Source organism: Blennius ocellaris, assembly GCF_963422515.1.
Source record: "Blennius ocellaris genome assembly, chromosome: 17".
Taxonomy (NCBI): Eukaryota; Metazoa; Chordata; class Actinopteri; order Blenniiformes; family Blenniidae; genus Blennius; species Blennius ocellaris.
In genome coordinates, this window is record NC_137666.1 from 3,996,954 (window position 1) to 4,068,419 (window position 71,466).

Consider the following 71,466-nt stretch of genomic DNA (forward strand, 5'->3'; position numbering starts at 1 on the left):
TTCAGCTGAAAAAAGATGAGATTTCCTCTTTCGTGATGATGTCATGTGGTAAGAATATACAATTGGAGGGAGGAGACTTCCTTTCATGGTTATCTTTAGCAATAATCTCAACATCAGCTGTTTGACATTTTCCTAAATAGTCATCACAAATATTGCAAGAGATGACCTCATGCCTTCATGACACCCTCATGCATTTTTTTCATCATGTTGAGGCAGAACAAGAATGATAACGCAACAGAAATCTTTCGACAGTGACATGAACACATCAGGACTGTTGGTTTTTATCGTAAGTGGTGCAAAAATAATCATATTTTCCCATTAGTCAGCTGACATTATTTGTTTATTAGCAAGCATAATATTCAGTCTTTTTTCCCATATGAGTGCCATAAATAAGAGTTGTGCTTTCATGTCATGCAATGACTTACAAAAGTATTTATATCCCTTGAAATTTTCAACATTCCATCACATTACAACCACCAATGTCAATGTATTTTATTGAGATTCTATGCAGTAGAGCAACACGACATGCGGCACAATTGTGAAGTGGAAGGAAAATGATAGATGGTTTTAATTAAAAAAAAAAAAATTACAAATGAAAAACTGAAAAATTTGCAGATAGAATATTTTTGAGGGTTTAGCAGGGTTAAGTTATAGAGAACCATGCCTCAACATCAGTCCTACATTCCACAAATATGTGTGACCAGTCCCAAGGCGCTTTACATCGCCCTGCAAAGCACTGTCGCTCTAATGGGAGCGGTTTGGGGTTAAGTATCTTGCCCAAGGACACTTTGGCAGGTGGACAGGTGGAGACGGGAATCAAACCTGGAAAGCTACCAACCGAGCCGTGCCGCCCCTCTGAGAGTGGCAGGAAGAAGGTTTTCTAGCCATGTTGGGGACACAGCAAGCTGGATGGAGCAGTGAAGGAAGTAGTAGGTGAAATAATAAATCATGATAAAGGAGGCAAGATCACAACACACAGACCAAGCAAAGCAAAGATGGTGAAGGTATTTGACAAAATACAATCAAACATTGACACACTCTACCATTGTCCATTAAAAAGTCTGTAACTTAAGTTTTTAAATAACTTATGTTGACAAATTTGTGTAATTTTAGTGATTTTTGAAGAGTGTACTTGGTGAAGGGAGGATTTGACTTCATTGAAATTTGTACGGAAATCACTGGTGTCAAGTATCGGTATTATATCATATCAGTATCGGTATCACCTCGGCATCCGATGTGAAAGGAGATCAGTGATAATCCCACACCACTTGTAACTTCATTTAACAAAAGTAATCAGTTGCTATTAGGTAAGCAAGTGGCAGCACAGTCGAGAAGTTGATTTAATGTGGATTTGTGTAAGAGGCTGTGTGATCATCGTTCCTGTCCATGTGCAGCGTGAAGCAATGGGAGAGAGGACCAAAGAGTGGAGTATTGCGTAAGTGAGCCCGGGCTTTGTGTTTTTTAGAAAACAGTGGAGAGAAAATAGCAGCCTGGGAGACTAAAAGTAGCCTCTCCACCACAGATGGCCCCCACGCTTTCCGCCAGTGGGTCAGTGGGTGAGGGGAGAGTGGAGGGGAGCGGAGGCGGGAGGAGAGGCCGTGGCCGTGTGCCGCTATCCAGGGGAGCGCGTGGGCGACGCGGGCAGCGGGGAAGAGAAAGACAAGGACTTCTGAGGCCAAGTGGGCCGAGGCGGCTAAAAACAGCCGCGATGACGCTCCGAGGTCAGCCGGCTGGTTCGTCAGCAGCTATTTCAGCAATCCTCAACACAATGTTGACATCACTGTGAAGCTCTTCCTCCTCCTCCTCCTCCTCCACCTCCTCCTCCTCCACCCTGCAATCTGTCCGGCCCGGGAATTGAACTCAGATTCCTGGATGGAGGGATTTCGACATATATGGTCACCACTGGGTCAGAGAGGATGAACGCTGGAGGCACAGCTCCACCCTCAGGCGACCCCTACAAACTACAGCTTGGGGACGCTTTTCGGCTCAGTTCTTTTCTCTTTTATTGTGTTTTCATTTTTTTTCTTTTTCCTCTCTCCTGTTCTGTTATCATCCCTTCTCTTCTCTCAATGTTTTATCTACATATTCATATGTCCTCTATTGTGTTCTTATATTGTCTAATTCTCTTAGTCTTTTCTGGGCCTCTTACTTTTATTTTTACTCGTTTTTTTTCTCATTATCTGTGTCCTGTTTCATCTTGTTTTATTCTTTTCTCTCTTCATCTTCAGTTTGAAACACTTTTCACTCCTGTTGTGGTCTTTTGTGTACCCTTCCTTTTCTTCTCTTTTTTGTTTTCTTTCTTCTCTATGTTAATATATCTCCCTTGTTTGAGTTGATGTCGCCTTTTGCTCACTTTGTTTTTATATTTTCTTTATTTTTCTCTTTTCTTTTCTCCACATATTATATTAATTATTTTCTTCCTAGCGTTAATTGAGAAGTCTCTTTTTCTCTCCAACTTCTTTCTTTTTTGCCATTTTCTGCTCAATTTTGTCTTTTCAGCACTTCTTAAAATTCTCATTTTGTGTCTTTTTCTTGTCTTGTTCTTTTATCTCATTTTTCATTTAGTAAAGTTTTCTCTCCTTTAATGCTCATTTGGTTGTTGGAGTTTACTTCTACCTTCCCAGTGATTTTCATAATTTTCCATTTCTTTTTTTCTCACGTCGAGTTCTCAGTTTTCCTGGTTGAAACCTGCTAAAAGTTAGTGCTGACCTAGGCGGTGGCCTTGTGGTGTACCATCTGTAGGAATTAAAGGGAAATGACTAAAGCTCCAAAGAGGAAGAGAAAAACCAGGTCTGACTTTTACCCTCTGACAGGAAATTGTCCGAATACCATGTGATGGAGTGTTTGGATGACGTGAGTTCTTGTGTTGCAGGACGACGAGCAAACAAACTTCCCCCGACCTGAACAGCGGCTTCAGCTTCCTCCAGCAGGTTACCGTATTGTATCTGGTCCTGTCATGAAATACAACCAAAAATCACTTCTGAAGACTGCCAACGCACACAATTACACAAGCAGAAACCCACAGTCAAGCACACAAAGTACTGTACACACACACACACACACACACACACAATCTTTTTCATATTTTACTGACCATGTGAGGAGTTACTGTCTTTGTTGTTGAGAATACAAATTCAAAGTTTAGTTGGATAAATATCTCTGATATTGCTTTTGTCTCAAACAGTACGGATTTCTCAAAAACGTATAAAAACTTTCACTGTGTCTTTAAATGTTAGCTGGCCTGTTGAGTATCTAATTCTGTCATGAAGTGCAGCTAGTTTGTGCAGCTCTCTAGTTTGGATGTAAATGCAGCTTAACTGATGACACCGAGAAGAAGCCGCAATAAAACACGAGATAAACTAAACATGCAGTCGGCAGCAGGCAGACATGGAAGCTCATGTTTATGTGATGCTGCTTATTCCTGATTGCTACTGTAGAGTCGATATTTAAGTCTGAGATATTTCAGGAATTATGAGACGGTCAACATCTGATAAGCAGGAATTTTGTTGAATAGCTGATTTTGAAAAACAGTCGTCAAAGAAAGAGACAGAAGCTTTCATTTAGTGTTAGTTGATTTAAGTAGACGTATTCCAGTGGATGTTGTTATCAAATACATGGGAGAGGTCTCTGAACCAGGTTGGTATGTGGATCCAGACAACACCAGATTTAAGTATTACACAATTTCCTGTCCAGCATCCATGCTGTTTTTGGGTAATAATACATGTTCCTCAACTTGCCCATCAATCTCTCAGTCTTTAAACCAAGGAGGGGACACGTGCATTAGTGTTACACTGCGGTCAGGTTGTCTTACAATCTCAAGTTTAATGCTTCGATTAAGACACTGAACACTAAGTTCCACCATTTTTTTTTTAAATGCGTAAACCAATAAAAACAGCTTCACCCTATTCTCGTGATTGACGTGTGTTTTGTAATATCTGAGAAATGTCTTTAATGTGTTCATTCAAAGATGTTCTGAAGGATGCTCCAATGCTTCTTTCAACGGTTGGGCAGGTTTTGGTAAACTTCAAGAAACGTGTCTCAGTATTTCGTTTGTCGTGTAAAGTTATGGAGCTGCCAGCAGGGGGCCAACTGGAGACAGCCATGCTTGTGTGATATGGCAGAAACAGAGACTCAATCGCTTTAAAAAAAAAATAAAAATAAAAAGGATAAGAGTAGGTAGTGTTTACGCACACAGAGACTGGCCCTCTGGGGGCCTTTTGGATTCACTCATCATATTTTGTAATCTCAAAACCTACAAGTTTAGAATGTATTATTCCCGATGAGATTCACGATTAACATCACTCTCTTTTATGAGAAGAAACTTAATTAGTGCACATTCTGTACTTTCATTATCATTTTACAACCCGGTATATTATATTCTGTGTTATAATTATTGGGAGCAACATTGACTCTGATATGGTTTTGTTTTTTTTTATGAGCACATAAAGCCAAAGCAGAGCAATTTGGGAATGCAGCGCACAAGTTTGTTTATAGGAAACTAAAAGAGGCCCAGAAAACAAAACAGTAGACTAGGAATAATGAATTTTAAAAGTTACCAGGGACATTTCACAGGTTTAGAGTCAGAAAACTGGTTTTGATGTGAAGCACCTGAGTCTTGGAGCAAAAGCCAAAACTCAGGTCCAGTAGTGCAAAAAGAAAAGGCTTTTGGATAAAAACCTGTGCATGAAGCTTCTGCGTGGACACAAGAAATGTTTAGACGTTGCAATTAAATATCAGTCAAGGGTGCAAAACACTGTGTCCAGATCACAGTCCTTTTTTGGAATTCAGAAGAAGGTAACTTTTTTATTTCCTGGTATCAGAGACTCTTAAAATATTCTGATTATACACAATAGATACATTTAAATTTGTTTGTATAGGTCACATCAATTCTGACCAATGAAATATCAGGCTCACGACTTACAAGGAGTATTTCACGTGTTAAAAATAACAATGATTGTTTATCTATGATGATCATGCCACTGCCTCTGCTTTGAGTCACCTCTTCTCAAAGAAGGCAAATGCTACCCTCATGTGGCCACAAATATAAAGGCGAGCCCAAACAAACTATGAGTTTATCTCTCTCCTTGCACAAAATATGGGTACAAAAATATGATGCATTCTTTTTCCCTCCCCTCTGCTCGTCAGGTGGGACTGTGTGTACCTGCTCAGGTCACGCAGGTCACGGGTAATGTTGACTGGTTGGGTTATATTCGGCGGCAAATTGGATTTGCATTGAGCTTGACCTGGAGCCCAGCCAGAGGTTGCTTGGAGAGTTTACCAGGTCATTGACCGGAGGTGTCAGTGTTAAGTGAGAGAGCCTCCCTCTCGCTCTCTCTCTCTCTCGCTCTCTCTCTCTGTGTGTATACCACACACTCACACACACAAGCCAACCAAAGGGCCTTAAAGCCACAGCATTGACCGAAGCAGAGGGAATTTATTTTGGATCCCAAAAGGAGTTTGGATTTAAATTGACGTTGAAGAACTTAACCGATTGCGGTGTGAAACACTGCGGTTCATTGCAAGACACTACATCTGTAATTGCATTACATCTCGGAGTCAGACGCTGTTGCAGAGAATGACATCATTGAAATCGGATGCCTCACTCAGGCCAATTATGCCTGACCATGCTCCCCCTCTTCACATCTCCCTCTCTGGTAAAAGTGAGGCGAAGCAGGCCTGTCGGGTGCCGGCTGGTCCTGAAGCTGCAGCTTCTTGCAAGCGATTCACAACTGCCCAGTGTCAGCAGACTTCTATAAAATTGTGAATGATGCTGTATTCACTGACTGTAATATGTGGGTCATAATACTTTAACTCATTTAGTCCCACTGTCAGAATCACTACTGCCCCAGGGCAGCTGTGGCTACAGACGTAGTTTACCACCATCCAGTATGGAATAAATGAATAATGCAATGTAAAGCGTCTTTGAGTGTCTAGAAAAGCGCTATATAAAACCAATGCACTATTACATTTGAATGCTTAGAAATCATTTATTTCATTAGTAACATGGGCCTCTTTGTAATAGTCCTTTAGTGTTTTGTGGTCACTATGCAATTTTCTGTAATTCTTTCCCTGCGCTAAGAACAGAAAGTTCTGACTTTGCTGCTATTTTTTTAATCAAGACATTTTTGCTTAAACATGTTTATGCCATGTGGGTCTGAGGACATTTTTTTTTTTTTTTTTTTCATTTTTCAGCCCAGAAGAGAAAGTCAGTATATCTTCCCTGTCGAGCTTCATTGCCTCTGTGTTACTAAAGTCTAGTTTCACTGCGTGGCCTTTCCGGGAGAAGCACAGATGTAACTGATTAACTCATTATGATGCCTTCATGTCCACTTATGTGATGCAGGAACACATGTGAGCGAGTGGAGAATGCAGAGAGGCGACAACGTGAAACTCTTTAGTTACCCTTACGGACAGTTTACTGAGTGTTTACAATGTAATGAACTCTGATGCCACAGATAGGACCATGAAAAAAGAAAAACACACACAATGCAACGTCTAGTTATAATTTTACATTTTCAGTCGCTCTAAGCACCGTTGTGGTGGAAGTGGGAAAAAAGTGCAAAACAGTTTCTGTACAGGAAATAAATTGATTTAAATGACTAGAATAGCTGTTTTTTTTCTGAAAAATGCAAAAAATATTAAAGAGGATTTAAAAAAGGAATTTAAAAAAGGAATAACAGAAAAGAAAAACAAACAATGGGGAAAAAGGGTTAAAAATAGAAAAATAATGCCAGTATAGCTAAAAATGCACAGCAGTGATAAATTGCTAAAAAAAAAAAAAAAAGTTCTCTAAACTGTGGCTATGACACTTCATGAAGACAATCTAAATTGGTGCATTTAGTTTTTTGCTTATTTATATTTTCAGATATAATCATATTTCATCATTCCAGACAAATGCTATTCGACTCATGAAGGTTGCAGCTTGTAGAGCCTGTGTGTTGTTGTTCTGTTTGTTTTCGTTGTGCAGCTATGAAGCGAACTCAGCAGATAGTACGGCTTTAAACCCTCAACCCTCCTCCTCGAGGAAACCATGACATCACCGTGGCGGCTCAGCCAATCAGAGAGCAGAACGCTCCCAGGCTGTGGAGGAGGCTTCACGGTGAGAGTGCGTATATGTGTACGTGTGTATGTGTGTGTGTGTGTGTATGTGTGTGTGTGAACAAGTTGATATTAATTAGAAATTTCTTCAGCCGGACGGGGTTTTTTTTTTTTTTTTGGGGGGGTGTTTTTTTTTCTCTCTCGGTGAAAGCTCCGAGAGTCACATAGCGAAGGAGGAAGAAGAGGAGGAGGAAGAGGAGGAACAAGAAGGAGGAATAAGGAGAGGTAGCGAGAGGAAAAGAAAACAAACCGTGATGAACTCCAATGTAACAAGTTTGCTGCGCACGAGCCGCTTTTAGCTCAGTAGAACGACATCATTCACATCGCGTGGGTTTTTTTTTTTGGTGTAACCTAAATGCTCTTTAAAAAGAAAAATAATAATAATAATTAATGCATTTTTAAACAACTCCAATGTCAGTTTAAAAGATTAAAGAGTCGCTGTGTCGTCAGGGAAAAGCCATAAGATACATAAAAATGTTAAAGACGCTGACGAAGAAGCTCAGAAGACACTCACTGAATGAAATTCATCCTTTCCAGCTCAAGGTAAGCTCTTGTTTTCACAACTTCCGCTGCTTTTTTAAATTATTATATACATAGCTTATATATTTTTGAAATACTCTGTCTCGTGACTTGACCACGTAGATTAAACATTGCAAACGCACACAGCCTTGCCTGGATTACATGTGTCCAAAAGGTTTTTGTTTGTTTGTTTGTTTGTTTTTTTATTTTAACCCTGAGAAACACTGTACCTCTGCCTCTCTGGAAGCCTTCATGTCATGTTGCCTTCAAGCATCTACTTTACTCTCTGTTTCTAACCCATTCATTACCATGTTAGAAGGAATTCACTCCCCTCCTCCTGGCTGGCAGCACTCTGCCAGATGTTTGCAAGGAGAAACCAAAAGTCCACATTGCTGCATGTGGCAGGACAAAACAAGATTCTCCCACGCAAGCACTCACAAAGTGGACTTTTCCCAGGAGATGCATCCTCGCTCATCTCTGCAAATCTGCCACATCCACTCTCCTGAAACTTATCCAAGGTTGACCTTTAACAAATCCTCCATTTGTGGTGATGAGCCCACCAAAATTTGGGGGAGTAATGTGCATTTTATTGAGCTATTATTGTCCCCCACATCCGTCTTCCCGTCAGGGCTCCCTGGCTGTTTGAGCCTGCATGGCTTGCATAATGCCTCTCTTTTTGGTGATTGGAAGGGTGAATTGCATCCTGCATGGGTCACTAACTTGCTCCATCCACAACACTGCTGTGCGTCAACCCACCGTACAGTCGCATGGCAGCCATTTTGTGCCAAGCGTGCGCCCCTGTTTCAAAGGCCCCGGCACTGTATAGGGGTAGTGGGGCAAAGTGTGCCATCCCTATTGTCTACTTTTGTTTGTGTTTATTGGTGTGCTCGGAGAGTGGCTAGCGTGGCAAGGGAGGCGATTTGGGAGTGATGCCAGACCGATATCAAGACTACGAAGACTGCTGCAGGACCAGCGTCTTGTGGTAACAGTCGTAGTGTACATGGATCAAGGTGTAGGAGCTCTGGAACGTCACTCCTGAAAAGCCTGTAAATGGGACACGACAGTGAAAAGCTGTCTAATCTAATACTTGCTACCCAACGATACAGAAACCTCCAAATTGAAACAGTATTCTGAGAACAAACTGCCAAGACTGAAAATAACATTTACACTGTAGCAATGGAACGTTGCGATTTAAGTTTAGAAGTCACACTTAAAGACAAAACATTGAAGACTTTGACAAACAAAATTGACATGTTGAGAAAGAAGAAATGGCAACAATAAAGACAAAACTTCAAGAATGAGAAAAAAACAGTTGACAATTGAGACTCCTCATCAGGAACCAGGGTGCAAAACACCACTGGGATTCAAAGAATAGACTGTGAACTTTCAGCGTGAAATTTGAAGTGATTAAAAACAATTTTGACACTTTTTCCCCAACAAAAATTAAATAAAATTGTTTCATTTAAGGAGATGAATTTAGTTTTTTTTCCTCTAATTTATTTACGATAGAGTTACAAAAAAAAAAGACAATAAAAAAAAACTGCACCTCCTTGTTGAGGTTAGAACAGAAGAAACTACTGTAAAATTTGTTATCAGTATTTCTCGGGTGCATGACTAGAAGTTTGAAGAAATATTTACAGCTTGAAAAATGACATTTGTTTTAATGCAGATTTTAAAACCCAAGAGATGGCAGCTCCTAGGTTGGTATTACAGTACTGAAACGATACAATATATTTTTTTCAATACAATGTTTCACGAGTGGAATACTTTTTTTGTGTTTTGGGTGTTCGTTTACTCCACAACATTGCTCGGAGCAACTTTTTGAAAATGGCTCCAGAAGTGGAACTTTTTGAAAATGCCAAACCTAGTTTCTCCGTCTCTGAATAGAATGTCCGTGAACTCGCCATTATTAATGTTTATAGCATATTGTTCTCTGTGTGCATGTGAGTGTGCAGTCCACAAAGCTCACAAACTGGCCCGACATGGACAAATGCCTGGTGAAAAGTGAGTCTCTGTAGGGGTGTATAACAAAAAGACGAGGACGAGAGGGCTAGTCTGTTGACACTATTTGGGGCCAACTTTTCGAAGAAAGGTCCCTTCAGTGCCAGAGCCACTTGACGACTCATATGAGCTTTAGCACCGCGGTTTAGTTACAGATTGTTGACGATCAGCTCCTGTTCAACAAGCGCTCTTAAGTGTGAGCTCACTTTTCTCGAGAGGCGGCCATGTTTTGCTGCATCTGCCCTCAGTTGGCTGTGAGCACAGTTCAGCTCAAATTGTAATACTGCTTTTTAGATCAATCGGACCAGACCTTTGCTTCTGTTTCTGTTTCGGTTTCAGTATTTCTTTGGGCAGTATTTGCATTGGAGGTGTGCTGCGCCGCGCCGCCGCCAGCTCAGGTCACAGTGACTATTTCAGGTTATCCGAACGTGTACTGAAGGTACACCGAGGGCCCGGATCTCCAGGAGCTTAGACCGATCAAGACCACTTATAGCTGCACTATGGGAAGAGAAGACTGTGAGTTGATTGAAAAGCACCATCTCTGATCCTGTTTTATACGCGTGTGTGTGGTTTGCATCCAAAGCGACTGGAGTGGGACGGAGTCCATGAGAGGGTGGAAGGATGGAGAAACGCTGATATGTGTGTGTGTGTGTGTGTGTGTGTGTGAACTGGCTGTCGTGTGTGTGTGTGTATGTGAGTGTGTGTACGCTGTGACATTGCCATTGATCCAGCTTAGCAAGCTGCTCAGTGATGCAAAAGACGGACAAGGATTTCATTCAACTGTTCTTGACACACAAACACACAACTCTTTGTGCGTCTTTGCGTGCATGCACAAAAGCAGTTTTTCGTGCTTTCCCCGCGCAGCCGCGCAGCCACTTGGTTTGTTTACTCGAGTACTCGGAGTTGACTTCAAGTAGACTGTAATATCCCGTCTTCGCACGTACCGATGCGAGAGTGTGACGCGAGCACGAGAAAATGTGAATCGGCGTCTCGGTGTGGCCGAGCTTCCGAGTCAGTTTGATATCTGAGATCACGTGAATGACGCAGACAGAGGAAATGTAGTGGTATGCTTGTGTGGACTCGCTATTTGACGGCCATTGATGATGCATCGATAGTGATAGTAGGAAAAATGCGTGTATCCACGTGAGAAAATATTTGTTTTACTGTTGCACTTTTAGCTATTGTAGTTAAAGTGAGAATAGCTGGAGTTTATTAGCTTTATATACAGGGTAAATTATCATTTTAATGGCTTGGATTTAACTGCTTATTGTTTTGTTTTACTCAATAATTGCATAGTATCCCCTTCTCTTGCCTTTTTTTTTGTTGTTGCATTTGTCAATACTGCTACATACAGTATTTTGTAAACACCCAAAATAGAATTAGTGTTTTCCTACCATTCTGTCAGTTTGGAAGTGCTCATAGCCCAAGGTGGATTCATATTTATAGTCACTACAAAGTGTCCCGTGAATAAAACGAGAGACAGTAAACCCACCAGGAAACCATATGTTGAGGGTTGTGAGTTTAAACTTGATTACAATAAAGTATTTCTTGGTTGTTTTTGCTTTAAAATTTGCTTTTTTTATGAGACGGGATTAAAAAATATACCTCTCTCTTCTGCTAATTTGCAATTATTTCAATTTGTTGCCAAATATCTCAACGATGTGACACAAATGGGGTTTTTTTTCCTGGTAGAAAAAATGAAAAAATAATACGAGGAGGAAGTACTATTATTTCAACTACTTCTGTAAATCCAGCTTCTACATGACTACTTCAACTTCTTCAACGACTATTAGTAGTAACGATAAAAAAAACCAAAACAATAGTTTAAGCAAATATAAAAAATACAGTCAAATGCAGAAGAGCCAAACAATTCCAAAGTATGCTATATTAGTGCAAAAGCATGGCAGCTCCCTGTGAAGAACACTTGGATTAAATCCAACCATAAACGTGTGTTGGTCACCTTGTGGTTACAATGTGCAGACCGCACATACAACATTTCAGAATTGTTGACTTTACGTCCTGCGAGAACTGGTGCTCCAGTCGAAGGTGGCAGAATAGAAAATCCTATCAGTCCTCCAAAACCAAAACTGTGCCGACCTGTCGAACCATAAACCGAACTCCAGGGAAGTGGTGTTTGTTGTGGTTCTCTGTGCCAAAGCATATCAGATGAGGTTCACTGGAAAACACAAGGTTTCCTCACACGGCACGGAGCAGAGGTGGCATCAGTAACACAGGTTGCGTATGTTCTGATATCCGCTAACTGTCAGCCAGGCTGGAAGGAGTTAACCGACCTGCTCTCTTACATGGGATTTGCATGGTTGAACTTTCTGATGGTCTGCTGATGTGAATCTTTGCATAAGCAGTAGGAGCTCATGGTCTGGAGAAGCTTGTAAAATGGTGTGTAGCTGTCCATAGGATTTTGCCCAACACATTGAATCAGAGGTAACTTTTCAAAATAAGTTGCTTGATATACACAGAGTAAAGTAAAGCTCATTGTGAATACCAGCTTTAACACAAACTGCCAGTTTATGTTGGCTTAGTGTCAAGTGAATAGGTAGGGAACTGTCTGGTCTCTTTTGACGAATCTGTCAGAATTGTGAACAAATTACTATTTTTACGAGCATCCTGGGGAAGACTGGACACGATACCCAGTTTTGTCTTTGGACTAAAAGAGATAATCCATCAGAGGTCGGAAACACCCCTGCACTAATGCTTTGTTTACATGAGAGTGTTTGCAAGTGTAACCGTTTCCATGACAACTGTACTGGGAGCCACTGAAAATTCATCTTTTTGAAAAATGGCTCCGAAGGTGGAACTTTTTGAAAACCCTCTTCCTCCGTGGAAACTGGGCCAACGCACTTTTTCTGAAACGCTGATACCCCACATGCGTGAGTGGATGGACAATCACAAGAATGGCAGCCCTCAGAGGGGCATGGCTCCCAGTCCAGATTCTCTTGGGACTTGCTCGTTTTTGCTGTTTTCGTGTAAATCGTCATTCTGATCAAAATGTTGCCATCTGAATATATATGCTACAGGCATTGCAGAAACACCTCAGCCACATTGTTTGTAACCGAATCTGGTTAGATACATTTTATTAAATAGAATAAAGAGAAAGTTGAAAGACATAAGGATTGCAATCAATAATCTAGTAAGAATAATTTTCTCTTATCGATACTAACACCAATGTTGATTATATTTTTGTTATGGTTGACATTTGTATCTCCATCAGTACCTGGTCAACATTTACAGCTGACTTTAATAATATTGTGATCATAACAATAATGTTTAATAATAAAGTTATTGCCACGTCTCCTCTGACTGAGACTGAGAGCAGCCTCAAGAAGAATGCATAATTATGCTCACATCTGTTTGTGAAGCAAAGGATCATCTATTATTTTCTCTACATCCTAAAATCAGAAACTAAATGGAAAAAAAAAATTAATAGTGCAAGATGAAACATTGCACACAAAAAGATTTATCCAAAACCATTATGTACATAGTTGAGCTACATGAGATGCTTTATAGCGGATTGACACTCTGAGAGACATGTGAAAGGCCACATTGAACTGGTATCCATTTTTTCAGAGTGATTTTTTTTTTTTTTTAAACGCAGCTGCAGAATCTCTCTGTCTTTCCGGTCAGACAAAAAAAAATCAGCGCTGTAGCTGTGCATGGTTAAGTATCATGGAAAAATGAGCAGTCATCATGCCAGATTTCTACATCTGAGACTAACCTCAGATCCCTTCTGAGTACTCTCAGGATGAGAAGTTTATTAACCACCAACGCCCCTTCGTCTTCACTGAAAGTAACTTTTAACTGGATTTCAGCTGTTTGGTGGAAGCTTTCCAACAAAAACTCCAAATAACTGCCAGAATACATTTCCTTCTCACAGTTATTCCTCGGTGAGGTTTTCCTGCAGAGTTCATGAATCGCTGCTGTTTAACTGGAGCCTTCCCTTCAGAGCCGAGGCTATCTTTTTTTTTTTTTTTTTTTCCCTTGCCTTGTATGCTGGCTCTGGGCCTGTTCATTGAGAATCCATCCCACAGCTCACGCATGTACCACTGAGGCTGGAATTGGGCCTTCTTCAAATGTCTGTCTGGAAAAGCAGCCTTTGCTGTACTGTTCGATGCGTGAGATTGTATTAGTGGGCATTTTGCATGCTCTTAGAATTTTTGGTTTATATTGGGCTTCCTGTGTTGTATTACTTTCTGCTTTTGCACTGCATGTGCAGGACTAGATGAAGTTGCAAGATGCCATTTTGGGAAAGTTCATGAATGATTTTTTTTAATGAAGTTGTCGACAACTGAAGGAGATATCTGACGCTGAACAGGCTGCTGTTCAACAGTTGACATGACAAAGAAGGACAAAACCGAGCTGCTCCCACATTAAATGATGCATTTTTCCACTTGATATCAATTGAATATTGTCTTTCTCTTATCCGACTTGGAAGCGCTGTCTCCTTTCCCCCTCCATTTCTTTTCACTCTTTTTGAAGAGAAAGAAGAGGAGGTGTGTGTGAGTGTGAGTGGAAGGGAGGACACTGGGCATGTTTGTGTGGATGTACACACACACACACACACACACACACACACGCACGCACACAAGCGCAGATGGCAGCTGCTCAGCGAAGCCTCAGAGTGGTAATTACCGAGTGTGAGGCGCATTACTTAACTCTTAGCGTTACAGTCTGCAGGGTATCTGTATTGTAACTGCTGCCGGAGACAAGGAATTGATTTTAAAGCGACAGGCTGTGGGAAAATAATTCTGTGCTCAAACACTAATGATAAACTGTGGCCTCGTGTCCTGATTGCATTGTTGATTTATTTGCTTGAGTGAATCTGTGTTGTGTTCCACACATTTCATGTGAAGATTCCATGAATCTTATCCAAAATAAAGTAAAATTGCACGTTTAAATAATGGTCACAGTGGCGGTTAAGGGGTTAATTTGCCATTGAATACTTGACCTACAATACAGACCGAATCCTTTTTCCAGATTTCCTACCATGGCAGTGCTGAGGGAGGAGAGAGCGATGACTCAGAAGGGGAGAACCAGGAGCTTGCACAGATTGACAGAGGTATGTTTCCACTGCCACCCTAATCATGTTTGTCCGAAACAGACGGCAATCAAAATCACTCATTTATTTGAAAACTTTTACCGATTGAATGAAGTCAACGATTCTGTTTAAGCACAGTTACTTTAAAGTACTTGCACGTCAATGTGATTTGCATTAAGTTGCTGTGAACCATGAAAAAAACGGGAAATAATCTAAAAATGTATCCTGGAAACAATCATTTCTTGGATTGCTGTTGTTAATGAATAGCTTACAGGACTTTTGTTGATCAGGAAACGTGGCATGAGTCTACAACTGGCTTCTCGCACTTATAACGAGAGGCATTCAAGCTGTTGAAGCTCTTTGGACTTTATTTCTGCGACTGGCAATTTTCCTGTTGGCCTGCATAATGTAGCGCATATTTATCATCATCACAATATCAACATGTGCAATAAACATGTCACTAAGCACTCAATGAATTATGCTTCCTTGGACTATGGATTCATGCTCTGCATGGAAACATATTTGGTCAGTCACCTACTACGAAGGTTGATGTGTTTGAGGTCAAAAAGTGTGTGTGTACAGAGCAAAATGAGGCAACTCTGGACAAAGAAGAACTTGTTACTCAACTTTAAAGAACCCTTTACTCAATATTTCCACCTGAAAGCAGTAAAATTTCATTGTGTTTTGGCCGTTTGTTTACACGAGAAAAGCATTTCCAGTCCCTGACAGCATTTCTTTGAAAACACTTTCCAGAGTGCAACGGTTTCGACGCACCTCCAAAAGCTTTTTGAAACACATACGACAGGAAAACCACAGTTACCTTCTATAGTTTTAACTCCACGCGCGAGTAGATCAACAACAATGAAGACGGGGGGGCTCCCAGGGTGGATAACATTTCTGAAGCGAACATTTAAAAAGGCACATGGGGCGTGGCCTTGGCGAGCCACAGGTGCACCGCAGCATGTGCAGAGAGCAGCTGTTGTTCAAGTTACGCGGAGAAGATCGAGTGGTACAGGAAGTTGACAACACACAAATCATCGTGAATGAAACGTCTTGAAAGTGGACCTTTCACAATATGTCACACGCGGTGGCCGCAGGGCAAAAACTCAGAAGCACAAACGCAAAATGCAGCCTCACGGCATGATGATGCCACCACCATGTTTTACAGTTGGACGGCTTGGACTTTTGTTTCTGGGCTTCATTTGGGCACAAATTATCAAAGTGGTTTACCTTTAGTGTCATGTGCAGTTGCAACATTCTCCGGGGAAGGACACGCTACACCTTGGACATTTGTTGTCATACTGTGACTTTCTTCAGTGCCAGCCTCATTGGTCTTGGCCTTTGTTTTGGCGTCTGGTGTTTGATACTTGTTTTTCCTCAGCTTGAAGCTTTTTCCATGTCCTACGTGCTTTTTTTAATGTTCACATGCTGTCGTCATTGCATTTCTTCTATGTCCGGGAAACAGCTTGATGACTATGAAACTTCTTGAGTAGTGTTGAAACAGGAAGTTCAGGATCTATGTGGTCATCATGTAGTCTTTGATTTGGTTGTTTTTTGTGGGGTTTTTTTTTTTTTAAATCTCAACGCTTCCCTCAAATTGCTAGTTTATTTGGATAATGTGATTAGTAATCTGACTTTATTAGCCAATTAATTTTCTCATCAAAATGTCCTGATCATTGGGTCCTGAATTATATCGGTTGTATTTAATCAACATTTTAATTACTATTTGGATTGTTTGTTTTTTTGTAGGTTACTGTACATTTCCTGTATGTCTGTTAGCAAATAAAAAAAAAAAAAAAAATTACTTATTCATCAATGTCTCCACCTTTTCATCCAGAGAGACGGCGAAATTGTGCCCTCACCCCTTTGGCCACCAGCCAGCAACACAACCAAGGTCCCCTCTCTCCTGCGCGGCTACGACGCCTCCGCCTCCTCCTTGACGCCAACCTGGACCGTCACTCGTCGGAGGAAGAACTGGAGCGGATCAGCCGCGGCGACGGCAGGAAGTGGGTATCGTCCCTGCCGCAGCGGCACGGCGACCACCACAGCAGCGCCTCCAGCGACGAGGAGGTGCGGGACCTCTGCGGCTGCCGGTCGCCGGCCGCCCCCTCGGCCAGGCCGCTGGTAGAGCCCGGCGCCTGCCTGGCTGCCTCACCGAGCCCCGTGCTATTTAGCTCCAGTCCACCGCGAAGCCTCAGGCCGCCCCCCATGCGTTTTCAGCTGCAGGTGGTGCAACCCGTGGCGCGGCCTATCATTCTGACCCACTTCGACCAATCAGCACCTTACAGGAAGTATCGGCACAGTTACAGCGGGGAGCCGGGGAGACCCAGTCTGGACTTGGAGAAAATGCAACAGGTTAGTAGTTAGAAATGAATAATGTGTGCATCGACTCTTGTGTGTTTTCTACTGTTCAAGGCTTTAGATCCAGGATGTAATAAACACTGTGGCATATATCGCCAGTGTGACAGAGCAAATTACATTTAAACATGGACGTTAAGATCACGTCTTGCAATGGTGGCAGAAACTTTTTGACTGTGTGTACAAAATTTGATAGATTAACCACAACATCCTGTCCTCTGATCAAAGTTAATAAAACCAGAGGCATTTATGGCTGAATCCTCGGTTCCTCCATCAACATTGCTCTTTGTTTGGTATGGTGGCTCCAATCATGACATGTCATTTTTAATAAGCAGAAACAATATTACAAATAAGTGAGTTTGCGTTCTTTGGTAAACATTTGGGATGCACGCGCTCACTCAACTAAACAGTTCAGTCAGCAATCTTACTATCTGGGCCTCCCAGCCTCTTCTTTAGGCTGCATTAGAAATCATTCATCACAAGGCAGTACCAAAATAAACAACATTTTTCAAATGGCGTTTATAGGAAAATAACAAGATCTCCTCTTGCTAAACCAGACCCGGTTGGCAGTATTGTAATTTCAAAAACAAAATCATGGTAACATGTCGCCATTAACAAACTTCAAAATGCATATAAGCATTCCTTTGTTGCAATGCATTATACTACGCCAACGCAATCCTTTTATATAAAACAATTGCTCAGTAGATTCCCTGGCGAGTTAGATATTGGTGAAGCTCTTATCTACCCGAAACGATAACGCCATTTATCAAGGCAATAACCTTGGAATACTCTCTTCCGCTTAACTTGTGTAAGGTAATGATCCAGTGTCCTGCACAATACAGAGTTCCTTGTACTTGAACAACAACCGTTTTCATAGACGTCTTTGTACACACATTGTATTTCAGGTTGGAGCTTTTTTGAGTTCTTTTTTTTTTTTAACAAGTGAAAGAGTCTTAATTCAAAGTTCTGTTCAGTTAACAGGAACATTCCGAGTACACAGACGTGTTAGTGTAAACTGGCTTCACAAATAAGTTCTTATTGCACTCAGGAAGTGCAAATCCAGTTTTTTTAACTACAGGCTTTTTTCCCCTCAGTATGTAGTAGTAGTAATAAAGCAACGATTGTCGCAAATTATTACACAAGTGTTGTGAGTAGGTGCAGTCTGCATAGTAACCACTTCAACTTTTACCGGTGTCACTCCACATGTCTAATTAACATCAACCAGTGCAACAAGAACACAATTTATCAACCTGCCGCTGTAGCAATTTGGACGTGCCACTCAAAAGTACCAAACTGCAGGTGGAAGCTTGAGAGAGCCATCCCAAGCTGATCAAACAGAGATCTCGGGTCGAGGACTTGGTCCAAAAAAAAAAAAAAACGCGTCGACTGCTTCAAACGCAGACACGCATATGGTCACACAAAAGTGCACGCGGCCCGCACAAGCAAACAAAGTCTTCCCTTTCCATAGCCGGACGCCCGCCACCTCGGTGGTCTGGCTGGAGAGGGATGAAGGAGAGGGAGGCACGGATGGCAGATGTCCGCCCTCGTTTCTCACAAAGGCTGATGGGGCGAGGGGAAACGATGGAGGGGTGGAGGCAGAAGGAGAGGATTAAATAAACAACAGAAAAACGACGGCCACTAATGAGTCATGGAGAAGCTGGTCCACTAATCATTAAAATCCAATCGACTTGTTGGCCTACACTATGGATGGGAAAGGGTGTGTGTGTGTGTGTGTGTGTGTGTGTGTGTGTGTGTGTGTGTGTGCGTGCGTGCGTGTGTTTCAGGGGTCCATATGTCCACAGAGTTTTTTTTAGAGGGAAAGAACAGATGATGAGAGACAGCGGGCAGCAGCAACAAGAGGGGTGAGCAGGACAAAAAAAAAAAAAAAAGGAAGAGTGTGTGTGTGTGTGTGTGTGTGTATGGGGTGGCGTCTGCATGCGTACATCCTCCCGTCTGCGAGGTTGCTGTGTGTGCGCGATTGTGTGTGCGTCTACATGTGGGAGAGTGTGTGCACACTCAGTCAAGTGGAATGGGAGGTGCTGCACTGAACACAAAAGGGGGCCTGCAGAGGTAGCCAGCAGACACAGTCAGAGAGTCTCCCATTAACCCTTTAGCTGGACACCTCCCAGCCACAAAGCCCGCCTCAGCATCATGAAGCGTCTCCCACACATGCTCTCCTGGGGTTTTTTAAACCAAAGATGGAGGGATGTGGGACTCTGATGTTGTTAAAAAAGCAATTTTAAGGTGTCGGAACCAGAGGGGATTTAGTTTTTGGAAGGAGAAGTGTAAGCAGGATGTTAAGTAGGATATGAGAGGAATACTTGACAAAAACCTGAAGGAGTTTTTGTTGCTGCTGTTGTTATTCTATATCATTGGTTACATAAATATTGTATTTGAAAACAAAATGCATGTGCAAATATTTTAACAAGACTATCCTTCGTTTCGAAACTCAGATGAGCAAAGAGTCATATTCGGTGGGATTGCTGCATAGGTTTTCCACTGTAAGGGGTTGTAGGTTGAATTCTCTATAAATGTACAACAGATGTTCAAGCTCAGATCATTCCTCTCTATATTTGTTGAATCGTTTCTGACGTACAGCTAAAGTGTGGCCAATCTGCATGAGAGTTGGGCGAAAAACTGGGCAACCTTTTTAAGCCTGTTGTCACACCCATAATCATCGCTCAACATGCATCATGTTTTCAACAAAACACCAGAAAAATTTATCCACTTTCACATAGACAACACTTTTTTTTGTGTTTTGAAGTTTCATATTACTCAAGTGTGAAGGACGAAGTGGGGTAACTAGCAATAGCAGAGTTTTGGCCCTCAAAAAACCTAAATACTTCTGAAAGTGTCAATGGGATGAACCAGGAAAGCTCGAATGTTTTGCTCAGCCTCTCTACCACTTTTAAGGCACTTTTAGAAGTGTACCAAGAAGGCTGCAGTGTGTTGGCTGCGTCAGGCTGCTCCAAATCTAATGATTTCAGGAATGCTGCGAGATTTTGTAGATCATCTCTTGAAAGTAGCGTCACTGCTGTGATCGTAGAAGCCACTGTCACTTCAACCAGTTGCACGCAGGTGACTGAACCAATTCACTGCAAAAGCTGCAAATCTCTGCATCTGCATAGTCTAATCACTTCCAACACTGCAGTCTTCGAGAGAGGAGGGTTGATAATTGGGTCTCTTTTAGTCTGAGCTAATCCCTCTCACTTGCTAATCCCCGTCCAGTTGCTGATATGAGGCTGTGCCATTGTTGTGCTCATATTATTACAGGAGGAACAACGGTCTGTGTGGCAGGTGCTGCATTAAATATAAGCTTAACATTTTTGGGGGGTAATTTCTATTCAGTGTGTTTTATATCGATACTTTCTCATGAAGGTTGGTGTTTGTAATGTTCATTTCACATTTTGTACACAGGCACTAGTTACTGATCACTTTAACACAGTTTCTTCGAGATTATCATCACATTGCTTTTTGTCGAATTAACTTTTGGAGAGCTCCTGTCTCTTTCCTGCTCCCTGAGCTGGCCGTCTGTTGCTTTCACACTAAACTCCTGTTTACTGGAAGTGGAACATTAACGTTCGTCTGTATTACTAACACCGGTAATGTGTGAGGCTGTCATGAGCTTCCCTTTATGAGTCCCCTGCTGTTGTTTATATGGCAGTGGTCTATTTCAGTCATTAGTTTATTAGTCTTTTATTTAACAAAATGCTAACATCCAGGTGTTAGAGCATCTTCCCCAATTAACTGATGAAACTTCGTGAGTGAATTAGTCATTGGACTGATGCATAGTAGAGTACCGGCAGCTCAGCACAACACCACATCAATGCAACTCTTTGTAAATCAATTAAACAAGTCCAACCAAAAAGTTACTAAAAGTTGCAGGATAAAGGGTCAATGTCCAGCGGATACATGTTGCACGACAAGAAGAACCACATCCCAGCCAAAACTCTTTATTAGCTGGTGAATCATGACCTGTTGGACGTGAACGCTTGTGGTTTATGTAAGAACAGGCCGGTGTGGAGTGTTGGTGGACCTGATGCAGTCTGATTGGGATCTTGCTATGGAACAATAGCAGTGACGAGCACATGTCATGAACAGAAGCTGAAAGGATGCATTTCCCCTAAAGTGGCTCAAAACATGCTGTTACTCATAATCAGTGCATGTCTGTTGGCTTTGTCCAGCAGACGAATTTTATATGTTTTCGTTCTCACTCAAGCCGCCTGCTTCCAAAAGGACAGTAGAGCTATTGAAAGAAGACAAAAAAAACCCCCAAAACAAAACGATAAGAGCCAGCAGGAGGTGAGCAGGAGGGCAAGTGCGCACCAGCTCTCTCCCACATCACAACAGCAGGAGTCTTGTGTTTCCATTCTTTCCTGTGCTCCCTTCCCCCTTAGAAGCTACCTCCCCAGCTCCAGACAATTCCATGATTGTGTGGTCCCTCCACCCCCACAGATTTTTTTTTTTTTTGAGAACAGTGCTGGAGCTGCTTGGACATGGGGGGGGGGCAGGATATTGCATAAGCTTCATTGAACAACTGTTTAGCTTAGTGAGACAGCTGGATTTGCTTCAGTTCCTTCATCGTCCTCAGTTAATTGACTGTCAGTGTTGTGTCGCTCCTTGTCACGATATACTGTATGTCGCTGACCTCACATGAAGATCGACGTGAGACTAAAGGTTGTGAAATGGTTCGGCGCTCCGAGACAAACAAATGAACTCACTTAAAATGTTTGTTATGCAACATGTACAACTTTCTTGAAGGTTTCCGTGTTTAGCCGGGTACCGCTCTCATCGTGCTTTCCTGTTCTTCACAGAAAATGCTGCTTAAAAAGAACTGCGGAGGGAAAACACGGATTATAAAGATTCGGGTAAGTTTACTTTCAGTGCTACTTATTTATACTTTTAATAGGCTGCAGTGCTCAATATATAAGGGTTTCCATTTAAACCATATTCTCACCCACTGATGTTAAAGTATCCACAAGTTTGTAATTCATGTAATCACATCTAAAGTTAAAACAAATATTGACCCCATCCAGCTTTTGTTTTCCAATTAAGCAAATCATTTTTTGTGACTCAAGGAGCCAAAAACGGCTTCAACTGAATTTTCAAATTCACTACAGGAGTACCACACTCTTAGCTTTAACTTTGTAAACAGTTTGTGTAAATAGTTTTTTTCAGTTGTCGACTCTGATATTTATTTGTGCTCTGCCACGTCTTGCAAACGTTTGGTCTATTTCTGCCGGAGTACAATATCGGACCAGGCAGATCGGTTGGTCACAGGTTCAAGTCCTGCTGTGCTCGCTGGTTTCGTCTTTCACGCGTCGTGCTTCTCAAAGAAGCAAGTCATGTCATTCCTCTGAGTTTCTGGGATACATAATGATATGTTGAATGCCTTCTGCCATAATTAACTTGACCCATCTTTGAGTGTCTGGTCTGCAGGCTGCAGAGATAAACAGCAGTCCAAAAGCAGCAATGGACGCTTCTGTTTCTCTATAAAAGACACCACGTTACCACAATGTTTAACCTGCTTCCACATGAAGACTCTGCAACCCAGGAAAGGTGGCTTGATGCTGCTCTGGCAAGAAGGTCTTCTGTTTTACAGGAATGATTGTAAGCACACTATTACTGATGTATTATTGAAGACTCCACTTTGCGAGACTCAGACAGCAGTTTATCACTGATACTATTTGTTCCTCAGACTCTGAGGCAGTAACGGCAACAACCATTTATGACCATTTAAATCATCAAGTTCAGCTCATTTTGAGAAAGTGAAGCCTATCAAACACTCTTTGACCACCATTCTTTCTGACAGTTCGGAAGTCAATCGCCCGCTTAGAAAAATCCTCCGTCCAAGTTGGACGAAGGCCCATTTAAACCCACACAGTAATGAAATGAGTCTGACGAGATGAAAGATGTGTTCGCCTCAGATTTCTCGATTTGTCGTTGTACAGATTTGGTCCGAGGAAGCACTTAACACAGCTGGCGAACTCGGTAGGCACAGAGTGCTGTTCCCACTCACTGCATATTGTCTGTCATTGTTGTACTTTGTGACGCTCAAAAAACATGAATGTGACTACAGAGTGAATCATCCAGAACAATTAAATGCAGCCGCTGCAGTGCTGTACAACGTCAGACATGCTTCTCGGAGCTCTCAAAAACCTCCCACTTCCCAGGTGGGATGCGTTGAGCTGTATTCTCCCACTCCAGCGTTGGAACTTTCCCACTTTCCAGTCTGGTCGACGCTCTTGCTCGTACAGATGGAACAAATTCATAAAGCTACATAATTCAGGCCAATATTTTGGCCTCTTGGTTCCAGTTTTTAGTTGTAGTTTTCCTGCTGCTCTGTTCAGATTTTGCCTTCTTGTCGCTTGCTTGTCTTTTAGTTTCAACCAGCAAATGATTGAAATCAAAACGGCCAGAAGATTCCTATTGTACACATGGACCTTACAGACTGCGAACCTAATCGACCCCCGTGAACAGCCCGGCCTGTCGTTTTCACCGGCACCTTGATCTCCATCCAATTGCATACTGGGGCAGCATCTGGCTGCAGCATTTGTTCCCATGCCCTGCTAGCTGCAGAGCCATACCCGAGGCACCTGAAAACCTGATAGCACCTATTTGCAGGCAGAACCCAGTCAAACCTCTGTTTACCAGTAATGCGTAAGACTAAAGAGGAAGAGGAATAATCTTTGCTTTTATCCCCCCCCCCCCCTCCCAGTTTGTTTGATCTCACTCAAGAGCCTTTAATAGCCCATTTTTGTTGTTGTTTTTTTACTTAGTGGTCTCAGAATTGCACGTAATAGCTTCTTAAACACAAAGGTACTTTCCCCAAGATTGCTCGTCCCGACTAATCTTGCTAACCCCCCAAACACAACTTCCAGTAATCATATCCTGACTTAGCGCCACCAGCGTGCAGAGAGATGGTTTTTGTTTGTAGTCGTCAAGCGGACTGGAACCATCCTCAGCATCTTGGCACGGAGTAGGACACTCCAGACGGACGCACAGTGTGGCGACAAGAGTGACGTTATTATCAGGTTGTGTGGGATAGTGTCAGTGGAACCTGATCAAACTCTTGTTTATGTATACACTCACCAACTGTACAGTGGAATCCTCCATATATGCACTCAGGTGCAAATGTGTGTACAAAAAGGGAAAAAAAGAGAAAAAGGGATGGTGTTTGTCGGAAGAAGAAGAGAGCGGTGATGAGCGATCGAGCTGAAGAGGAGGAGGAGGAGGAGGAAGAGGAGGTGGAGTGTTCACGGCTCCCTCGTGGTGTATTTCCAGGGATGGAGTCATCTTCCATTTATAGCCTGGCCGGCTGCTATCTGTTTAGCTGCGCCGATACACACAGATATTGCTCATTATCCTGTGTTCTCGCTGGTGTAGCTCCGAGTGTTGTTGTCTCCGTCAGTGACGTCTGTGGGCAACTGGGCTTGCTCCAGTTCCGAGCTTTTCTGTCTTTCTCTCTTTTATTTTTATTATCATTTGAAGTGAGCACACAACAAGTCTTTGGATTGATGAGCCATTTGGAAGCTCATGTAGACTCTTTCTACCTTTTGTGTCACTCCCGTACTGGGCCTACCTCCCTGTCGTTCTCTTTTATCCGTCGACCCTCGGATTCCTGGCCAGGATCCAGGACAGACACTGGATCTGGACGGGGGCCCCGGCTTTGAGGCTGTATTCAAGCATTCAAGCATGGGAATTTATACAGGAGGTTGAAGAGGTCGATGGTGTTGATGGTGTGTATGTGTGTGTGTTTTAAAGGGGGGGGGGGGGGGGGGCTGAGGAAGCAGAAGTAAAACACACTGTTTTGGCCACTGTAGCTGCTGCTGAGGCCTTTTCCCCTCCAGGGGTTGGAGGTGAATAGAAGAGTGTATTGATGGGAGCTTCCCAGGCTGGAGAGGCCGAGAGTGACGGCGTCTGGTTTCAGCTGCCAGAAAGAATGGGCGGAGAGGAAGGTGAGGATTGATTGAGGTGAGAGAAACGTTGTGGGGGAAGGAAAGTAACCTGAAGAAAGATGTGCTACAAGGGGTTTGATTGAGGCCATTTTAGACACTTATATAAAATAGGAACGGAATTTGTCGGAAACAAATCAGTCAAGAACTGACATGTTCGGCTATTTTCTCATCTATCTAAAGAGTTTCCACATCCATCCTGTTTGTGGGTGAAGTTTTAAAGCACTGACCTCCTTCAAGAACAGAGTTCTATGACAGAAGAATATTTTTAATTAAACTTGTTTGTCTCAGAGCAAGCAAACGGAATAGAAAACAAAAGCATAGTAGTTGATGCTTTTGACTTTACAAGAACACTGTGGGCCTGTATTGAGTTTGCATGTTCTCCCTCCTCCTGCTTGGGTTTGACAACAAGGAATTGTTCCTTTGAAATAACTTTAGGTATGCATATTGTGGCTGGTGTTTAAAATACAGCATGCACTGATTGCCTCCAATATGAGATACTCTGATCTTTAGCATTTATTGAGTGCATGGCTCCTACAGTTTAGCGTCTGGGTCAAACATGTAGGACTGCACCTTTGTTTGTATTCCAGCTACCATGTTTATTCATGTAAACATGCTGGTTGCCATGAGATGGCCACACTTTCCTTGCATCTGTGTAGCCACCAGAGGAGGCGGGTGTGTCGAGCAGTTGATAATTTCCATTCAGGGACATATGCACTCATACACGTCAACCTAAAGAGGGCTTGTTATGTCTGTGAGAACAAAAATATCCTTTGCTGCTTTGCCCCAAAGTATGTAACATTTCATGAGAACTGTAACTCCTTAAAAAAGACGCATGAAACGAGAACAAATCTCGTAATCTAATAAATCCAGTATGTTTAAATGCTTACATACATCTCTTAATAAAAATTTATTTTTAAAAATGTGACTTCACGGTTTTCCTGACTTCTCCGATCTTTCTTTTACATTTTACAAACTCAATGGATGAGAAGACATAGGGCAAAACAACAGTAATTAATCTTTCCAACAATTTATTTTTATTGTTATCTTTTATTAAACCCAGCTTTTCCAGTACAGACATTGAGATTTGCACTGAGTTTGAACCCTCAGAAGCCTGAGCGTCTATCTCACTGCAGATGTGAGCGCATGGATATGAAGGCGTCCTGATGGATGACTCTCCCTCTGCACTGCTGGATCGACCTGCAGCTACCATATGGAGAACATCTTAGCAAACAGCTCTCATCCATCAAGTGTGCTGTTACTTTTTCTGGGGCTGTAATTTGTTTTTTTTTACATCTCTTCCCTCTTTTTTTTTTCTTTTTGGGAGGGGGTAATGTAAGACAGCTTTAAGTGGAGTTGGGAATTGTCACCGAGTTACTGCTCCTCAGTTATTAGCACTAGATCCCTGTAGATGTCGGCTGAAGTCATAGCAACACCTGTAGCCTCAAATGTGCTGATCTCAGTCGGTAGTTTTCCATCAACACTTGGCACCTTCTGCATTTTTCAGTCAGTCCTCAAGCATGCACATCCTGATTTATCAATCATTCATTCAGTCCAGTTTACCTAATGTGGAGCAACTACTGCTCTGTGACTCTACTACTCCATCCACCTGATGACTTTATTCACTTTGTTTTATATGGTTGGACGAATCATACAAATAGAATCGTACTGGATATGGTTGGTGTGATTTTAAATATAAATGCAATTTCTTGATTGATTTAAAAAGGTTCAAAATTTCAAAGCTTCAGATATGTAGCATGAACTACTGAGTTTTTATTGGAGCTTTCAGGCCACATTTACACGTACCCAGTTTAAAAAAAAAAAAAAAAAAAACCCTGATATTTCCCCCTTTGAATGCGAACAGAGACAGATTCTATCCAGATCTCCACTGTGGCTGGAGTTTTCAGGAATCTTTGTTTGTGGTGAGTCATAGCTGTGTTTATGTGTGTGTTAATGCGTGGCCCAAACGCAGAGAAATATCACAGTTTTTTTTTCTTCAAATACCTAGGTACGTGTAAACCTGGCCTTAAACTACACCAAGTGACAGCGAAACAACATGTGAACTCCATCACGTGGACACAACACGTGGCACAAACTCGGTCCTGGAGGGCCGGTGTCCAGCATGTTTTAGTTCTCTCCCTGCTTCTGCACACCTGTACCTAATGAAAAGCCCAATAACGAGCCCTTCATTGAAATCAGGTGTGCTGATCAATTTATTCAGGCCAGATTGGGACTTCAATGATCGTCCACAATGAGGTGTGAGGAGCAAAGATATCCTCTTGCAGGTTTTTATTTGTAGTCAAAGGGCCACACCAAAGCCCATTATCATGCCAAGTCAATTTTAGGTAGTTTGTTGTTGGATGCTGCAGATTTAAAATGATATAATCGTGTCTGTTATACCCGAGATAATATAAACATTTCAATAAGAATCAACTTTGAACAGCTGGTGACCCCAGAATCTTTTCTGCATTCACCTGTCAATATGATTGTAAAAGTCAAAGAAAGGCATTAAAATAGGTTCAATGTATTCAGTCTTTAAATATCAGGGCACTGAAGTATAAGTTTGTTGTATTGTATCGGCCCTACAAGACCATATGTTGAATGAGAAGTAATTCAATTTATTGTGTCACATGGTGAAGCGCTTTCATTTTCTGTGGAAAAAAAAAGAAGAACTTATCAATTTACAAAAAAACAACTTGCTTGGAGAGACATTTTAATGGCTTGGTTAAGTTGATCGCCTCCTCGCAGCTCCTGTGTCTCGGTGTACTTTCTCCCAAACTCGCCAACAGCAGCAGCTCTGGAGAAAGTGCTGCCTCACTGCCAAATTCAACAAAGTCATTTCCTGTCGTTTCCTGCGGGGAAGAAAATGACCAGGGCTAATTTTAGATGGAGGGTACGTCGAGCCAGGAAGATTGTGGAGTGAGGAGGGGGTTCTCTGAAAGTGTGTGTGTGTGTGTGTGTGTGGGGGGGGGGGGGGGGGGGGGTTTCCAAACCTGCTGTAGAAAATGAAAAGTGTGTGAAATTGATCCAACAAGCTCTCACGCTGGTGTTCGCTCACAGAGAGACAGAAAAAGCTCAAGTTAGTCTCTTCGCTTAAAGAGCAGTACCACTATGAGTCGAGGACAGCAGCAGGTAATCCTTGCTATTTCTTGGAGGCCGGATTAACACAGACGCCTATTTCTGACAGCTCCATAAACAATCCTCTCTCTTCTCTCGCTGTCTCCTCAGAATCTGAATGGAAGCCGCCCTGCGCCAAGATACACCTACGACCCCTCCATCTTCGCCTTCCGCTCGCTGAGCACGGTGCCCCCCTGCAGCCCCATGACCCCGTCCGAGGATCCCCCCGGCTCATAAGGAAACCCAGCCCACCAGAGCCCACCTGATGATTACCCCTATCTCCCCTTCCTTCGCTCTTTCTTCATTCCCAGACGGCTGCTTTCTGTGGCTTCTGCAGTGAGACCAAGCTGAAAGACTTTGGTTGGTGGACTGTCGCACACTCAGGAATAACCCCTCCTCCGCCCGCCCGCCCATCACTCTCCACGCTGTAGTGTCTGGAGGGTGAAACCGGCCGAACCCAACATTTCTAAGGACGCTTGGAGTCTGTGAAAGGATTGTGTGGTTGGGTAAAAACACAAGCATGGACTGCAAGAGCAGGAGGCGGCACGTGAGCAAGACCAAGCTTTTTTCGAGAGCTGAGTTAAATTCTAGCTTCAGATGAATGAATAAATAAGTAAATAAATAAATGCACGTAAGACAATCAAATGGTTCCAGGGTTTCTTCCTTCAGTGGGATCAGCAGACATCTCTTCATGTTCTTGGTCAATGTCTTATGCTAAAACACGGCACACTGAGTCAGTCACTCGATATCTCGGTAAATCGTTGTCAGGAGAGCCGCTCTGCGTGTTCCTACATGTATCACACTACACATAAGTTTGGGGCGAAAACAAACGACTGAGCGCAGGCGAATCCTTGACATTTTGACGCTGTGCGTTTCCTAGTGGCCGTGTCACGTTGTAGTCCAGGTCAGAGTGAAAGGGGACCTATTGTTGCTTAATCACAGGATTCACAGTTTCCACACATGAATTTTGGATCTTCGCTCTCGATCTGGAACAAGTTGATTCCGGCAGCCTCGCTATTAAAACCTGCTTCCTCAGAAGTTTGATCAAGTGACATGCAACATCTGATGCTTTGAGTGTAATTTGACACCCGAGTCATTGCCTGCTCGGCTGTGGCAGAGTTGGGAATACACCGTGTCTCGAGAAGATTTCAGTGTTTTGCCACAAGGCTCATTGTAATTTCAGCACTTGCTATGCTTGGAATGTCTGTCTGCGGCAGGTGATTGTATAAACAAGCAACGGGTGCTTGTAGTTTGACGCCAGCTTCATTGTCTTTTCAGCTGCTGCCATGCTTTGGCTGTACTGGAAGCCGGTGATCATGCGCAGTCATCTTATCGGTGATCTGGGCTCACAGCGTTGGGTGTCTTAGAGTCGGAGAACGAACCAAGAAACGAGTCTGTCTGAAGCCTAATCTTTCTCCCCAAAGGTGATAGTAAGCTAATTGTTTTATGTTTAAACTGCATGAACACGGCAGAAAACACAGGACACAGTAGGCCCCCTTTAAGAAGCCCCCCATCCTCTTTTCTCGCATGAATCCCACACTGTTGGTTTGCAGAATGAGAGATCGTATGCGCAAATGAGGAAGTGCAACAATAGTTTGCTACACCTTCAGCAAGCATAACCTGTGCTGTGTTCTGCATAGCCTACTTGTAGTGTGCCATCATTATTATTATGTTGTTTTGTTTTCCAATATCGTACCTCAATATTTTCTCGATAGAAGAGGGCCGCTGATGTAACTTGAGTCGTCCCAGTATTTCTTAAAAAAAATCTCTTAATGCCTTGAAATGACATTCCTGTTGTGTTTAAATGAAACTTGAGCTAGTTTGAAAAGAGCAGTTTGAACACAATGTCACCACTGTAACTAAGGAGAAACCGTAGTGAATGCATTGTGACATGTTTTTGTCCGTTGTTGCACATGGATGAATCAATAAATGCCCTGTGGCCTCTTGTTTAGGATGTGATTGTTGTATTTTTTTATAAAAAAATTTTTTTATGTATAATGAACAGCTTCAGCGTTGTCAGTAGGAGATATGCAATTTCTAATGGATTTTTTTTTAAAAACTTTTAACGTAATTTCTAACTCAGAAATATACGACACTGAAAGCCTGCTGCAAAATGACACGAGTATCAAATTCACACTGAGGGTGAAGTCATTGAAAGCCTGCATGCTAAAAGATGAAGAAATCCTGTGTTCTGAGAAACAACAGGCTTTTACAGTATAAAGAGAAATGCCAAAGCAGGTTAAGAATGGATTTTGTAAAAGGTGCATTATGTATGAAGATTTTCAGCACTACGACAAAGTGAGAATTTGGATTTTGTAACTTTTACTGCATGTTACGGCTATGATTCTACCATTTCACTGGTCTGGCCCACATGAGATGAAACAAGCTGGACCCCCCCCTTCCTCACTTGGCCAAGATGTCCCACTTTAAGTGGGTCACATAACTTCACTCCGTACCCACAGAACTTGTGGAGCATTGGTAACCTTAAACAAACGTACCTTCACAAACTCTTAACATGTTTTGACGCTTCTTACAAATGAGTAGCTTCACCACTTCCACTGGTCGGTTTATGACGGTGTGAAGCGAAGGTCAACATGTTTTGCTCTCCTGCTGCGTCTCGTGTCCATCTGCGTTCTGTCACTAGTTAGTAGGTCAGGGAAGGATCCTGCAGTCCAGACCACGAGCTCCTTTGTGACGGTGTCAGAGAAAGCTCTCTTTGTGGGACACAGGAGGAGAGAGAAAAGTGTAACAACGTCAAGAAACCTCAGCGCAGACGGAAACACTTTTTCTTGCTTCCACCCCCCCCCCCCCCCCCCCAGGGGAGTGAAACTTGGATCGAAGAGCAAATGGTTACAATTTGTTTTTATTCGACATTTATATAACAAAATACAGTTTACATTTCTTGACGGGCGTTGCTTGAAAAGGCAAGTAGGAAAACGAAGGTGGGAAGCATGGCAGCAAACCAAGAGAACAGCTCCGAGTGGGACTTCACAGGGTGAGGAATCCTGCTCCGGGCAAACACACACCGACAATCTTGTTAAAAAGAGAAGTTTGAGAAGGCTGGAGCTTTGTGTGTGTGTGTGTGTGTGCACGTGCGTGCACTCACTCACACACACACACACTCCACTTAGCTTGAGTCATTATCAGCTTGCGTTTCATCCAGTAAGCCATCCAAGTGTCCAGATGGTCAGAAAAGCTGCTTCAATGCTCACCCTCTCTCTCTCTCTCTGCTTCTTACTCTCATTTTAGGAGAAAAAAAAAAAAGAAGAAAAGGTTACGGCTGCTATCGACTGAAGCAAAACACACGAAGGCAACAGATCGGACGTCAACTACATTTTAACTACAATTCGCTCAAAAGTCACTCCTGCACTGCCTCTGCAGATTTCTTTGCTCGGATGAAAACCAGTTGGGTTTATTTTTTTCCGATTAAAAATAAAAAAGGCGGAATCTAAGTGCGGCCATTTTCTCTGGTACAGAGAGGGGAGGAGGGGAGGGGAGGAGGGGAGTGCTTGCAGGTCGACTGGCCGCCCGGTGTCCGCTCCCAGCTCAAACTCTACACTTTCAGTTCATCACAGCCCGACTTTCCTCCCGACACGGAGAAAGAGGCGTGGGAAGAAAGGTGATGTTGTGCACAATTCTTCGAAGATGAATCCCACCACATACACACACAGAATGAGTGGGTTGGTGATGGTGGATGAGGTCTGATCCTTGTCCTCCAGGTCGTTTCTATGCGTCTTTGCCCTCAGTAACCGTATTTGTCGTTGAGGTGCGTGCGTCCGTCTCCACTCTGACCTGCCAGAGGGAACAAGAGTTTCAGTCCACAGAAAGATATGAAGGAAAACATTAACAAGACGTTCTAATTCGAGGAAATGAGAACAAATATTTCTTGTCAGAAAAAAGTTATTTTTGTGGATAAGAATAAAGACAGTTGTTCCAAAGAAAACAATGTTTAAAAAAAAAGAAAAAAGTATGAAATTATTTGGTTAGATTAAGCTCTGCCTCCTCACGGTGGGTGTCAACGAAAGGTCAATCAAATCGAGATACCTGCCCTTCACTTTGGAGTGTATTTACCTGAAATACGTGAACTAATTAAACCAATATCCCTCTGACACTGTTTTAAGAAGCGTTTAAGAATAAAAAGAGAATGAATGCTTCAAGATGAAGTTCAAATCTTCAGAGAATGTGGAAAGTAACGAGAAACTGAACTGCTCAGTACTGGATCAGTGGCGGTCCTCTCAGACTGATGCATGATGGGAAACCAAACAAGGCTCTCTGCTTTAGCAGCAGAGTTCAGACACTGTGCTTGCATACCACAGCGAGGACCTGATCACAGGCCGGTGCAGCTGCGTGGCAGCCTGAATACAAGCTGCTTTTTTCCCCCCCTCCTTCTTCTTCCGGTCTTATCTTATCACTTTGCGTCAGATCTGCATTCCTCGGTGAGCGTTGACGGTTTCGTCCTGACGTTAAGATGCCTGCTTGCATGTGCTCTTCCTGGCATGCACCACTGGTGTCAACAATTCAGAAATGAGTGCATTTGAAGGAAAGAAAAATATCAAAATGTGCGAAAACCCTTGATTTCCTGCTGCCTGTGTGTTGGTCTGCTCACCTGCAGGGGGCATCCACACAGAATAATCGGGGTCGTCGTCTGGATACTGTGCCGACAGCTGCACCGGCGGCTGTGGAGACAACATGTTGGAGGACGATCACTTTCACAGTCGTCTGTCCCACCCTGGCTTTCTCCTGGGTGTCAGTCCTTACCCTGCTGGGACCCGTCACCCTTTTCTTCTGCTTCTTTTTGGGGTCGTGATCCACTGCTTGCTCCTCTCCGCCTTCTGCTTTGGACTCTGTGGATGGACAGTGCAGTTGAGCAGACGGCCGTTTATACCTGAGCTGCAGTTTGTGCTCACAATCCTCCACCTCCGCACAAACAACACTCTCGTCTCTTTGATTTTCTTGTTAGATTCACATACACATCAGCACCCAGCGTCTTGGTGACATAACAAACCTTGCTGTGAACTAAGCATCAACCAATCTCCTTGCCATTAGATTCTGGATTATCTATGTTATTAACAGTACTTGAAAGTACCTCAAACAGCACCACAGATGTCAGAAACATGTGCATATCGAGTCATGGCAAAACTCCCTTTGTCTTTAATGACCATCTAAAACTGGAAATAGCTTAAAACTACTTTTTTTTTTAAGTAATAAAGAGGAGGAGGTGGACATGAATCATCATTAGATGTTGTTTTTCTACAGAATGAGCCAACACAAATCAATTCAAACCTTTTGCTGACCTTGTGCTGCACATTTAAATCACTCTTATTACCATAAAGAGAACTTCACAAGTAAGTTCACAGTTTCAGTCACCACAATTTTACCCACGAACAGATCACAGCAAAACTCAGAGCTCAAAGCCTGAAGTGCAAAAATTCTACTTTCTTTTCAATCTTTGATCTGCTCCTTTCAGGGGTCATCACAGTGGATCTTCTGCCTCCTCCACAAATGTTCTCTGAGCTCTTCCTCTGTAGTTTTTTTTTTTACACACACACATGCTTGGCCTCTATAAGTTTACTTCAGTTTACTGAATCGGGATTTTCACTCATACGGGGGCCGTTTAGGTAAGCACCATCAAGTGTTAAAGTTGTGATCCACACCTGAGTTGATGGGAGCTGGCACCTTGTTGCTGCTGGGCTTTCGAGGAACCTCCTTTGTCTCTGCCCCCACTGACTCCTCGCTCTTCCTCTTCCTCTGTCTGCGATCTGACGTGCAAACAAAGTCCAAGTTAAAGTCATGCTGTCGAGGCCTGAGAGTGGATCACGCTAACCCACTCTGGAGCCAAGGTGCGAAAAAAAGAGACACAAGAGTCAATTCCACACATACTTTTAAAGTCCAACATCTCACGTAGCAAAAATCCATTTGGATGTATTAAATATCTACTGCCGCCAAGTGGCGGTAGGCCAAACTGCACCTTTACCTTTAGGTTTAGCATAATGCGCTGGTTGATCTTGATCGTTCTCGTCTGACAGCGATTCATCTGCATTCTGTTGCTCAATAGTGTCCTTGTGTTCCTCCTCCTCAGCCTGGTTCTTGTCCTCTTCCTCCTCTTCCTCTTCTTCCACACCAGATGGAAGGTCTTTCATGTTGAAGAGCTCTTCCGGCAGATTTGATCGCTTTGGAGGCAACTTCTGCAAGAACAAGAACAGGTGAATCACAGAAGAAAGAAAGAAGACTTAAAGAAAAGATGATGACGAGAGTGCTCACCCCGATGGTACCCGTCTTCAGCTTGAACTTGCTTCCCCCCTTCATTGCTCCAAACAGCGGCAGGGTCTTTTTCGTCTTCTCTGTCTCCGAGCTGGAACGAGGATACCACCAGAGACACAGTTGGCCCTCATTTAAAACTTTATCCACTGCAGGTAAATTCTATTTATATGTAAGGGAACACTTTCAATCAAGAGAACTTTCAAAATTGATACAGGACTATCAAAAAATCTATTGAAATCCACAAATCTGGTCTTCAGTAGGCACAGTGGCATGCTGCAATAAATGAATGGATGAACACATTGATCACGCCAACCACTTCACCTGGGCTGCAGAGAAGGCATCTGCGCCGGCCGTGTGAGCTCCACAAGCCTGCGGAGCCTCTGAGCTTCTTTGCGCAAGTCCGCCATGTGCACATGAAGCTTCCTGCGATCCACGGCGTCCATCGCTGCCTCGCTCCTCACGGCAGTCATGAAGGCGTCCAGCGAGTCTTCGGCGGAAGAGGTCGAGGAGCCTGAAGGGAGGATGAGAAATGGGTGAGGGGTAACATCAACTGTTTAGAGTGTGCCGCCATTAAAAGTCATCGTGCTTCACCTTCTCTGCCAGTATTGAGCTTTTTCTGAGTGTCTGCCAGCTCCTTCTCCACCGCTGATAGTTTGGCCACCTGAAGACATGAAAAGAGCGTCACGTCTAACATCAGACTCCTACTCGGATGAACTCAATTGTATCTTTTATTTCCTAATACTTAATATTAAACCCAAGTTGTTTGTAACCTTTCAGTGTTTTCTTACCAGAGAGTCATAGGTCTCTACCCTCTCCTGAACCTTTCCGGCCTTTTTCATCCTCTCCTTCCTCTTCCTCTCCACGGTTCCCGTCCTATCCAGAAAGGTGTCGTCGTCGCTGTCGTAATAGTCCTCGTCCTCCCAGTTCTTCTTTTTGCGCTTCCGGGACACTGCAAAAGGAAATGCACAGCTCTCGTTTTCTTTTCCCCTCCAGTTTACCCACTTCCCGCAAACCACATTTCAGTCTTTTTGTCATGTGCCCACCTGCCTCCTGGCGCAGAAGCCCCCTGGCCTCCAGCATTCGGCAGGCCTCCAGGCAGCACTGTATGGCAGCTTCTTTCTTCTTGCCTGTGACCGTCACTTCAGCCACCAGCTGACGGCCCAGGGCATCATCCACTGGCAGCCTGTCGGGTTAAAGACAGCACGGACTTTACAACTTTAACAAGCACTTCACGATGTCACACTCGGCAAGGATCGTATGGTGCTTACTTTATTCTGCAGAGCCAAGAACCGTGGCTTTGGTCTTCATACTCAAACTCCAGCTCTTCCCCTGGAAAGAAGGAGGTGGACATCATTACACAATCCAAAGAAATAAGCATGACAAGTGAATTAATTACTCTTCCTCTCACCTTCTCTGTCGTAGAAACCCTGCAAAGCCTTCTTGGGGTCTTTCAGGTAGGCTGCCTCCTGGTCTTCGTGGAACTCTGTCGAGAAGGGGTTTTCCTCGTTCTCGTCCTCCTCTGGAGCCGCCTCGTCGGCTGCATATGGAGCAAAAATAAACAAAAGAAGCATTTAGTTTACTTATCAAGCAAAGACAACATGAAAAACTATTTCACATCTGTCCTACAGACAAGGAGCTCACCCATTCCCCATGAGCAGCCCGAGTCCTCCTGTGAGCCTTTGCTTCTGCCCTTGTTACTCTCCCCTTCTTCCTCTTGCTTATCGTCGTCTTCCTTGTCACCGCTGTCATCATCATCATCCGAGCCATCTCCCATCATCCTTTTCTCCAGCTCTGCCTTTTGTTTGCGGGCTCGCTCCCGCAGCTCCGTCACCGTCAGCTCTGACTCCTCTTCCTCATCAAACTCTGGTCCCTGTGGAAGTTGAGGAAGGCCCATGTCTTATTTCCTAGACGGTGAATATTTTAGAAGCCTCTGCAATCCAGGTTGTAGCTATAATGCTCGCTCACATATAGACACACATTTATTGTGTCAGATTAATGTGCCACAAGACACATTGTGTCCTGAAGTTCCAGTTGTGGGCCATGAGGAGCAACATTAGTTTTAAAAGACATGCCCCAAGGGAGACCCATGATAACTGGCTGTTACTATAAGCCTGACAAATTCCAGTAGGTTTCTAGCTTGAGATGCAGAGGAGTGTCTATAGATGCTACAAGTCCAATGACAGTACCACACGAAGAGTGCCACAGCTCCTTTGTGCCACTATAAGCCACAACACCTGTTCAGAAAAGCCACCACAGTGCCTCTGGGTCCCATCACCTGCTAGAAGCGGGCGCAAGATGCCAAAGGATAGCCGCACATCTGACATTAGATACTACTTACATGCCACTACATGATGTGTTACTACTGTCTGGAAACAAGAAAACCAATGCAGGACATTAGAGGTCACAGACTTTACGCCACCGGGGTGCTACAAAATGTGAAGAGCGCCATATAATGCTGCAAGCGGAACAGAAGTACCATTCTACGTTTGACACTGTATTCCATATAGATGACGGCTCATGTCATAATACAAGAGTGTGTGGGATGCCACAAGACAACCACAGAGGACATTAGAAGTCACAAAACATGACCAGAGTGCCAGAAAATGCTCCAAGTGCCACGAGATATAGATGCAATGTATACAAGACATGTTTGTTTACATTGCATCTATATCTGTCCAAGCAGTGTGATTGAATTGCATCAGTGTGTCACAGGTTTACCATTAGAAGCCACAGCACGAATACCCATCCACTTCCAGGACCACAAGAGAGTTCTGTCTTCTCTTTCAAACTGTATTTACCTGGAGAATAAAAAGCCTCGTGCTGCCACCGAACTTGATCACGTGACCAACCCGCAGTCTGATGTAGGTCTTGGGTGGGACTTTGTTCTTGTTCACCACGGTGCCGTGCGTGCTGCCCAGGTCGTGGACGTAGAAGCCCCTCTCCTCCCCGACGCTCTCCTCGTCCCCGGACTGCCCGCGGTACTGGATCACCGCGTGATACCGGGAGATGGAGGGGTGCTCCAGGGAGACGTCGCACACGGGGAGCCGTCCGACTACGAAGTAACTCCTGTCGGCGAGGGGCACCGTGTCCACGATGGTGCCGTTTTTGAGGATCTCGAGGGCGTACGGGAGTTCTGGAGGAACGCCGCCCCAGGGGGGCTCCGCGTACGGGATAGGGGGGAAATTTCCGGCCGGTGGTGCTTTAGGAGGGAGGCTCCTCTGCTTCGCCACCTGTTTGGGTTTGACAGGGGCTGCTTCTTGATCACTGTCACAGTCGTTGTCCTCTTTTTTGATTTCACCCGTGATGTCGGGGGTGCTCGGTTCTCTTGCTGGAGCTTCGGTGCGTCTTGACGTCGCTGAGACGCGCGAAGGTGCCGCAAAAAAGGTCGGTTTCTTGAAAGGCTCCTCTGTTGGGGGCTCAGGTGCAGGAAGGTCCTCTCCTCCAGGGTCACCCGTGATCTCCATGGCCCCTGTTGGAGCCGGAGAGCTAATTTCTCCTTCTGTTTCGCTTACCATCACGTCTGTCTGTACGGAGGCGGCCATGTTTATTTGGTGCTATCCTCAAAAGTGTCCGAGTTATCTACGCTCTGAAATTACCGTAAAAGCATCAGCTAAAAATATTTAGAAGCTACAAATGGTTAGAAATGTAATAAAAAAAAATTCTAAACTCCAGCATGTGTGGGTAAATTCAAAAGAATAACCTGACAGCAAAGCATTGATTTGTTGTGGAACTGTCGGCTTGTTTCGCTGTTTACCCGAGTCCTTTGCGACGCTTACTTCCTGTTCAGCTTTCCTCTGAGATAACAGTGAACCATTGGCTTCAGTTGTCCTCAGACTTTGCGTCCTCAAAGTAAGTAACTTTCGTATTTGATCTATGTTTAGATAATCTAACTAACCATTCGTGTTAAGTAATTTCGGGTTGTTTTAACTGCTCCTTTCTCGTGATGGAGTTGCTTGCTCACGTGCTCCTGTATGCTAACGCAGTACCAGACCTACCAGACTTCAGGCAGAAACCTAACATTTATATTATTATTCGGCTGTTGGGCTGTAAGGATTTCTTATTAAACCGCAAGGATGAATTTTCAGCATAAAACACTATGTGCTTTTTAATACGGCTTTCCTAAATTACAACTATATCACTCAGTTCTTTTTTAATCTCTCAAATATCTCATTTGTTTAGCGTCCCTCATCCTCTTGTCTTGTTTGGTCAAAAATCAAAACAAATGTATCATGAAACAGTAGATGTATTATTTTTGCCGTGTTTCAGTAATTATTGGCATCTCGCTCACTTAGTGAAAATCAATGTTTGTTTCAGATAGTTGCTTCTTTCAGTACCAGTCTACTGTGCTCTTAAAATTCGTTTTGAATTAGAATAAATTATCCAACTTCCCAGTTGAACAGCAACAATAATACATATGCAAAACCTGGATTGATACTAAATGATCCCATAAGGCTACCTTAGTCAATCGCTCCTCTCATCCAAGTTTACGCATAAGAAGTGAACCTTTTTATATTAAATAATTTAAAAGAACATGGCTATGGCTAAAGTCCATCACTGCCACCTAGTGGCCAGAGAAGCATTGATATGTATTTTTTGAGTCAGGCTATTTGATGAGTTGCACTAAACGAGGTACCTTTGGATTGATGTTTGATATCTGAGAGAGACTTCATGTATCTAGGATTTTTGTTTGATTGCACAGATGCAAATATGTGAAAGTATTATTTTTATATATCCTACTAGACGCGTTATGATTAAACTCTAGTGTTATATATATTTTTAGGACAATTTATTGCAATAATATGATACAATCTGGGTTAGGGTTACATTAATAGTTATAATAGCTGGTTAACAAACTTCTAATAAATTCTAATATATCTAATATATAAAACAAAGAACAAAATCGATTTATGAAATACACTTTTTATACAGGGGTTTGAGAGTGAACTTAGAGAGTGCCTGTTTAATGATGATATGAAAATCGGTTCCAAGATTGGGCATTAAAAAAATCTGGACACATAGAGTCTCTGCATGTTGACACAGATTCAAATACAATCTGTTATGTGCTTGGTTGGGGGTGAAGAGAGGAAAACTTGTAACTTGTAACTGTAACAGACAGATTATGTGTTTTGTGTTTCACAGTTTCTGCACTCGGATCAAGTTTGAAGCCGGCTCACACCCTCAACCCGTTGACATGATGCGTTACTGGGGCGAGATCCCCGGACCCGCGGGGGCCCCTCCCAGCCGCAGCTCCTTCGACCTGCTCCAGCGCGAGTTCCGGTCGGTGGAAATGCAGGACCCGCCGCTGCACCAGCCGTCCGCGCAGCGCCCGCGGCCCACCACCATGCTGGACGTGCCCTCGGAGCCGTGCAGCCTCACTATCCACACCGTGCAGCTGTGCCAGCATGCCCGCCGTCTCCGGGGGCTCCTGGCGTCCGCACAGGCTCAGGGTCAGAGCTCGGCGCCCTCTGAAGGCGGAGCCAAAGTGGAGGAGGTCGACGTCAGCCTGCCCCTTCGTCCTCCCACGCCTCCTGTCATGCCAGATGATCTACTGCCGGCGGACAGCAAAGCCCCCAGACAGCCCTTCCAGCTCCGCCACAGTGACCCCGAGAGTGACTTCTATAAGTAAGTTTTGAGATTGAAGCCTTCGCTCTCCTTCAAAAAAAAAAAAAAGAGGCAATCGTATACAAATCCTTCAAACTCTGAGTTTAATAAAAAGGTACAAAATATCACGGTTTCAACCAGCCATTTTCTAACAAATAAAAATCATTTTTAGAATTGAACCTCCAAAATAAAGAGCATATTGTAAGCTGAAAACTGTAGTTTGTCAAGGCATTTAGAAATTATGAGCAGTACAAGTTACAACTGCTGTTGAGCCCATTTAAGAAGTTTTGTTTTTAACAGTTTTTTTGGCTATTCTAGCCAGCTTTAGCCTTCCGTCCTTTTTTGCCCCTTTTTTTCTTTTTCGAGATGTGCGTTTGGAAACTCAACATTTATCTCTTTAAGTGCAAAGGCTATAGAAGTATTCTTTTATTCACGTTTTGTTCAATTTGTCAGCTCACTAAAAACATTTAAAAGGTTTTTTTTCGGGAGGCCACTTTAGAGAGGTGAAAGGTCGCAGACCGGATGTTGGCACTCGCAGCTACTCACACCCATGTCGCCTCCACCAGGGGTAAAGGCGAGCCAGTCACGGAGCTCAGCTGGCCGTCCTGCAGGCAGCTCCTCTACCAGTCGGTGGCCACGGTCCTGGCCCACGCCGGCTTCGAGTGCGCCCAGGAGAGCGTGCTGGAGACGCTCACCGACCTGGTCCACGAGCACTACCTGCGCGTGACCCGCCTGCTGCGCGTGGCCGTGGACCGCGAGGCCCGCCTGGGAGCCAGCCCCTTCCCGGACGTGGTGGAGCAGGTCTTCCACGAGGTGGGCGTCGGCAGCGTGCTGGCCCTGCAGCGCTTCTGGCAAGTGAGGATCAAGGACTACCACAGCTACATGCTCCAGGTGAGCTCGGTGGAGGAGCGGCCGCTCCATTTTTATGTGGCGTCAATAATTGGTGGGCATCATTTGAGGGTGAATTTAAAAAAAATATATATACATTTCATTCCCGCAGGTCAGTAAGGATCTGTCGGAGGAGTACGAGCGGCTGGTGAATCCAGAGAAAGCCCTGGAGGACTCCAAGCCCCCGAGGATAAAGGAGGAACCCATGAGTGACATCTCATTCCCCGTGAGCGAAGAGCCCGAGGCCGACCTGGCCTCGGGGGACCAGGCTTTGCCCATGGGGGTCCTTGGGGCCCACGGCGAGAGGCTGACCTCCGGCCTGGATGGTGATCATTCTCCTCACACTGCAGGTGAGACCACCATCGTGGTGCTTTTTTTTTTTTTCACAGCCAGGTCCAACTTGGGGGAAACATCTCCACATTTTGCCGCAGAGTAAATAAAAACACAACAATTTAATGATTTGTTTGTAAATAAATATGCATGCTATTTTATCACAACCTTCATTAAACAAGAACAGTCATCAAACAATAGAAATAAATCATGTAAAAAAAAAAAAACAAGCTTTTTATCACAAGATAATTGTTCTTGAGCAAAATTCAATTCAACTTGTGTTTCTACCCTTAATAGTTGATCTACTTTTCCAGTTGGCCCTTCTGGAACATTTATTGTTCACTCCTGTGATATTTTATGACAGAGACACTTAGTGGTCAAAGTTCAGGTTGTAACTTCTCCGTGTTCTTGTATTGCAATATTTCACCTTGCTATGGACACCAGTGTGACATTTGTGTGAATAATTACACAATAATAACAAATGGATCTCAAACCATCTTATTCCAGACAAGGAGGTTTGTTCTGATATTTCTTGCAAAGGTCATCTCAAATTTGCAAGACCAGTAGTAAAAATGAATTTTTAGTCATTAAGAATCGGAACACTATTGACTTGCTCCTGGAGAGGTGGCGTCTGCCAATGAATCGGCTCTTTCAAGTGAATTATGAGAACCATTTCGTGGTTGCGAGCCATTTGTGTGTGCAAAGTAGTGAACTCATTGTCAAAGCATGGGGATACGGCACCACCTTATGGAATGTTTACACTGAAAGGACAAGGAAAATGATAATTCTCATCAATATTTCAGATTAATTCCCACCAATAGCGTATGTATTCTCATGTGTTTTTTTTTTTCCCCTCTTCGCCAGGCGGAGGCGGAGCCAATAACTCCCCGCTGTGGCCGCAGGTGAAAGTGGAGCCCCAGGATGGCGACGACGGCCAGAGTTCCAGCCACCATCACCAACACCACCACCATCACCACCACCACTCGGTCCTGGGCGGAGACGTGTTTGAGGAGGCGGGGCCCATGTCCACCATGAGCGAGTCCGGAGGAGGGGGAGGAGCCATGGCTCCCTCACCAGGCGGCGCGGCGTCAGACGGTGGCGCCAGCTTCGCCTCTCATTCGCCCGACTCCCTGATGGGGGCGTCGCCCGTCTTCAACCAGAGACCAAAGAAACGGGCCAAGAAGATGTGAAGTGGCGTTGCGGGAAAGTTGAAGAAATGGACTTCAGGATTTTGTAAAAAAAAAAAAAAAACTGAACATCAGTGGACAGGATGTATTTAGTAGCTTTTTTCGTTTGTTTTTATGAATTCAAATAACTATCAAAAGAATAAACATCTTTTGAAGTGCCAGTTGTATGAATTTTACCCTGAAGACATAGAAAAAATGTTTCAATTACCCAAATAAATTGAAGAACAAGGAAACTAAGAGGTCCAAAAAGCCAATCGCTTAGTTAACGGCTTAATAATTCAGAGGCCTGCGCTGTTTTCCCACACTATCATGACTCTTGCCTCGCCAACCAATTACTGCCACTTCCATTGATTATGATTAAAATGTGCTCTAAAGAGAAACAAAAGGGAAAAAACATTTTCTTTCTCACGAGCTCACCGCTTTGCATTATGATGCATTTCCAGGTCCTCGCGTTTTCCTCTCTGCGAGCGACTTCAAGCTTTACCCAACACGGCGGAACGGCGTGCACACACACACACACACACGCACATACCTTTCAACCTGAAGCCGCTGTGCAAAATTAGCATCTGTTTCAGTAATGAGGCAAAGCTGCGAATGCAACACCAGAGGCAATTACGGCTTGGTTGTCTGCATCACAAAGGCAACATCAATCCAAACCTTAATGGAAAATTAATTATGCCGCGCATATTCTTGCACGCCGAACGAGAGGGCCTGTTTGAATGCGTGTGATTTCCTTTTGTGCTGCCCGGTTTCGTTTACGCCATTAGGCAGGTGATTGTCGGCGCCCATGTGACCTGCTGCCGGTGGAGTCGCGTGTGTTCACGTTCAATTAGCTGCAATCGCGCTTGGTTTGTTCTTAGTTTGTTTTTCTTTACGTTTAAAAAAAAAAAAAAAGATTTGAGTTGGCACGTGGCCCCAGCAGGCCACTAAAACAAAAATAAATCTCCTAGATTATGAAATGCTCTCCTTGTCAATGTTCATAATCACAACGGGAGTAAGAAGGTCCAGTAAGATTAACTGACATTTCCCCCTATACTGTTAAAAAAGAAAATCTTCATTTACACAGACCCACATATACACCTGCTATGAGCATGCCAAACCTGTAGGGGGCAGTGTAAGCAAGAAGCATGAAGCCATGATAGCCAATCAGAATCCTGGAAAATAAACAGGCTGTGTCCGGAGTTTTCAAAAATCGTCGTTAGTGGTGAGTTGCGGGGCCCAAACGCAGAGAAATAGCAGCGTTTTGTCAAACAACCTGGTACGTGTCAATGTGGCCTTAGACTCGCTGAAATGTTTAGCAGTCGCTGTTTTAACCAGCTGCACCACCAAGATGTTCGCAGCAGGTCCAAGTCCTTATTTTTATGAGGTAATTTTGCGAGTTTAACAGACGTTTGGTCTCAGTAAATTTGTAGGCTAAATCCTCAAGTCATTCTTGTTAAATCTTCCAGGGCTGTGTTTTCTCTAGACTGCCGCCAAGAAGGCAGGTCGCTGTTCTCGTCATCGGACTGCCGATAGCCCGGCTCATGTTTTCATTCATTCTGTTGTGCAACCTGCTGCTGTCTCCTTCAATGGGAAGTCCTGCAAACACGCATCAGCTTCCGAGTGACGTAAATGAAAATTGTAAATCAGCATTCTGTGAAGGCCTGTGAACGACACCGTCAAATCATAGATTATTTAAAAGTAATGTTGCTATTTTTCCAGTGAGCTGAAATGGCCTCCTGCAGATGCCGTCGTTTATGCCGCTTTGAACAGAAGATCCAGTTTCCACAAAAGTCCTAAAGAAACTTTTATTCTTGCCATTATCTGATGCAGAGAAACCAAATCAAAAGTTTTTGCTCACTTCTGATGATCCCTCAAACACAAGGCGGAAACTTATTTCTACCAGGTGAACAATGGCTGCACTTTTATTTACTTGAACAAACCTCTGATGAGTCAAAGTGTCCTCTGAGCACAGCTTCAAAATTCTCTTTCTTTTTAATTGGCTCTCCGCTGCAGCTCAGCAGGAAAACACGGCAGCAGCTGAAAGAGAGATTTAAAAAAAAAATATATATATATAATATAAAAAGACTTGAGAAGATCTCAACCTATTTGACTTAGAAACTTTTATGACATCGGAGCCTCGGCTTCAAATAATTCCTACTATAAAGAAGACTATTTTATGAGGGAGTATGAATAGGAGGGCTGATTGTTTTTGCAAAGTTACTTTTGTTACAAATTTTCTGAGTTTTTGAAACCTAGAAGTTGTTTATAAAGTTTGACGTAGATGTTTGGGAGTGTATTGAGGGAATTGCAAGTGATGGCATTCATACCAATCTTGATATGACAAAGTCATATTCTGATACAGATATTATTCTTTTTCCTTTGTCTTGGTTGGCAGCTTCGGAATCCCTTATTCAATTCAAACACTTCTCTAATAGCAATTTAGAGTCACAAATGCAGTGAGTGTATCATTTGCCACACAAATACATCCCATTCATTGATCTTAGTAAATAAAAAAACCCAGAAGTATTTCTTGTGATTGTTTGGGAGATTAATTGGGACAGTTTCAAAACTGGTACAGCACTCCCAAGACAGGTTTATGAGAGACACTGAATGTCAACATGGGATCATAAAAAGGTTGTATTAAACAACACGACGTTCAACATTGTTTTTAGAATCACAATAAAGTTTATGGGTTAACTTCAGAGTGCTCCTTGGTTATAGCAGCGGCAGGCCAATTGAACAGTGAACCGATGACACAAATGGATGGTAAGCTATATAAAGAAAATCTGTCATGGTAAATGTATTGGCTGGGGAATACAAAGGTTTTAATGGTCACTGCTGTGGGATTAAATAGATGAAAGCATTTCTCTTTTTTTTTTTTCTCCATCCATTCTGCAACAATGCGAGCCCTCAGTTTGTCAACAGCTCCCGTGTCGCTTTGCACCGGGGAGAAAAGGTGTAATTACAAAAATGTCAGGACATTTTCCTTTTTGGGAGCAGGGGGGGGGGCGGAGGCTTTAAGTTGGGACCTGGAGACGCAGGAACAGAACTCAACAAATGATTAATTACCTCCCTGCTTGTAAAGCCATTTATTTAACACTAAATTTAATCTCTCCAGCAGAGATGTGGGTTTGTGAACAGAATGGAAGAATGTTTCATTTTTGCACAGTGAGCTCGGAGAGGCTTCCGGGGCGCACGCTTTGCTTTGTTGTACAGGGAATCACAAGAAAAATTGGGGACGGCACTTTCTCGCAATTCTGTTTACCGCCGTCTCGTCAGGAGTCTGTGAGCAGGGAATAGGAGGGGGGCAAATAATAAACTATGAGCCTGGATGATGGTATCAACAGAAAGATGAATTGCAAGACATATGGGATGTGACAGATACAAAGGGTCCCTTGCTACTTGTGCCACTGTCGCAGCCATTTTCACAGCGACCGAGAGATGAGGGAATTGATTGCGAGGCGTCAGGAGTCGCAGTCTCAATCGATCAATGGATATTTTCTCTTGGGTGAAGCAAGAATTGATGTAGATTCGTCAAACCTGGGATCTTATTCTCCATCTGGCCATACATCCAGAGGGTCATTTATATAGTTATATTTATTTATTTTTGCTGGAAAGTTGCCAAACATACCATGTGGAAATGATGCCCAGAGGAGCTCATTGAAAGGCGGAACACATAGCGACAAAATAGACTCTGTGATGGGATGTCAACAGTCTGACATCAGTGCCAGCAAAAGAGTTCAACAACTGATGTATTTTAATGTGATGCGTCTGAGAATTTCCCCTCCAAAACCTGGAAGACATGCTTGTCTGATTGAAAGGTGATTGATGGAGCCTAAAAAAAAGTTGAATTCCTGTTATGCTTAATGTTATTAATTTCAGATTGAAAAAAAAAAATTCCAGCTCGGGAGTGGCTTTTAAAAAGTTTTCCGTGATTATAAGCACCATTGACTAAATCAACACCCAAAATACAACAAATGTTTTAAGTTGAAAATATTGCAAATGGGGCTTCAGCTGTTCTAGCAACTCCAGCCATTGTAGCTGCTGTTTTAGCTCTTACTTTAGCAGTTTTATCCATTTTGGCCATTTTTCTTCTTTAGGTAATTTTGTGCTTTTTCTTAGGATATTTTGGCTTTTTTTAACCATTCTTAGCTATTTTAGCAGATTTTGACGCGTTATCGTATCAAGCTTATCTTTTCAAGCTTCTTTTAGCCATTCAAAAATGAGTCCGTTGTCCAAATAAAAAAAAAATCAAATAAAAGAAATTCAATTTTTCTTCACTTGCAATTTTCTATTGGGAGTCAACGGAGAGGGGCTGAAGACACATGTGGCTCCAGATGTATGGGTTGCAGACCTTCGAACTACACTGTCCGACCGGAGAGGAAGCTGCAGGCATCAGCAGCAAAACACCCATGCCACTCAACGTTCAAATGTGTCCTGAGATACACGTATGTCACTGTACATACAAAAACAAATCAAATACACCTGAGCAGTCAGTTTGGGCCCTCAGTCAAGTCTTGCAGGCACAAGTCCCACTCATCAGTGACTGGCAAACAATGACAACAACAATATGTCAGCGCACTCATTTAGCCGCTGCTCAATAGTGGCAGTATCCTGTGTGCTCCATTTTCCACGTTGTTCCCAGTAATGTGCTTTCATGTTATAGCTTTCATCTTTGTCAGATAAAGTGGGCTCTGAAAATGGAAGCACTCAACAGCAAATCCATTTTACTGGAAACAATGCCACTCTCTTGAAGCGACACATTTCGGAGGCTGATGGCTCCGGTGATGGTTTTGCGCCTCTGCCATCGGAGGGCAGTGCGGCACCACATGCCGAACTGCTGTGGAGTTTTTGCATCCTCCCAGTCATAACAGACACGGGCACTCCCAAACCCTCTAAGCGAGCAGTAGTTTTTATCACAGCCCTGCTGAGATGCTGCCAAGTGAATACGTTCCCTCAATACATGGCGATAAGAAGCTTGCCGCCACTTTTGCATGCTCACATGTCTGCATGTCTGGCTGTGCGACATCTAAGTGGTATTGTAATATCAAAACAACACAATGCACAATCAGCTCTCATCAGGATGTAGAATTTTTTATTTCGTTTTTTTTTTTCTGGGGCCTGTCTCCTGTCAGGGTTTCTCTCGCTGTGATGCCGGCGGCAGCCGCTTAATATGCATTTCATTCGGCTGAGAGGTGCCTCTGCGAGATGTGTGCTTCTATCTCTAATTGCTTGTCAGTCAGGGTGGCCAGTCGCTTGAGTGAGGGGCACTTCCACAGATCTGCCTTTCGCCGCGGCGGAGGCCGAGGGAAGCAATTAAGGGATTGTGACTGGATACAGCTGGAATTCGTATGCACACACACAAAAAATAGCACCTCCATTTTCCCATCGTGCCACATTTGATATGGCTGCGGGTGTAATGTATACAAAACAAGCAATGAGAGCTCTTTAGACGGTGGTGTTGATATCGTGAGAAGACCGTACAAGTGCAAGGTCTCCATGTGCATACTCATTACTCTGATTTAAATTGATAAATGTGTCTTGATGGGCTAAAAATGCTGCTGCGTGCTGTAACATTGATCCTCATAAAGTCCGTGCTCATAGTTAGTTTGTTTATTTTTAAATTGAAAATCTTGAAAAGATAAGAGGCCATGAAAATCCACATGGGAAAATACAGTTCTTGTGATGATGCGCGTTATTAGTAGATCTTTACTGTAAATCACTTTGAAATGATGATAAACGAGTAGAGCTTGTACAAATAATGTAAAAAAAAAACAAAGAAAAAAAGGTGCTTTTATTTGAAGTTTAATCTATTTAAATCGGGCACATATGGAATGGAAGGATTCTCCCGATATTGGTTTCAGGCTTCATTCACTCTGAATCACCAGAAATAATTGGTTGCACCTGCGTTGATCTCAAACCTGGCGGGAATTAGCGTCGTTGGGAGGTTTTATGAGGAGGCGGCGTGCAGCGAGTGGTGCGGTCTCATCTGAAATGTCTATCCTCTCTTCGTCTGGCTCAGAACTTTCTTTATGTCTCCCATCTATGTTCATCGGTTTGATTGAACGAACGAGTGGAGGGCTGCAAAATAGTTTCAAACCCAAATGACCACTCTTGACGCTGCTCATAAGAGAAACCTTTTGCCAACGTCAGCAAAAACAATTTTTGTATTCTTTTATAGGCAAAGATAGTGAGGTCAAAATCTTTTGATGTTTAGCTTTTTAACAGGCCAACCCGTTAAATCTTCCAATATTCAGCCATATTAGGGAACTGTCTAGTATTTCATTAAATAAATTCAATCTTTACAAGTTTTATTCACTCAAACCTCGAAGGACAGTGAGATTAGAATTTAGTCATGCTTGTCATTGCTAATTACTGCAAAAAAAAGGAAAAAGTTCACTTTTACCTTCATCAGTTCACAGTATTTCACTCTGAAGTGACTCCTTTCGTTTTGAGACGTTTGATGCTTTTTTAATTTTTGGCGAGCATGCAGGAAAACTTTCTTTTGGGATCAAGTCCATGCAGGTCATATTTGTGCAGGTTTTCCCACACAAGAACGAATGAACTGCTTCTTTAGTCTGCTTAATGTTCCTGAAGATCTTTTGCCATTAATCAGGGGTTCTATATCGGTACTTTAAGACAATCTCAAAGCATATTCCTGGTTTTTCCTCCAACTAAACTTCAAACAACCATGCACACATCTATTACCTGAATCCATAACAAGCAGTTGAGCGGATTTTAATTATCAATATCAACACCGTTGTGTCATTATCATGCATTAACTGTCTCAAAAAGTTGGGTTAATTTGCAATCTTCACTCAGACATTTCCATCCTCCCCTCCAACTGTATGCCATGAGACATTAGCCATCAGCACGTGGGGCTGCATTCATCCCTGCATGTGAAAAATGCTGTTGTGCTTGGGTTCAGACTGCGGTGAAGTGGATTATTTAATGGCACGTACTGTAGCCTCAGAACCCAATTGTCAAAGCCACTGTCCCAGAAAGAAGTAGGTCACTGGGCCGGTGTACCTTCTGCGGGGGTTGGTTCCCATTCCTGGAGAGCGAGCGAGTGAGCGAGTGAGCGAGCGAGACGTCAGACACACTTGCAACTGGTTTGTCACTCTGGTGACACTTTGATGAGTCCTCGGTGTCACATTGTTGATACTGTGCTTCCCTGTCTGCTATGCGTTGGCACATTCTCCAGAACTGTCAAAACACTTTCAAGATCATGCAAAAAAAATGAAAAAAATAATAATACTGGAGAAGCTGACAGGCAAGATGCCTTAAAAATGAAGGCATTTACTTTTTAAAAAATTTTTTATTTCTATAACACGAGTCACAATTCAAGCGTGATGGTTATTTGGTGGTGTTCCCTCCAAAGAATTGCTGGATGCCGGCGTGCAGAGGATTTTTCCTGGCATAGGCTTGTTTACTTGCTGGAGGTGATGTTGAAATGTGGATGAAACGGTGACCTGACCTTTCTGTAAACCCCATCCCGCCCTCTTGTAATGCAATCTGGAGGTAAATATCCCAGTGTGGTCACAGTTTAAAAAAAGGTAGAAGGTAAAACGGCACATGCAGGAGATAAGAGTCTGTTTTTTTAAAATGCGCCGACTTTACTGTGTTGGTAAGAGGCAATACTACTCGTCTTCCTCGTGCTCTCACGGAATGATATTCCTCTCCCGCTTGAACTCAGTCATAGATTTACTTTCTCACGTTCAAAGTTCTAAATGCCCAACTTCACAGCCGTACGGAACGTGCGTTATTTTCGTCTTCCTCTACTTTCCGAGATGCTTTCTTCGGTAGCTAATTATTGTCACAGGCGCCGGCGGAGGAATGGGAGTCGAGCCCCCCGCTGAGAGCTCGGCACCACCTGACTTCGCTCTGTCGGGTACAAGAAAGTACATGGAGGCACCTCGTTGGCAGCCTTGTGCTTTTTGCAGTTGCAGTAAATCCGGAGGGGATTTGATCTCCTCTGCATCGTCACTTCATGCTGGGCCCTCCTCGTTTTCTCCTCTCTGAACTCCAGCTCACCGTGGTGACCCCGGCGATTTCTCGGTCACTCCACAGCAATGACGTGACAAATACTCAGTAGTTTGTCGAGTTAACCTCTCAGGTGTTTTTTTTTTTTTTTTTTTTCTTCTCAATTGTCTCCTTTCATGGCTGAATCACTTCTTTTTGCCGTCACCTCGAGTTTTTACCAGGGACAATAAGTCCTTGCTCATTGTCTCGGCTGTTCACTTTCAGGAAGCCGACTGCTGCGGCTCTCTTTCTCTCTGAATAAAAACGCAGGTGAAAGAATTTCCTACTGACAGAATTGTCTCTGTAATAACAAAGTTGTGTGGGAAAGGAAAAAAAAATACTGCTTTGCAACACTATTGTTGAGAGATGGAACCGCAAGGCAGAGCCTGAATGTGGCGGGAGGATGGAGAATAGCTCAAGGAAAGGTTTGACATTTCAGGGGACGCACTTCCTCCTTTTGAAAAGAAATGGAAGAGAAGGTCAAAAGCGCTCTTGTGCTTTTATGGTAAATATGAATGGCCGAACTTCCATTAATTGAAAAATATATACATTTTTAATAGAATATCACCATTTTGAAAAGAAAAGTTACTATGTTATTCACTAGCAAAATAAGTCATTATTGCTGATAAAATGTAATTTTATCCTTAGTGATGATATTGTGAAACTTTGAAGGAGCTTTTCATTAATTCAATAATAATTTCCTTTCTGGGAGTGAGTATGTACCTATTATTTTGTTTCTCTTGGCAAAAAGTAAAGCTGCTTTTATTCTCAGTTGTACTCCAAACTACTGTAGTTAACAAACGCCAAAAGATTCATGCTTCATGCTTCATTTGAGACAGTACAGATCCCACAAATACAAATAGTTTATTTTTTTTTGTCAAATATTTTTATTGGTTTTTACATTGGGAGGTACAGACACATGTAAAAACATACCAGATGTACAACAATGGTCATCTCTCAATGTAATTAAACTCGCTACAGTAAAACGTAATATAAAACCAAGGTGCATTGGAGAGCAATTCTCCCTTCCCAAACAAAATAAATCATTCACTCGCAGCATTCACACCACAATACGAGACAAGACAAGACAAGACAAGGACTCAAGGGTTGAAGATAATCACAATGAAAAATTATGTAAATAATTAAATATTAATTAGAAATAAATAAATAATAATAAAAAACAAACAAACAGAACAAACAAACGAACACACAAAAAACCAAACAAAAACAAAAACAACGACAACAATAACAACATGATAAAATAATAAACTAAAATAAATAAAGAATTAACAACTCAGCTTATTGTGTTTCAGCTTCAATGTGCAAGGTGTCTATATGCAGTAGAACGGGTTGCCAGAGTTTATAAAAGGCCTGTAGGGAACCGTTCAGGGAGAATCTGATTTTCTCAAGTCTCACGCATCGCAAAATCTCTTGAATCCATCTATTATGTGTAGGTGGGGATGAGTGCGTCCATTTCAGGAGGATAAGCCTCCTTGCAAGCAAGGTAGTGAATGCAATAATTTGTTGTGAGGTTTTCGACCAACCAAATGATGGGGGTAATCCAAAAAGAGCGACAAGGGGGTCCAAATTAACTGCACGACCAAGGACCGTCGTCAACGTATCGAAAATGGTACGCCAAAATTCAAAAAGTTTGGGGCACGACCAAAACATGTGCATGTGATCCGCTGGTCCGAGATTACATCTGTTACAAGAGTCCGCTCTACAAATAGTTTATTTGTTATAATCCTTGAAACTGATTATTTAAGCAAATGAAAGATAATATACAAAGATGATTAAACATAAAGCATGTTATTGCAGGTACTTAAAACAGGCTTCTGTTTTCCCTAAAATTAGTGATGATTTAAGGGAAAAAAGTGCACAAAATCAGAGTTTGCTGAGTAGATTTTGGTGAGCTACATTCATAAAAACCTTTCAGCCGCTGACTCATGTGTTTTTACTTGTTGTGTGAATGGGGCCTTAGATTTCAAAATACATGTAATCAATGTTTAGTCTGATTTGCATTTTTATAAATGAGGTTTTATGACGTCTGCATTTTTAATTTATCACTGGAGATCAGTTACTTCTCACGCACTTCCACAGATCCACAGGCAGTCTTGCACAGTGATGGAATGGACCACACTCTGAAGTTAATCGGTTTTTATAAATACAAACATATAACTCTACGTAGTTTAATGACGTGGGGGGATTTCAGGTTTTCCTTCTTGATATTGTTGAAACTTACACATTTTCCTCAAATTATACTTGGGAGGACATCGTCTGCTTTTCTCCCCTCCGAAAGAAGAGGAATCCAGACTCCATGTGGGGTTGATGTAAATGTAACTAACCCAAACCCGTTTTGCAAACTGATTCCAGAAACTGTATTTCCTAAATCATCATGAATACAGGTTTCATTTTTCTTATACAAACACATGAAAGCAGCTTGAGTTGTGCGTCAACAACATTTCTGCTCATGTGTTTAAAGACATCAGAGAATTGTATTATTAATGCCCATCACACCCTGTTTACTTTATTTACTGCAGTGTTTAGATAGTAAGTCTCAGTAATCCCAGTCCAGAGAATAACAATGCATTTAGGCTACAAATCTGAGACCCCCGCCATAAAAAAAAAAGTAATATAGTGACTTTTTCATTAGAAACCATATTTAGCTGAAAATAAAACTCTCCCTGCAGCTTTGCCAGAGTCTATCTCCTCTTGAACTCCACACCATTTCACTGTAAATACTCTGACTGTGTGTGCAGCTGTTTACTGTGCAGAATGCTCGAAAAAACAAATAAGACTGTGTGGGGTTAGTGACACTTTGGAATATATAGTGTACTGTATATACACACAGTGAAGTCACAACACAAATTCATACTCCTGAAGGCAACCTGCTGCTGTGTGACGGCCACAGCCTTGAAATCAAGATAACTGAAGCCCGTTTCTTGGCCAATGTTGAACAATAGAGGCTCCAAGATAAAGGGGATTATTTGAATCTATTCTCCCCCCGGGAAAAGGGGGGGGGTTCTCTCATCCTTTGAGATGATAACAAATATGCTGCAAACACCAGAATACTCTTCAGTCAGGGCCAACTACGACTAAAACCCTGTTTACGCAACAACGTTTCACGTGACAACACCCAATCCGTAAAAAAAAAAAAAAGGCAGTGGGTTTACACTGGTGCCGTGGAAATGGACCTCCCCCAAAAGTGAAGAAAGTTTTGTGGATACACTTGGAGTCGCCGTGTAAATGGGGCCTAATACTCAACAAGCTATGAAGACTTTTTGACTTACTGTTGGTTTCAATACAACTAAGGTCAGATAACTCTTCAGAAGTTCCAGGTGTGTGGCATTCAAGACTTCAATCCCTTTTATAAAAAAAGAATAATAAAAAAAAAAGAATCATACTTACTTAACTCTCATCACTCCCCCCCCCCCCCTGAAAGCGGCTCATTGGAACACTGTATTTGAAAGTTCTTACTGTATGCTCTATGGGTTTTTTTTTTTTTTTTAAATGTGTGGCCTTCAAATGCCTTTGCTACACAAATGATTCAATTACTCCTCCTTTTAAATGTGCAAGCGTAGATAGCGTTTTGCTGCCAGACAGGGAGGAGTGAATGAAATTAACCTCAGCTAACTCTCCGTGCCCTCGACACTTGTATTATGATTTTCCATTAAAACCCTATCCTTCATATAATGAATTCAGCCTTTCTACGAGAGAAGCTTCCTGGCACAGGCGCAAATAAACCTTTGTTTGTATTCAGGTGAATTCTCCAATGAGAGACCTGTGAGAGTGTCATGAAAGTTTCAATAAAATGACAGAAGAGTAAATTTGAATTAAAATTTTTTTTTTTTATGCCGGTCATCCCTTTTGATTTAAAGTACAGTGATAAACTGTAAGATCGTATTGGGTCTGTACTGCGAGCCTGATCTACTGCATGGTTAGGTTTATTAGAATGGGTGCAAATGCGATATTACGGGGACACACTGTGGATGAAACACCGTTCAAGAAACGTCATTTGGATCCATTTCTTTTATAACAGCTACAAACTAATGACCTTCTACATCAATATTTAGGGAAAAAAAATATCAATCAACTCGCTAGACTAATATTTATTTGTTTGTTTTTGTTTGAGGAAACCAATGTGATTGATTTCTTCCAGTTTGGCTGGATTGCACTATACAGAAAATACTTCACTTAAAGTAGTTGCAGCAGGTTTTGAACAGCTCTGGTTCCAGTGGCTCTTTCTTCTGCCTCTGATGATCTTGATAAAAATGTAATGATTAACATGCTTCAGGATTAATTTGGGATTATAGTGGTTCACATCCTGTGATGCTGAGAAATCTTTTTGCGTCTGATTAAATGGTGTAATGTCTGAAACAATTCTGCGGGGTACCTCAGGGATCTGTTACGGGTCCAATTCTCTTCTTGCTGTACATATTCTTTCCTGGCCAAATGATCAAAAAAAAGTATTTGTATCAATAAGTAATAGACCAAATGAATGTTTGAACGTTGCTTACTAGTTGCATCCCAAAACCACAGTCTTTGAAGGATTTTGAAAGTTTATCAACTCATCTCTCAAGAGAATGGCGGCAGGAAAACAAGTTCAGGATGTGTTTTTGTCGATGCAGATGAGAATTATATTATTTATCAGACTGAGAAATCAAGAGTTTAATCCGTTATGGCCAACATTACTACTCTACATCTTCACATGAACTTCAGGAGGGGATGTGTTAATGATTGTTTCTCCCATTCCTATGCTTAATGCTTTGCTTTTTATTAATTCATGCGGTACATTTATTCCCAAGCAGGACATGTTTTTCTTAAAATGTATAGTTGTCATGACAAGCATTTTTATTTTTTCCATTTTTAGTGTGTAATATTAATTTACAGCATGAAGAAGACTGGACATTTTTAAACTCATCCTGCCATTGTCTGAACTTGCAAATATTCCATGTGTCATTTCAATGTCAAATTGCATTATCTGTGCATATTAATGATGTTAACAAATCATTCTATCCTATCATTTGAGTGGCTTGGTCTTGATAATAGTGGATCTTTCATTTGTTTTTTTTTCTTCTTTGGGTCACCTCCTTCAGCTGGAGTCAAATTACAAGCAGTTGTTTCCTATTAATTTTTATTACCAAAACATGCTTTTTGGATGCCAATTAGGAATCATGTTTTTGTGAAAAATAAAATATATTTTAACTTTGAAAAGGAGAATTCTGAAGTCACTTATTTGATTTTGATCGAAACTTTCACTGAAAAAAACAAAACCCAAACAGAATCAAGGCTAAATAACAAACTAAGAATAATTGGCCAAACTGTCTGACATTCAGTTTTCTCTCGTTTCTCAATGCAATTTCATTTTCCACTTGAATCTATTGTGATCTCAGTCCAACCAAAAAGAAACTAGTAAGTCTAATATTTATCATTAAAATGAGTACTCGATAGCACTGTATAATGAAGAACTTTCTTTTGTAGAAAATTGAGTTTCAGTGTCAACACTCTTTTTTTTGTGAAAAGTTTTACACCTTCATATAAAATCCTCGAAAAACCTTCAGGTTTAACTCGATCGTGGACTCAGGAAGGGATCTTATTATTGGGGAAACACACTACTCACACGCAGCCACTTCTTCTGAGCTCCAGCAGAATGTGTTGATCAAACAGCACTGATAGAATACCGAGCGATGAGATTTCAGATTCCGCCTTCTCCAAATGAAAGTTATTTATTGTTCAAAGCTGAGTGGCGCAAGCACAAACAAGACTTTGGTATGAATATTTATGTTCCGTGTAGATCTCGGTGATCGTGAGTGTTTGGAAAATAAATGTGTGATATTCTGACAATCTGCATTTGATTATCCACTTCACAGTCTGTATTGTAAAGCTCGTCTGCTCAGTGTGTGTAAAACTTTTTTCATTTTTTTTTTGTTTCTGCAAAATATCGAAATGAGACCCCAGGTCGAATGAGCGGGGAGAGGAAGCTGTACCGCTGTCGGTATTGCCAATGAGTATGGAGATGAGCGCCAGCTGCCATGCACCACTGGACCGCCTGCCATCTACTTTTTTTTTTTTTTTCCCCAATTATTTACAGGCTGGACCTTTTGGCTGTGACAAAGCCTTGTTTTGGAGTCTATGGACGTTTCCTGCTCAGTGGGCCAGCTCTCCAGACAGCACAAGTTATTAGAACAAGAGTCATTAATAGTCATGCACATGGTCGGAAAATTGCACTAATTACAGCGGTGCGTAGTGTTTCTGCTTACTTTTGCTGATGCATTCTACCACTTCATAAAGGTTTTCACCTTGACACGAAAATAAAACTGTAATTGCCCTCATTACTTTATTTATAAAATTGATCTACCAGATCAGGAGCTGCGTTGACTTCAGAGTGCGTAGCCCCAAGTTTAGAAGTTAATGGTGCTCAGTAACATAATTACTCTTTCAGCACTGAAAATATGAAATGAAACTGCGAGGAATTTTGCCCGTGAAGATCCTAGCTACAACAGCACCACTCGCGAAAAAAGTCAAAGCCAAGCTGGGGGGGGGGGGGGGGGGGGTCTCAAGTGGCTGCAGTTCATGACTATTATATGAGGTTAGTTATAATTTTGTAAAGTCATGATTAAAACCATCCATGATAATGACATTCATTGGTTTCTTGCATGTCTCACTTCAAATCTTTCACCTTGACCAGGGGAAGCACAATCTTGTTCTCGGTCAAATGAATGATTGATCAATTCCTCTGGCTAGAGTTTGTCAGGGTTCCTCAAGATTTTTTCTTTTTTTCTTTTGTGTGTGCAAATTCCTGTTCAGATTCACCACTGCTCCTTTCACTATCACAGCGTTTCCAATGCAGCCCCTCCAATGAGGGGAATAACTCGATAAACAAGATGAAATTGCAGACAGACAGGGGATGAACTGTTGCTATGGCAACCCCCTTCCACTGGAATCAAGAGCCTTCGTTTCTCGATGGCAGTGAATACAGGTGGGGTGGGGGGGGGACTCTGATCCTGCAAAACTTTGTGAAGAAGAGCGAAATGGTGGGTTTATCCAGAGTGGGAGTCATGACCCGGCAGCGTTCTCTAATGTATGTACCTGCTTTGAGAGGCGAGACAGCTGTCGCACATGGGCGTTTAATGGGGAGGAATACAGAAGCAGAGGCGGCTGCAGACGCAAGTCTTGTGCGTTTATGAGACGACATGTGAGGAGCAGATGGAGGAGTTGCACATCTGCATTTATGCGCACATGACCATACATTAATAAGCATGTTCAGAAGCAGACAGATGAGTGATTTGTCTTGTCCCTTTCAGTCGGGGCGCCTCACACTACCGTAATGGAGATCGTTTGTTGTGCACCAGGCTTCTGCAGGAAATATTTATGCTTGTCTGTTTTGGGTTTTTTTCTCCATTCAAAACCAATTGACTTAATGTTTTATCAGATGCTCTGAATTTACTAAATTATAAAACGCTACTCCAGAATGATTTCCCTTTAGAAAGCAACTTGTTTGCAGAGATGTATGTATAAGTTGCTCTATGAGTTGAAAAGAATCAAACTTGTATAAAACATTCAATTAAACCGTGATTATTCTTGCATGCCAATGGCAATGTTAAAAGCTTGGGGGGTCCAGAAAGTTGCCCTTGAGATACAGCCTGAAAGAGAATAACTCTTACTTTCGCACCAAAACACCGAGATAAGTTCTGAGGCAACTTGCACAAAGCATGAATGCAACCTGTGCTTCACTGACACTGGCAGCACAAATCTGTCCAGGCAAAGGCTGAAATCATAGTGGTCAAAATCTGTTTGCACACTGTCTCTCTTCTTTTGTCTCCCATTCTTTCCCGCGGTGCCTCTCCTATCACAGCTCTCTCTCTCCCCTCAGACCCGCTTATCTGTAGAACAGCCCCTGGGCCTATCGGGGAGGCTTCAGCATCGATAAATGAGCCGTGCACAGTGCTGACGTCAAAGCCTGCCACAGTATAACCGAGTGTCTGCCATTGTTTTGCACAGCGAGACATGTATGCCCATAGAGAGGGCGGAATGTGTGTTGAGTGTCTTGACATATGGATGTGTGGACGTTTTAAGATGCCTGCAAGTTGTTCACTCAGATGAACAGTTCTGCTGTGTGAGCCTCGACTTCTTGAAAAGCTGCGCTGCTGCTTCAACGGTTCTACTTGTCACAACCTTCAAAAGAATAAAAGAGGACATCAGTTGCACAAATCGACAGTACGGTATGATCAAAGTGAGATTTACCTTGAGAATGGAGAGCGTCGTTTAACTTTAATATCAGCCAGTCGAGGCAACATGCATCATGCTTGCTGTCGACACTTGTCACCTGGATTTTGTAGAAACTAAGCATGTGCAACTGCTCCACGGTAAAGAGCCAGAGCGGGCTCCCGCCTGCTCTCTATTGTTTAGATTGAATGGATGTGAGGCCACTGACAACCAACTGTGTCGTGGGGATGGATCATCAGTCAACTCTCCTCACTCCTACAGGGAGCCATCGCTCTCCTTCACTTTCTCCTCGGCCTCACTCTTTCTCTCTCTCTCTCTCTCTCTCTCTCTCTTTCTTCTTCTCCCTTTTTTCTCTCTCTCTCTCCGAGGCGAGGGAATGTGCTCGGGATGCACAAGTGAGATGAAGAAAAAGAACCCGGAGCCAAAATAAATGTTGATCTTGGTGCGGTATCATTTCCCAGGTGTGTGTGTGTGTGTGTGTGTGTGTGTGTGTGTGTGTGTGTGTGTGTGTGTGTGTGTGTGTGTGTGTGTGTGTGTGTGTGTGTGTGTGTTGGGAGTGGGGGTTTGGGGGGGACAAACACACACAGAAGGTGGAAGAGATGAGTGGACTGAATCGCATTAGAATACCCAGCGGACTGTTACCTGAGCAATTCGCTGGTTACGTAACGTCTGCTTTAAACAAGAGGCAGGAGAAAATGACAGGACGCCGGTGGGGAAATTACAGACTGTAATTTTGGATGTCCGCTTAAAAGTATGGTGAAATCAGGCTTACAGGCATGAGCTAGTATAATACTTTGCTGATTCTTCTGAGTCTTTGCTTCTCTGACTGTGGTCGACCCTCTGACCATTAAATGGTTAATTCTCCTCCTTGACATGTCTGATGTGATGAATCTCATCCCCAGCAGGGAAAAGGCACCACATGGATGGAGCAGATAAGCTGTCACTCATAGATCAAGCAGGGGACATTTTCCATCCCTGCATTGTGGATCACCTCTTGGTTCACCATATGATCTTGGGGTTGATACCGTCATGGACGAATCCAGTTACGTAAGATAGTCAGTTGAGCAGAAGATTTACATTGGTAGCACCACCTGCTGTATCACATTTTATTCTGATGACATCATTATAGGAAATTTGTGACTGCAACAGAAAAGCACTTCAATTGCCTTGCTTTTGAAATCTGCATTAAAAACAGTTGAATCATTATCGTCTCCTTAACCGAGCAAACCAGTTTACCATTCACAAATGTAGTGATACCCGAGATTGCGATAACCCAATTTGGCTTCCCTTTAAATAAACCAAGCAGCTTAAATGTTTCAGTCTCACTTTAGGGAAGATTTAATGTTATTGGTCTTCATACATACTTCTTTATGACTGTAAAATGTATTACATTGTCAGCCGAAGTGATCCTGAGTTTCAACTGAATAATAGATGTCATGGAAAAACCAAAACAAAAGAATACACAAAAGAGTCTCCATGACAAAAATTCAAACATAAAGGGATTGGAAAATATCATCCAATTCTTCAGTTTTTGTTGTTAATGCAATATTTTCCAGTGAAAACCAACAAGGCAAGCTGATCACATCTATTCCAAAAATTGGTCATTCAAACACAGATATAGACTTCATTAGAACAATTTTGGAGTTTGAGCAAAACCTCTCGTGACATCTCAGAACATCATTTTGTCCCTTACAGCTGTCTTGCTTCTTTGGTACCCTGACCCTGCATGTTTTAGAAGTATATCTGCTCCAACACATCTGAATCAGACAAATGGGCTGTCACCAAGCTGCAGAAGCCCGAAGTCAAAAGAAAGCTAAACAAAAGCAGAACCTTGAAAATTAAACTGCAGGACTGGAGTTGATCCTCTGGTGAATGTTGAACAACCAATCTCATACACAGAATAACAGACAAAAGGCAGAAGTCAAACATGAACTATGTCTTCAGTAGCAAAAGCTCCAATTGTTGTGTTGGAAAAACACATGTGAACCCTATTGAGCTTGACTGTGAAAATGGGACTTTCACAAAGGCTCCAAAAACTTGATGTGACGTGATGTGTAAATAAACAATGACCTTGAGTGGGTCACCTGTTGGCAGTGGGGTTTAAAACTGCATGCCTCTGACTGATGACAACGCTAAGTCCATATTTGAAGTCCATACACTCTGATTTTCACAAGGAAATTAGAGTACATGGCACAACGAGGGTGACCTATTTACTCAGAACAGATCCTCACATAGCTGATAATGTGTGATTCTCTTCGGTTTGGACAGATGAGCTCACGCAGCAGTGAACCTCAGTCCTGAATCCCACCACAATTGGTCGCCTCAGGCATAAATAGATTCCTGTCCACTGCAAACTAAAAAGAAAGAAACCTTTTCGGTGTACCTGTACCTCATGAAGAATGGGAGGTATCTTATCCATTTGTTTTATTTGAGTTCAACACTCAGTGAGTGGGTTACACAAAATTTAATTCTCAGATTGCCTGGTATTCAAAAAGCAAAATTAGAATTCGACTAAACTCACTTGCACCATGCACTTGAAAACCCTGAATCCCATCACCACACATTTCCAACTGGGTTCGGGTTGAGTGTAAATAAGGGTTTAACAAGCTGTAAGGCCGATGCCACGGTCGTCAACACATTGGTTAATGATCATGCTTAAAATCTGTTGTTATAATATCACATCCCATATAAAATGTTTCAGTGTAAATGAGATCCATGCGCACAGATGTAAAGGAGCTGTATGCATGGCTGATTGCATTATGCACATGGATCTCGTTTGCACCTGTGTGTTTTGGCGGGGATTTGCTGCTACGGTCATTTGTCGAAAACCAAACCATGTGAAGATGTCTTGTGAATCCCATGAATTATGATTATTTTGTTCATGTCAGGTCCTTCCTCAATAGAAATTAATGCACCGGGGCAATCAATGAGCTGTGTATTCATATATGTCAAGGTTTGTTGCCTAACGCGCCCATCGATATGACCAGTGTGTCGAGAACTGAAAGGAACATTCTCAGGTGCAGTGAGAAAAGCTCAGTGTCAGAATAAATGAGTCAGTTTCCATGGTAACAGAGGAGTACACAGCCATGGTAAATAGTTCTGCACATGCGCTGGTAAACAATAACAACAATGTTTGCCTTCGGAGTAGCACGACTCCCAGTCCATATTCTCCTGGGACTTGGTTTTAGAGTTGATAAAGTCAGGATTCAGTCCAGCCTGAGTAAAGTTTGTGTTTCTCAGCTGTCTTGATTGTTTCACTTTCTGAGCTTCCTGTTTTATTAGCCACCAATATTGGCAATCCAACTTCGTCGTCTGTCCGGAAGAATATCCATGAATGCATTAACTATTGTGAATGTTGTTGTCGCCATGTACTGTATGCATTTGTGTTTTCATTACAAACGCAAACAACATCCTCGACAAGAGAACGACGTCATCTTTAGGGTTTCAGCTGTTGTCGCGTAAACGGACATAATTTTTCAAACGAGTGAAAACATTTTTTTTCTAAAACAAAAATGCTAAAAAACAATGTGTTTTCAGTTGAAACACTCACTGACAAACAAATCTAAAATGTGAATTCTGTAATATAAAGTTTGCAGGCCTCCTGGTATGGAGTTATATTTTACACATATTGTACGACAATGGTTCCCAATCTGGGGTTTAACACCCTTGTTTGTGTGCGTGTGTGTGTGTGTGTGTGTGTGTGTGTGTGTGTGTGTGTGTGTGCATCCACTAGCATTTTTTTCTTCACTGTAAGGTTCTGGGAAATCTGAAACGGTGTTTGATCGAGTAGAGTTTTCGGCGGGAACAAAAGGTGGGGATCACGTATAATAGATGTAACTGGTAAAATGACTGGAGTGGATGCTGGCTAGGTTGAATGTTTTATTCTGTCTTAGACTATTCAGACGGCCATATCTCAACTCCATTAAAACTTCTGAAGTGGTTGAAGCGTCTCGCATGTAAAAAAGATTTTCGGTCACGACCCTTGTTCTGGTGTGTTTTCTTAAACCAGCATATATACTTTATCTACTGGTTGGTGTAGAGGTTCCCCCCCCCCCCCCAGATCCACAGTGACAAGCAACATTAAGGATGAAGTGTACCAGCAAGCTCAAATTCTCAGTACAGACAAGAGAATAATAGTTTCCCTCATCAACATTCTTTCCACGCTGAATAAAACACTGAATGGATGTAGTGATTGTGCAGAAACAGATACAACACAGAGTTTTATGGTAATGCAGCCGAGGGTGAATAGAAAAAGCAAACAAGTCTGTTGGTTTAGTGGCTGACTTTTTATTTCACAAGTTAACTAGTTTTTTTGAACAATTGTGTCTTTGAATGGGTTTTGAAAGATGTCACACACTGCATAGTGATTCAGACAATTACATGCAATCAAAGAAAGATGTGAATGTTAATTATTTTGGACTTGACGATAATGAAGAACTCATTGGCTGTTCTGAGAAAAGCAGCCCCATCCATACACAGCGATTTAAGCTTGGGAATGAGTCTGCTCAGCACACAGCATTTTTCACACCGACATTAAATATTTATCACGTTCAAGGTGAGAAAACTATTTTGAACACCTAATGCATCAAGCTACACAAAATTGCTGCCCACTTTTTTTTTTTTTTTCTTCCTACTGACATTTGCAATAAAAATAATCACACGTTGGCATTTGGAGATGTGAAACTTAACTCATCTCTTGGATCTACCGTGGGAGAAACGCTGGGCGAGTTCTTCTCTCTATCCTCTTCTGGCCTCAGACAGCCTGACACCAAATGTCTGAGGAACTAAACATGAGGCGAGCCAACACACTGTGTGCAGCCAGCTCAGCACTCAGGCATCGAGAAGTGACATTCGCATCCGTGTGCTGGAGCAGGGTACAGTAAGATCTCATATATATATATATAAATCCTTACTTTTCAAATGATACACAATACATTTCATTTACATCAAAAAATACATTTCATTCTACTAATTTGCCAATTGACCATAGCAGAGAAGAAGAAGTTGAAGTAATCAGTACCTATAGAATGCTTCACTGTGCAGTACAGTGCTGAGCACACACTTTTTTTTTTTTTTTTTACAACTAAAGGTTATGCTTTGTCTAAGCTGCAATTTATATTTCCCCCTGTTCTCCTGTGTAACAACGTCTTAGATTCATGACATAAAAAAGGAAAAATGTATGGAAATAATTTCAGTCGGTACTTGAATTTATCGTTCTGAAACAACCTCTGTGAAGGTTTTTTTTTCTGCCACTCAAACTTATTCTGTTCCCAACTTTATCTCAATAGGAAGGTTATTCTATTCTATTCTATTCTATTCTATTCTATTCTATTCTATTCTATTCTATCAGGCAGGTGGGAGATAAACAGATATGATTGGGTGTTAAGTTGTAATGAGAATGAAGACAATGTTTTATTTATTATTCATAGATTATATATTATGAATATCATCCATTCATCTTCTTCTCCACTCAGTGTGTATGGGGTCGCGGTTGCTGTACAGAGAGAAAAGAATCCCAGGCACCTCTGTCTCCTGCAACTTCCTCCATGTCTCCTGGGGGAACTCCAAGTCGCTCCCAGACCAAGCCAGAGATGTTGACTCTCCTGTCAGTCCTGGGTCGACCTCGGGGCCCCCTCCCAGTCTAATGTGCCTGGTAAACCTTTAAAGGGGGGTGGCCAGGGGGCATCCTAATCAGATGAACCACCTCGACTGACTTCTCTCTATGTGGAGGATCAGCGGCTCAACTTTAAGTCTCTCTCAGTTTGGCTGAACTCCTCACGAATGTCATTCTTTATGAATGGGATGTAGACCGAACGGTAAACGGAGAGTTTTGCTTTACAGCTCAGCTCCCTCTTCACAGTTCTGTACAGTCTCACGACCCCTCCTGCCATCATTTATGGAATACAAAAGAGAGAAAAGAAATGGTACGGAATAGTTAAGTCTACCTGATTTTGTTTTCATACCTGTTATATATCTGTTTCAATGTTGTTTGGTGTTTCTTGTGTCAAGCACAGATTTAACAATTGTGACTCTACAAATAACAACTACTTCAAAACTTATTTCAATAGAAATATCTAGTAGATATAAAATTATAAAAGCAAGATACCCACACCAAAGAAATAAAACTGAAATATTTGTGCTTTGTACGATGCAGCTCAATAGTGGTTCAAATATTTACGCCTCAACTTTCTTTCTAAGCTTTCACTGTTTGTCCAATTTTGTCACTTTACTTCAGAGGCAGCCTTTGAAAAAGAAAGCAACAACAAAAGAGACATTGTCTATTCTTTTCTATCAATGTAATAAACACAATCATTAGCTTCCAAATGACGTCGAGAACCTTCCCGCTGTTTTATCTGCCGATCTTGTAGCTGTGTCACTGAGCCATTTAGCATCCAGCAAGGTGCACTTAGATCTGCTTTATAAAACTGCTTTCCTTGAAGTAGTTCATGTTCTGCAGCTGAATACACTGGCCTGGCCCGATCTGCTCTTGCACATCTACCCCCCCCCCCTTCGGGATGCGACATGCATTTAAAACATCAGACCAAGTGCTACAGCCTCTTCACTTTGTCCAAACTGTTCTCTGGAGTCTCTCCGAGGAGTTCCCGTTTCGATCCAGTTTGCTTTCTCCTGCAACTTCAAGTGACTGAGCTGTAACGTGCAGTGATGCAGAAGCAGCCAAACTTGGCATGAAAGTCTGCCGGAGATGTGTCGTACAGGGGGACGAGCCGGAGAGCTGCTCCGACGCGCACTCCAGCTCAGAACCTTCCTTTCTGGTGCTTCAAGTAATCATTTGAACAAAAGACAACAGCTCTCCCTCCATGGTTTTATTTTCAGGATTTCATAGAGAAATTGTGTTTCAAGGACAAAGTTTTCGCCTCTTCTCTCCATCTCGGAGGCAGAGTTAACTTTCCGTGACTTTTACTTTACTCTGTTTGTATGGGAAACCAGAGCAACTGGAAATGCTAAGGCCTCAGATGAAAAAGAGTGCGGGCCTTGATGCTCGTGTTCACTGTAGTGCAGTTAGATGTCGAAGCATAAAAACCATGAACCCAGTCAAAATGTGTGAGGGACTGCGAGGATTACCATCACCAGCAGCTGACTGATGCTACAGATGATGTACAGAGGTATGCAGCAGATCCAGTTTTGTGGTACAAGTGACATTCTATGTCACGCTTCAACAGAAATTTCTAAGCAAAGAGAATGTGAGAATAGAATCATCTTATAACTATCTCTGAAATAAAGAAGTGATTCAGACAATGCACAAAGGCTTTGGCTTTAAATGAGGGGAGATAAAAAGCTTGGATGAGTCATATTTCCCACCTGCTTTTGTTTATGCAGTTAATGAACAAAAGCGAATATTAGCCAATATCATGAAAATAAGACTGGGCCATCAATCTTCTGTACCAGTACAGAAAGGCCCCGAATGAGCAACCATTTCACCATGGGGCAAGTTAGAGTTAAACACAACTGCTGTTTGCATGCAGTTCTGCGAATGTCCAAAATATTTATTATGTTTGTGTGTGGGTTTTTTTTTAAGCTTCTTTTGCTTTGTCGTATAAAGAAGTCCTTGTTGTTTTATTTGATATGCTTGTTTTATTTGGAATGGAACCACTGGAATGTACTGTTTGTGTGTCAGTTAGTGTGATTCACAGTAACATAGATGAAGTGTTGTCTGTTTTTAAGTTTTCTATATGGAGTATCCAATACTTGGTATGCATGGAAAGTATCATGATCAAAATGAATTAAAGTACATCTATAATCATACTCTTGTTTGGATTACCTGCAGATATAGAGGAAGAAACGCAATTTAAGGTATTGCAGTAAATTTGAAGAATATATAAACAGGTCCCCCCCTTTTAAATTGCGAAAACTGCTCACAAATGGATGAGTCTCACGGATTCTCATCATCTGTGATATGAATCATGTTTTTTCTCCAATGACGGCAATGGAAAGCACTCCAAAAACACACGACATTGTTGCAATCATCGGAGAGAAAGAGTTACGTCATTCTCATGTCAATGCAGCGATTGAGTCCTTGGACAATTTGTAGGGCGGCTTTGTCGAGGAGGCCACTCTCATCATGACTGATGTGTTTCATGCTAAAAAAAAAACAACTAACAAAAAGGACCATAAGGAAAGCTTTGGTTTGGCTTCAGCCACCTTTCCCTCTCAGATGAACGCTGCTCGCAGAGAGCTTCGCCATCAAACACCCTCACTGCGACGGTCAAGTTCAGGCCTGTACTGACCTCCTGGGGTACTTGTGAACACACAAGAGCCGCGTATGACTCATCGCACCAGTGGCCTTTTTTTTGTTTGTTCCTCAGAACCGATCGTTTGCACTTGTTACCTTGTGAATTTGTCATCGTAATGAGATGAGAACAAGGGTCTGCAACCTTTCCCATTAAAAGAGCCATTTCTGTTGCTTTCCACCGAATAAGACTCTTCTGGAGCCACAAAACACGTTCAATTATAATGTATCACACAGGTCATGAAGTTATTTTTTAGTTTTGCTGAATGTACATTCGAAGTGCCATTCACTTCAACTTTATTTATATAGCACCAAATGCAACACAGTCATTCTAAGGTGCGTTTTTTTAACAGAGAAAGAGAATGACATTGTAGAATTGATTAATTAATTTCAACCTTTTAAACCATTTTAGCCATGAGAGTCTTTTACAAAATAACTTCATATTGTGATGATAAATGACAAAAGAAACATCGATGATCTGAGACACGGGTTTACAAGTAGTTGCATTCAATTTAGTGTGTGTGGGTCTTTCCCTTCATAAATTTTTGATCTTAAGGGAATTTCACCCACCATCCATAAATTACATAAAGTACAGTGAAGAGTGTGAAAAAGAAGTGGAACCAAAGTGTGGGTGTGTAGATGTTGCTCTGATGCCAGAGGTCACAAGAAAATGAGAGCGTTTTGAAAGAAAAGCAAAAATAAAACATACCAGGTCATCCAAAGCTAAAAAACCTCACAAAAAGCCCATTGTAAACTGCTTCCATGTACATGAGTTTACAGCATTCAAATGGAATATTCAGGTAATATTAGATAAGTTAAACAACAGTAATGCATGCTGACAATTCAAATTATGTTATGGCATAAGTTAAAAAGGTTAAAATAGATTACAGAGTTTGTTTAATTATTAATAGGTCTTCACATATGAAAGTGAGTAATAGAGTAAGGAGAGATTCTGACATTGGTGCATTTCTGTAAAACATTTCAAAGAGGAATATCACTTAATATGCTGCACCAAGAATGGTCCACAGTGCAAAAAAAAAAACCAAGGTCCAATATCACAGAGATCATTAGGGGATGCTGATAATACGATGTGAAGAAAATATAGGCAGATACTGCCCTCAATCTGAGTGGCAGCAGCAATGATAAATGTTTGATTCATTACCTGTCAGTTCGGCAAAGCCGGTTTGGCAGAAAAATATAGGTGTAAAATGTAAATGGTCGATGTGAACATCACATGCAAGAGCTTCAAACGCGAGCTGTCAATGCAACCGGAGGCCCAGATGCTTGCGGGAGGTAATGTAGTCTCTTTCATACACCAACAGATGGGCGCTCACGCATCAGTATGAGTGTCTGTTTGTGTGTACACTGAATTTTTTAAACGTTTGTCGTGCGTCCATTCACTTGGGGAAAAAAAAAAACCACGCGCGAAGCGACCCCCTCTAAGGTCACACCCCCGAAATAGATGCCTCTCTCTCCGATCTCCTCTGGGACGGCAGTCACAGCTGCTGGGCCTCCACCGCTGTTCACACACCGATGATTATGTTGCAGCTCACATTGCCCCCCTACACCACGGCCCTGGTGGTCCGTCACAGTTGCAGCTGACCGCACACGGGCAATTTGAAGGCTCTGCGGTGTCGATAAGTACGCCGCCGTGTATGTGCTGACGAGGTGAAAGGTACCTGGGAGCTTCACTTTGACTTTAAATAGAAAATAAGTATAGAGTCTGGCACGCAAGGCTGCATATTTTAATGTGCTTTCACTGGCATTAGGGGACGTATGAGGGTGAGTGCGGGCTTAATAATGTATGAGAATTGTCTATAAGCTGTTGCCGAGCGATTATAGCGCTGACATTTCTGACTTTAATTTCCAATATTTGCGGGAAGACGCATATCAAGGCGTGCAGCCGTTCATGGTCATTATGTACAAGGCCGACATGCAAACTTCCACCTAGAGACTGCGACTCATCCCTGGCTCATTAACTTCAAGGAGGAGGTTTTCGGGTTTTCCGCTGGGTGTGGTTGTGGCCACCTGCTCCTTCCATCATAATCGCTAAATTGATTTCATTACTGGTGTAATTGGATGGCTTTCATGTGCCTCTGAAGGAATCCAAATCACTAGAAATGCCGGTGTAAATGCTTGACAGTCGATCCTCCTCCGACCTGCTGAAAGTTTGCTGCTCCAACATAATGGAGTTTAAATTGGGAGAGGAAACACTCTCAGCGATCACATGAGGATAAATCAGATAAATCATTTCACATTAGGGCTCCAAAATATTTTTAAAGACCAAAACATCAAAAACTGAAATTTAAATGTTGTAAAACCTCCCAATGGTTCGATGCGTTCAGAAATGAAGCAAACTACAGTATAGGCTTTTTTCAGGGATCAGACCACCATGTGCTGTCAAAACCACTCTATTGCTGATTCTCTACTGGTATTCCCTCATTTTATACTATATAACCAACATAAATTTATAATATTTGCTGATGAAAAGTTGTGAGACAATCTAAAAAGAGGGGAGACCAAATGGACCAAATCAGATCAAATCAACATCAATGCCTCTGAATAACTGTTTCTGATTTCATCAATGGTACCTCTCGTGTCTCCCTCTCTCGTAGGGCTTGGGGCTACGGATGTGTTCATTACATTCAGTGTATAAATAAAAAGACGTTCTTTCTGTGCAGACTGTCGCTTGGTTGTGCTGCGATTGGAGGTCTAATCTTGTGCGGTACAAAAATATGATGTCTAAGGCTACAAGACTAGAAAACCAGCATGTCAGGCTTTGGATGCAGGACAAACTAGTACAGAGTTATTCACAAATGTCACATGAAACATATATAAGGGAGTGGGTAATATACAAGAAGCAGGTGGTTATAGTTGATCGTTTTTTTAATTTCTGCATTTTTTTTCCTGCAAATCTATTCAATTCAATTCAACTTTATTTATATGCACCAAATACAACACAGTTATCTCTAAAACAAACTATAAAAGGTTAAAGTATTGCTGGACACTCAGGTACATTTAGGATAGTTTGCCTGCTTACCACATATTATATTTGATTAAAAACACAATACAATTAAAAACCATTGCAAGTTAGTCTGTACCACTATAGAAAAGCAAGTAACACTTCAGTAAACATAAACAGGAATGAAGGTGAATCATGTGTCATGTTGGGTGTACCAAAAAACAATTATTTGTTGTTGTGATTTATATAATATTGACTGTCATTCCCGACCATATTATTCAAAGATTTTTACATTCCAAATATCGATGTGACTTCATTCACTGTTTCATGTGATTGAAGCTTCTGTCATCTGTACACAATAATTAAAAACGATTTCCAAATCAATTGATCTATTTAGCTTTCTTGATACAAACTAACTATAGTGAAAACATTATGTAACTATATCATATATATACCAGTCATACATGCCATTCTGTGTATATCATGTCTGAATGTGTCTCAGCTCACATCACCTTTACATTTACACAAAAACAAATGAGCTTCAACACTCGCATACAGAAGTAAAAATGATTCATTACTGCATATGAGTAATGCAAATCGAATTGATGAGGGCTTTTGAATATATCAATATTTGCGTGAGAAAATGGATTTAAAATGCACCCTCTCTTTCAAGTTGGCACGAAAAACAGTTTCCCCAAGCATTTCTCACGCACCTCTATGGGGATTCATGCGATCAAACACATTGCAGCATGTGTGAACGAGTGCGTTATAAGTCAAACTACAATCACAAAGAACAAATGAAAATCTATTGTATTAGTCGTGTTGCAGCTGGCGACTCGCACAGCTCAGGCAGAGGTCATTACTTTTAATTTTCTTTAACAGATGTTGTGAATGCAATACGTTGTAAGTAATGCTTGTTCATTTAGAAATGGGCAGCCGCTACCCAAGGTCGGGTGAGTTTCTGATCGTGACGGTTATATAAGCGTATGCATGCACACAGCAGCAGCAGAAGGGCTACAGTAAGTGTGTGGTACTCCGGTTTCCAAATGGTCAACTGCATCTCCAACACAGTAGCATTGTGTGGGCGGTCAAAAAGCTCCGGCCCCTCAGGTCTCGGATCCTCGGTACATGGGAATGTGATATTAGGCATTGAAATGTATGGTGTGCACAAACTGCCTCAGACCTGATAGATTCTGCAGGATTCTGCCTGTCGAGGGTTCGAATTCCGATTCGGAATTCAGTTTGTCAATATAGTTGTGCACATTTCAGTATAAAGTGAAATGCCGTCAGGAAAAGCATCATAAAACCTGGACAACAAAGGAAACATATACATATATATATTTTTTGTCTTTGTTTTTGTTCAAATAGCAATTGGACTGGCAGATAGAGCTGAGCTTTGCCTGGCCTCAGATAGCAGATCTATCCTGCTCTGTTGAACTCTGAGTTGTAAGAAATATGATTTTATGCACCCCAGATGAACAATTTCATCCTCAAGCAGCTCCATGTTGCACAAGGATAAAGAAAATTAAGAGCACCAACTCTGAAAATGTAGACAGAATTTCAAACAAGAAGACAAACAACAGTATCTCCAATAAACTGTAGATTTTTCAACAGGGATAGTTACAATCGACAGCAGGTACAGTGTCTGACTGGGCAGA

At 42.3% G+C, this 71,466-nt stretch overlaps 3 protein-coding genes across 4 annotated transcripts; 2 read left to right on the forward strand and 1 right to left on the reverse strand.

Moving 5' to 3' along the window:
- The first annotated feature begins 7,281 nt into the window (after positions 1-7,281).
- On the forward strand, positions 7,282-30,029 carry LOC308142430 (uncharacterized protein). 2 transcript variants are annotated; one of them, XM_080512820.1, is made up of 5 exons: positions 7,282-7,641; positions 14,611-14,692; positions 16,509-17,026; positions 21,844-21,897; positions 28,213-30,029. In XM_080512820.1, exons 1-5 carry the CDS (start codon positions 7,573-7,575, stop codon positions 28,336-28,338), a joined length of 849 nt encoding a protein of 282 aa, XP_080368946.1. In that variant the 5' UTR covers positions 7,282-7,572; the 3' UTR covers positions 28,339-30,029. The 2 variants fall into 2 exon arrangements, with proteins under 2 accessions (XP_080368946.1, XP_080368947.1); XM_080512821.1 differs by lacking the exon at positions 21,844-21,897.
- Positions 30,030-30,975: 946 nt separating this feature from the next.
- Positions 30,976-37,872, reverse strand: slc4a1ap (solute carrier family 4 member 1 adaptor protein). Its single transcript, XM_080513437.1, has 14 exons — positions 37,161-37,872; positions 36,004-36,232; positions 35,771-35,899; positions 35,631-35,691; positions 35,406-35,545; positions 35,151-35,311; positions 34,954-35,023; positions 34,684-34,873; positions 34,363-34,453; positions 34,076-34,286; positions 33,756-33,860; positions 32,860-32,945; positions 32,708-32,777; positions 30,976-31,893 (listed from the first exon to the last, which is right to left on the reverse strand). Exons 1-14 carry the CDS (start codon positions 37,824-37,826, stop codon positions 31,844-31,846), a joined length of 2,259 nt encoding a protein of 752 aa, XP_080369563.1. The 5' UTR covers positions 37,827-37,872; the 3' UTR covers positions 30,976-31,843.
- A 265-nt stretch (positions 37,873-38,137) lies between these two features.
- On the forward strand, positions 38,138-42,459 carry supt7l (SPT7 like, STAGA complex subunit gamma). The gene is made up of 5 exons (XM_080512405.1): positions 38,138-38,211; positions 39,502-39,984; positions 40,530-40,854; positions 40,964-41,201; positions 42,046-42,459. Exons 2-5 carry the CDS (start codon positions 39,554-39,556, stop codon positions 42,369-42,371), a joined length of 1,320 nt encoding a protein of 439 aa, XP_080368531.1. The 5' UTR covers positions 38,138-38,211; positions 39,502-39,553; the 3' UTR covers positions 42,372-42,459.
- Positions 42,460-71,466: the final 29,007 nt, after the last annotated feature.

Bases quoted from the DNA above. Each gene is read 5' to 3' on its own strand.
- LOC308142430 (XM_080512820.1), top strand. From the start codon at position 7,573: ATGTTAAAGACGCTGACGAAGAAGCTCAGAAGACACTCACTGAATGAA. The intron at 7,642-14,610 runs GTAAGCTCTTGT...TCCTTTTTCCAG, and splicing joins TTCATCCTTTCCAGCTCAAG to ATTTCCTACCATGGCAGTGC. The intron at 14,693-16,508 runs GTATGTTTCCAC...CTTTTCATCCAG, and splicing joins GCTTGCACAGATTGACAGAG to AGAGACGGCGAAATTGTGCC.
- slc4a1ap (XM_080513437.1), bottom strand. From the start codon at position 37,826: ATGGAGATCACGGGTGACCCTGGAGGAGAGGACCTTCCTGCACCTGAG. The intron at 33,861-34,075 runs GTAAAGGTGCAG...TTTGCACGTCAG, and splicing joins GCATTATGCTAAACCTAAAG to ATCGCAGACAGAGGAAGAGG. The intron at 31,894-32,707 runs GTGAGCAGACCA...TCCCTCTGGCAG, and splicing joins TGTGTGGATGCCCCCTGCAG to GTCAGAGTGGAGACGGACGC.
- supt7l (XM_080512405.1), top strand. From the start codon at position 39,554: ATGATGCGTTACTGGGGCGAGATCCCCGGACCCGCGGGGGCCCCTCCC. The intron at 39,985-40,529 runs GTAAGTTTTGAG...CGCCTCCACCAG, and splicing joins CCCGAGAGTGACTTCTATAA to GGGTAAAGGCGAGCCAGTCA. The intron at 41,202-42,045 runs GTGAGACCACCA...CCTCTTCGCCAG, and splicing joins TCATTCTCCTCACACTGCAG to GCGGAGGCGGAGCCAATAAC.